The sequence below is a fragment of the Vombatus ursinus genome, unplaced genomic scaffold (assembly GCF_900497805.2).
Source record: "Vombatus ursinus unplaced genomic scaffold, bare-nosed wombat genome assembly UNPS02005236.1, whole genome shotgun sequence".
In the NCBI taxonomy this organism is placed as follows: domain Eukaryota; kingdom Metazoa; phylum Chordata; class Mammalia; order Diprotodontia; family Vombatidae; genus Vombatus; species Vombatus ursinus.
In genome coordinates, this window is record NW_020945014.1 from 1758654 (window position 1) to 1830742 (window position 72089).

Below are 72089 nucleotides of genomic sequence, written 5' to 3' on the forward strand. Positions count from 1 at the left end.
ATATTACAGAATCTCAGGGTTGGAAGGGACCTTAGAGAAGTCCTCTTGTCTGGTCCATAATGGCACAAAAGTCCTCTCCGCAATATCCCTGACATGTTGTCATCTAACCTTCACATGAAGATCTTCAGTGAAGGGAGAACCTATTGACTTCCAAGGCAGCCCATTCAACTTTTAGCTGTTGTTCATCCTTCATTTTCAAAGAGGCCCAATGACATCACAGGATAATGGCTTGACTTGTGCATGAATTGGATTTAAGTGAGGCAGGGTTGCACAAAAACATCAGCCTCACTCTGTCTTCTAGGGTCATCAGAGTCCAGTGGCAAGACAAATCAGGACAACTGACATTAACTCTGCTTGCTGAGAAGTTTTTTCCTGATATCCAAATGAAACATACTCTTCTGCAAATAGAAGACAGCCTGTCATTGTGTGTAGAATTGTTCTGTGTGACCCCATGGAAAAGTGCAATCCAGACAGGCAGATTTTAGCTCAATAGAATAATTTTTTTCCTATCAATCACAGCAATCCCACAATGGCACAGTCTGTCTTGATAAGTAGTGATCCACCATTTCCTTGAGGAATTCAAGCAGAGGCTGAATTTGTTGGTAATGCCATAGAAGAAAGTTGTATATGGGTGGGGGGGGGGGCGGTTAGACTAAAAGACCTCTAAGTCCCTTTCCATTCTGAGATTCTCAGAGCTGGGCTTCTGAGATTTCAGGGTCTTATAGTGGTATGATTCTAAGATTCTAGGATTCTAACATTCTCTGGTTCTGTTATTTGAAAAGTCCAACATTTTAGGATTCTATTCATGTATGAGCCATAAATTCTAGGATTATAATATTCTACTGTTCTTAGATTCTAGGATTCTGTCATACTAACAGTCTATGCTGTCTCCTCGGTTTGCTGGCAGGACTGAATAGATGACCCAGGGTATGAGGAAGCAGCTGAGATGCCAGCATATTTTTCAATTGCCAGCTGCTATAAGAGTTCAGAATTGTGTCCTCCACCTCCCCACCCCCTCCAGCCTCTCCCATCTCTCCCTTGCCTCTCACCCCTTGTGTTCTGCTTCCATCCTTCCATCTGTTACAATTCAAAGGTCTCCCTCAGCCAGCATCTATTAAAGTGCCATATGGCCAGCAGGAACGGGAGGTGGTGGGCCTGGGGCTGAGTGGGGGCATGCAGACACTTTTAATTGGAAAAGTGCTTCCTAAGCAAGGTTCTCCTTTTTCTCTCAAGACCCTTCTCTGGTGTGTATGATTGGGGGTTGGGGAGTGTAAGAGGAGGTCACCAGCAAGTCTGAGTCCCTATTCTCTAGACTCCATGTGGACAGATCCTCATCTCCCCTTTATCCTCCCAATTTTTGGCTAATTAAACACTCATTGTATCTCTACTTCCCTATGTTAAAAGTTCAGAGAAAGACCATTCAGAGTTCATGCATCAGGCAACATCTACCCAGTATGCCTGAAGAACAGGGTTTCCAAGAACCCTTGGGGTATGACTGCAGTTTGATGCAGCCAAAGGGCCCCAGATTTCTAGTTAGGAGACTGGAATTTGAGTCTCTGCTTGGTTGTATATACTAGCCCAGTGATCTTGGGGTAACAAATGATACTGGCACAAACTACTTGCCTGAGTTGCGGTGTGAAAGGAGTAATAAATAAATAAATAAATAAATAAATAAATAAATATAAATATCTATCTATCTATCTATCTATCTATCTATCTATCTATATAGTACTATAAGATAGTAGTCTCTAAAGTGGGGGCCAGGGACCTTTGGGGGGGCATCACTGGAGAGGGGCTGTGATCTGACCCCAAGAGCTGGGTGATGAACTAATAACAAGGGTGTGAAGTTAGGTTGCCTTCCACCCTCCCAGTGATGTCTGCATATGGGCCTTGTGTCTAACAACCATACCTACCTTTACCTCCCAACATTTTTCTACTCCTCCTTTTCTGCTATAAAAGCTTCCAACAGCAACTCAGGGGTATAAAGGAGGCAGTTTGTACTGGAGAAAGAGAGAGAGAGAGAGAGAGAGAGAGAGAGAGAGAATTGATTGTTAAATTTTCAGTGTGAGTACAACTTCTCTGCAACTCATAGTCTTGGAGAGATTCTGAGATCATGAAGAGGTGAAGTGACTTACCCAGGATCACACAAACCAGTATCAGTGGAAGAACTTGAATTCAAGTCTTCCTGGATTCTTCACTATCCACTACAAATGTATATGTGTAAGTAGATGGCATAGTAGATAGAGTCCCAGGCCTGGAGTCAGGAAGACTTACTTTCGTGAGTTCAAATCCAGCCTCAGACACTTACTAGTTGTGTGACCCTGGGCAAGTCACTTAAACCTATTTTCCTTAGTTTTCTCATCTGTGAAAATGAGCTGGAGAGGGAAATGGAAAACCACTCCAGTATCTTTGCCAAGCAAACCCCAAATGAGGTCACAAAGAGTCAAGTACAACTGAAAAAAGACTCAGCAACAGCATATACATATACGTATCTTGACAGGAAATGCTCAATATTATTTTATTGAGGGGTTGCTCTTGAAAACAGTTGACATACCTTTGATTTAGGAAACCATTCATCAAGATGTAAGCTCCTTGAGCGCAAAGACAATTAAATTTTTGTCATTGTGCTCCCTGCCTTATGCATAGTATGAACTCAAAAAATGTTTTTTTTTTTTTAATTGACTTAAAAGAGCATGGCAGTTAAGAAACCACAAAGTTCACAGGAGAAGAGAATCCACAAAAGGAGCTAGTTATGAAATCCAAGGACTTTGATGTCTTGGCAAACACGTGCAAAGTATAAGTAAGCATGAGTACTAGAGATCCTGATGCAAGGAGGCCAGTTTGGTCCCATAGGTATCACTGAAACTGGGTGAATATGGTTCTGGAAGGGGGCAGCCTATTCACAAGGATATTTAAAAGAAAGGAACTGTGGAGTAGCATTGATCTTTGGAAGATATGCTTACTTGAGGGAATACAGGCATGAGAGAGGGAAAGCATGATGAAAAGTAACGTGGCAGAAATTAACAAAGGCAGAAACAGAAGTGATGTTGACATTGGAAAGTACTTCAGATCACAGTCACAGAATCTCCCAGTTGAAAAGGATCTCAATGGTCATCTAGTCCAATCTATGTCCAAACAGGAATCCTCCCTGTAGGAGAACGAGCAAGTGGTCACCTGGCCTTTGTTCAAGACCCCCCCGAGGAGCCTTTTTGAGACCACCGATACAGAAAGACAAAATAGATGACAAATTTGGGAAATATGCCACAAGATTGACATACTCAACTCAAATGAACTTGAAATTTCATAATTTGGAAATTCCTTTCAGTGATGCTGATTGTAATCAGCCATTCCTGCCCATTTTATGTGACTCTTATCTATGCCAAGTTTGTTACCGTGGATCCACTCAGCATGTTGGAGGCCTTTTCTGCTTTTTCCAGTCATAACATGGCTACCAATGGGGCACTTGGGCTGCCCACTTGTCATCCCTTTGCTCTTGCTATGTGATTGGTCCATCTTCTCTTCCTATCATATAGTCCCTTAATGACATCTTTTATTCCAGTTGTTCAAAGTTCCTAGTTAAATATATTTTGCAGCCTGCTTACAGATAAGTGAGTCTCTCCATTTCCCACTCTTTTCCCACTTTTAATTCTTAGGAGACTGTTTTGTTCAGTGTCTCTGCCGTACATTCTCTTCATCCCGTATCTACCATTCCTTTGGAATCTGCCCCTGGCACCCTGAACTCTAATAGGTGAAACTTTTATCACATGTTGCCCAGAAACAGGTCTCCATTTTATTTCCCAGTCATTTCCAAGACATGCCATTACATTAATACATGTGCCCCCTTATAGTTCCCCTTTATATGGTGTCTTTCCCCATTAGCATGCCCTTGAAGGCAGGGACTGTCTTTATTGCATGTATATGTATCCCTGGTGCTAGGAATTCCCTTCCTCATCTCTGCCTCCTGTCTTCCTTCAAGTCTCAACCAACATCCTACCTTTTGCAAATAGCCTTCCCCAGGTCTCTCAATCTTAGTGCCTCCCACCTGCTGATTATTGCCAATTTATCCTGTCTCTAGCTTGTTTGTACATAGTTATTTGCATGTTGTCTCCTGCATTAGACTGTGATCTCCTTGAGAGCAGGGATTGTCTTACTTTTCTTTGTATCACCACTTCTTAGCACAGTGCTTGGCACATAATAGGTACATAAAAGACACATATTGATTGATTGTCATATGGTATATTCTTTATCCTTTATTCAGTATCCATTTAGGAACATCAGTAGAGTATTGGTATGGAGGTATGATATAGAAATAATGGAAGACTTTAATTATACAGTTACTACAGATATCCTCCATGATAGCTGCATATTTCCAAAGGTGGAGGAAAAAATCAGGGACAATTCCATTCTAAGTCCTATTCTCATCAACAACGAGGATGCTTCTGCTCAGGTGGAAATGATGGGAACCTTGGGGGTAAGTTAATGACTTCCTGTTAGAATTTTTGATGGAGGAGAGGAAAGTCATAAAAACTCTGACGTGCTTTTTCCTTTATCAAATTGTGATATTCATGTATTTGTGTACATGTGTGTATCTATAATGTATGTGTGTATATGTACATATACACAAGCATACACACGCACAATGCACACACGTGCATGCATGCACATGCTCATGCAAACGCGCGCACACACACACACACACACACACATATATTTGCTTTTACTTTGTGTAAGGGTGGGAGTCAATTGAATCAATCAATTACCCCACTTCATTTAAAGTAAGTGTCAAGATGCTGTACCTGATACCTTAATGAAGTAAAAATACTTCTAAATTGAATCAATTAATCACATGCTTTAGAGTAAGTGCTAAAAAGTCTTTGATCAATTTAGTTGTCCTTGAAAGCCATTGAATGAAGTGGAAGGATGATGCACAAGAAATGTGTTCAGGTTAGTTGAAGTGACATATCACAAGCTGGAGGTTGTATAGAAAATGGCAGACCAAGTTGGATCCCATTGATTTGAGGGTCTAACTGCTTAGTGGAAGCATCCAGTCAAGCCCCTGAGAAGGAATCTGAGTAGGGGAGGAGAGTCCTTGGACCTCAGCTCCTACCTCCTCCCTACTCCTGCCTCGCTTGAGGATCTTGTCAAGTTTGAACAGTTGGAGAATTTGAAGCTTTTTAAAAATCAGAATCCTGTCCCAGGATTAAGGACAGCTGGCAGTGCTATCTGTATCAGGGAGTAAGGACAAACTGGACTTAAGGGCAGATTGAGGCTCTCCTTAAAGAGGCTATTTAAGAAGAGCCCAGCAGAAAAGCTACAATGGAGCTAAACTGGGCATTGTGAGGACTCCAGCAAAATGACTCCAAACTTTCTTCTTCATCCTCCACTGATCTTCCTTATTCTCATCCCGCTCAGTCAACTCCTGCGATGTCCCATTCTAAAGCAATCCAACTTCGTCATTGTGCTCTCTGGAATGCCTGCTCCATAAGTAGCAGCCTAGCTTTTATCTTGTATCTTTTGCTTTCTCACTCTCTCCATTTTGAGAGCTGGCTTGTTCCTAATGACACAACTTCCTAGTTACCCTTTTCAGTACTGTTTGCACATTCACTCATACCCCTGGCTCACTTCAGGGGGAGCAAGGAATACTTCTTGCTTTCCACTGACACATTCAGGCTCCACTTCTATCACCATCACTCAGTAGCCTCTCCTCCTTTGAGATTAATTAAATACATATTTATCACACAATTATAATTCTGGTAATCATCACATACCAACTTCCATGACACATTCCTTCACCAACAAGTTTGAGTTCTGGCTTACATTCGTTCTCTCTTTCCCAATTCCTATCCTTACACTAGAAGCGTTTAATATACATATTGATACTCCTTCAAATACCCTAACTTCTCAATTCATGATCCATTCCTCTATGCATACAGAGATGGTCATACCCTTTATCTTGCTACCATCCACAAATGTTTCACATCCATGTTCACGAATCCTGAAAACACTTTCTGATCATAATCTGTTGTCATTCCACATCTTCCTCTGCCTTGCAACTCTAAACCTTGCTGCTTATCTTTATCTGCAATAACCAATCCCATGACTGCTCATTTCTCTCTCAGGTCATTATCTCTGTACTGACTACATTCTCTTTCCTTCCTCATCTTGATCCCTTGGCTAGTCAGTTCAACTCTCCACTGTCCTCTCTAGTCCCTTGTCTTGTTAGCATAGAAAATCTTATCATGCTGAATTCTAGCCTTGGATCTCTCTTACCATCCACTTCCTTTGCTCTCTACTCATGTGCTGCTGAACAAAGCTGGAGAAAATTCCCAAACAACATTGAATCCACTATAAGGTTAAGGTATATAATCTCGGCTGCTGCAGCAAGGTAATCCTTTTACATTTCTCTAATCAATTAGCTATCTCAGTTGCCATAACAACTTTTGCAAATTTTTGCATCCTTCCTCAAATCTGTATAGCTCCCTTTCCGTTACTATCTCAGCTGAAAACCTCCATATTTCATTTAAAAGTTGGAGCTATTTGAAGAAGTCTTCCTTTTCTCCCTTGTTCCTCATCTTACATCAACTCCCATGGATTTAACTACCATGTTCATACTGATGATTCTCAAATCTGTCTTTCCCACACCAATCTCTCTGCTGAACTCCAGTCTTGCATCTCCAACTGCCTTTCAGCCATCTTTAACTGGATGTCTGAAGACATCAGTAGACTCAATAAGTCCAAAACAAAACTCATTATCTTTCCCCCTAAAACCTAACCCTCTCCTACTTTCCCTATCACTATATAGGGCAACACCATCCTCTGCAATTGTCAAGACCTGCTGATTTCACCTTCATAACATCTCTCACATCTCTCCCCTCATCTCCTCTTGTCATGCTGCCACTCTGCTGCAGGACCTTGTCATCTCATGCCTGGATTATTGAAATAGCCTGCTGGTGGGTCTGGCTACCTCAAGTCTTTCCCCATGCTAATCCATTGAGTCACTAAAGTGACTTTCCTAAAATGGTGGCTTGATTATGTTACCCCACCTCCTCACTCCATAAACTCCAGTGGCTTCCTATTGTCTCTAGGATCAAATACAAAATCCTCTGTTTGACATTCAAAGCCATTTAAAACCTAGCCCCTCCTACTTTTTCTAATCTTCTTATACCTCGCTCTTTAACGTATACTCTTTGACCTAGTGACACTGGCCTTCTGGCTGTTTGGCTCCTGGCATTCTCTCTGACTGTCCCCTATGCCTGAGATATTCTCCCTGATCCACTCTGACAACCAACCTTCCTGGCTTCCTTTAAGTCCCAACTAAAATCCCACCTTCCAGAGGAAGTCTTCCCAATCCTTCTTAATTCCACTGCCTTCCCTCTATTAATTATTTTCTATACATCCTATTGGCAGCTAGGAGTCAGAAAGACTCCTTTTCCTGAGGTGAAATCTCAGACACTTACCAGCTGTGTGACCCTAGGCAAGTCATTTAAGCTTGTTTGCCTCAGTTTCCTCATCTGCAAAATGAGCTGGAGAAGGAAATAGCAAACCACTCTAGCATCTTTTCTAAGAAAACCCTAAATGGGATCATGAAGAGTCAGACATGCCTGAAATGACTGAACAACATTCATACTATTATAGCTTATGTTTATTTGCATGTTATCTCCCCCTTTAGATAGTAAGCTTCTAAAAGTCAGGGATTGTCTTTTGACTCTTTTTTTTTTTATCTCCAGTGTCTAATACAGTACCTGACACATAATAGACACTTAATAAATGTTTATTGATTGATTTATTATTGATTGATTGACTGAAAAGTTAAGCCCAGGGCCAAGGGCAGATACCTCTGGGTTCCAATTCTGGTTCTACCACCTATTAGCTGTGTGACCCTGGTCCATTCACTTAAACTCTTTGACTTTCAGTTTCTTAATCTGTAAAATAAAATCCCTGTAGTGCAGTTACAGGGTTATGGGAGGCAGGTGGGAGGAGGGTAGTATTGAAAATTATGCTGACTCAGTGACCCATAGTTCTCAGACCTGCTTGTCAATCAGTGTTGGGGAGATATGTCACCCAGTCCCCTGATATTTGTCATGTAGTCAAATCACTTCCTACCTGTCTGTACCTGGAAATTGTCATGTACTTGCTACCTTGGGGAGGAATTGAGATGCAAGGGTCCAACCTCTTTTGCTGACATGGAACTATATGAAATGTCCTTATCTCATTATGAAAGTTACCGATAAAAGCTGGCCCCACCTTGAAGCTATCACTGATCTTCAATGATCAGTTTGTCAACCTGTCGTAAACTCCTTTTAATTTTCTTTAATTCTTTGAGTTTTGTCTCTTTAATCAGAATGAAAGCCCAAAATGAAAAATTTTCCTGTCAACTCTAGTTTGTAAAGTTTGTGCTCTATACAAAAAAGGGATTTTTTTTTAGGTTGTGTTCCAGCAACCCCTCAGCCTTCTGGAGCCTGGCCAGCTCAGAGTACACTCCTTCTCATGGTAGTTCCAGCTCAGAAATGACCAAGATGCTTCTGGTCATAACTTGGCTGCCCTTTCCTGCAGGCTGGGCACTGATTTAATCAAAAGTGCCATCTCAGATTCCATTGAGTACAGAGCTTGGACTGGCAGCCAAACCTTCTCGTGTTTCCTGTCGGTAAGCACCCTCTCCTCTACTTTTCCCTGCCTCTGAACCCCTCACCCTCAGCCTTAGCTCCCAGGAACCCACAGGCCAATTCCCAGGCTCTCTGTACCTCCCCAGAAGCACATCTGGCCCTGTGAAATCAGTGACATTGTCTCCCTAACAGCTCTGACTTTTTTGTTGTTTCTCTTCACAGTGAATGATGTGGGGGCCAAGAAGCTAATGGAATATTAGGCTGCATGAAGAGAAGTCGAGTGTTTACAGCAGGGAAAGGGATAGTCCTGTGGGTCTCTCAGACCCCATCTGGAGTACTGTACACTGTCCTAGATGTCTTTAAGTGACATGGAATTGGGAGGGTGAGGAATTAGCCGGAGTCACCTTCTTACTCCAAAACTTCCCTCAGTTCATGGGCCTTCTCATCCTGGAACATTCTCTGCTTCTGAGGCTCCCTTCTCCCATTGGTGAATTCCTCCCAAGGTCTCCATTTGAGGCAGGGAGCCAAGCCAGTCATGCTTTATTGCTTGCCTTCGTTGGCTTCTTACTCTCTGGACACTGGGAGATTACTGGCATGTTTACTGGACATCACCAGCATGCCCATGGGACATCATCAAACACCCTCAAAGCTAGATTAAGTAACCTGCTCTCCATCCTGCTTTTCAGCTCCGTTTTGTGTGTGTGTGCTTTTTTCTCCCTTTAGAATATAAGCTTCTTGAGGGCAAGGACTGTCTTTATTTTTCTTTACATTTGTATTTTTAGTGATTATAACAATACCTGGTACCTAGTAAGAACTTAATAAATGCTTGTTACTTTTGTACCCGTCTAATACATTGGATATTGGAATCGAGATTCAAAGGCATTTCACCTAGCTAGAATTATCAGGCCAAATCAAAGAAGATGAAATGTAATAGGGTTAAGGGTAGACTCCAGAGAGGCAGAATTACAGAGTGGCTAGAACCCACTTTGCTTTGACATACACTTAGCTATGTGACCTTGGACAATTAACTTCTCAGTGCCCTGGGTAACTCTTTAAGACAACACAGAATAAGACACACATTTTTGGATGTGGCCAGACAGGGAGTCAGTTTTACTTAACTATACATATCTGTTAGAAGAATTTTTTCTTTTCTTTTTTGAATTTTCCAGTACAGGGGAGAAAAAGAGGAGAGGGAAAGAGGATAGGAGAAAAGGAATAAATATTTCTGTAGAACCTACTATTGCCAAGCACTGTGCTAAGCTCTTTACAAATATTATCTCATTTGATCTGCAACCTTGGGAGGTAGGTGCTATTATTATCCCTATTTTACAGTTAAGGAAACTGAGGTAGACAGAAGTTAAGTCACTTATCCAGGGTAACACAGCTAGGAAGTGTCTGAGGCTGGATTTGAACTCAAGTTCTCCTGACTCCAGGCCCAACTCTATCCACTACACCACCTAGCTACTTTGAATAAATGAAAACAGTTGCTTATTAAGGAAGGAAAAATTAATTTAAAAAAAGATAAAGGAGGTTGTTGACCTTCATCGATAGAGGAAGTTTTCACACTAGCAGTATCTCATACCAGTGAAGTCATTGGTCTTATCCAAAATAATAAAAAAAAATGAGAAGTCTCACACTTGAATTCAACTGTACAAGTTCAAAGTCAATCTATCAATCAATAAGCATCATGTCAGTCATGACGCTAGGGGTATTAAAGCCAAAATAAAACAATTCCTGTCCTGAAGGAGCTTACATTCTATCTATTGTAAGATCAGAAAAATAGCTCTAGAGAGTAATTCATGTGAATAGAACCTAGGAATTTAGTGGCCTGAAAGCTCAACATGAACCAACAGTGGGATATAGGATCAGTCAGATAACAAATTACATCTATTAAATGCCTATGATGTCCCAGGCATTGTGCTAAACACTGGGGATACAAAGAAAGACAAAAGTCCCTGCCCTCAAAAAGCTCACATTTTAATGAAGGCGACAGTACGAGTACAGCTATGTACATACAAGATAGGATAAATAGAAATAGAACATAAAGCTAGTGCTGACAAAGGGAGATAAGAGGCTGACTTCCCCTGGAATGGGTTATCCCATTGAGAGAAGAGCTCTGCGCTCAATTCTGGGCACCATGTTTGAAGAAGGACATTGACATGCTAGAGTTGGATCAATGAAAAGTGGTCAGGATGGTGAGATACCTGGAAACTACACTCTTCTAGGACTGGTTGTAGGGCCTCAGGATATTTAACCTAGAGGTGAGAAGGGTTGAAGAGAATGTGATGATCATTCTCTTTAAATGCTTGAAGGACTGTCATATGGAAGATGGATTAGACTTGTTTAATTTTGCTTCAAGAGGCAGAATAAGAAACAGTAGATAAAAGTTTCACAGAGGCAAATTTAGGCTTGAGATAAGGATAAAGTTCCTAAGAATTAGAGTTGACCTAAAGTGGAGAGAGGTGAGAAGTTCTCCTTCCTTGGACATCTTCAAGAAGAGGCTGGATGACACATATTTCAACGGATCCATCCACGTCTCTTCTTCCTTGATAATAAGGGCACAGGAATTAGGAATGCTAGGATAAAACTCCTAACCTTGACCATTAATTAGCCTGGTGCTTTAACTAACTAAGCTATCCAACCACAGATGATTCATAATTCTATCACCTAGCCCATTATGTTTTTGCTGTATCAATAAGTTATTAAGAGCTAGTTTGGTGTATTCTGACATCATTTGCTTTTTCCAGATGTTCCTTCCACATGTTTTTGTGTTACTATACCAAAGGGTAAGTGAAGCATTCTCATGAAGGGAGGAGAACTTTGGGTTAGAAATAGGTTTGGGATTCATCCCTACCTGACCCTGGCTTTCCTAAAACTACCCTTTAGAGCTGAGATCTTGGGCCAAAGAGTCATAGAATGATACATAGATTCAGAACTGAAAGGAATCTAAAGGATTCAGCTTATTTATGATACTGATTTTACAGATTAGAGGGAATTTACAGAGGAAGGGAAAGGTTAATCATTTTGCTCAAGATCATACAGGTGGCAAAACCAGGATTTGAACCCATGCTCTCTTACTCTAAACCTAGTATTCTTTCAAACAGAGCTATAACTGAGCATTTTTGTATTCAGGGCAAATACCATAAAGATAAACCAGCAAGAGGGAAAGAAAGAAGGAGTAAAGGAAGGAAGGAAGAGGAGGAAGAATGGAGGAAAGGAAGGGAAGAAAGGATGGAGGGAAGGAAAGAAGGAGAAAAGAAGGAAGGAAGAATGGAGGGAAGGAAGGAGAGAAGAAAGGAAATGAAGGGAAGAATGGTAGGAAGGAAATAAAGGAAAGGAAGGAAGGAGGAAAGAAGAGAAAGGAAGGAAGAATGGAGGGAAAGAAGAAGATAGAGGAAAGAAAGAAAAGAAGAAAGGAGAAAAGGAAAGAAGGAGGGAGGAAAGCAAGGAAGGACAGAAGGAAAGAGAGAAAGAAGAGGAAGAAAGAGTACCATTTCTTCAGTTTAGTTAGGAGAGAGGGTCGATCCACAGGAGGGCAAGGGAGAAGATTTTATCATTCTATTATCTAGTAGTTTCTTATTTTTAACTAATGATCATTGTTAACTAGTTGTTAAAATCTATCATTTCTCTGAAGGAGTGAAAGGGCTATTATCACCCTCTAAGTTCAGTACTCTAATGGTAAAGTCTTGCTTACTCCATTCTAGTCATGGCTTTGCTTTCTGCTAGAGAAATGTCACCTCCACATGAGGACTCCCATGGACATGGTGTGCTTCTGTCTCTAAGTCATAGGTATTAGAGTACTGTGCACTCAGACATGAATAAGATTATTGTTATTGTTGTTGATTATTAATATAAACCTCTATGTGCATTTAGAATTTGATAGTTTATAAAGCATTTCCTCCCCTATTCTCTTATTTGATCCTTACAGTCCTGTTAGGAAGGCAGGGAAGGATACCATTGCCCCCACTTTACAGATGAGAAAGCCAAGGCTGTAGGAGGTTAAGTAATTTGCCCAAGGTCACACAAGTAGTGAGTGGCTGAATTAGGGGCTGTCAATGCAGATCATGAATGTACCTTTATGTGGGAATTTAATTTAGCATTTATATGTTAGCCTGATGCTGAACATTGATTAAGACTACTGTGTATAAGGCAATGGAAAATCCCAGCCCCTGACTTCAAGAAACTTATAAAAAAGTAGATGGATGGTGCATGTACATAAACAATAACTATGGTACAAGTTAGAATGTGCATGAGAGAGATCAACTGGGGAAAGCTGCAAGATTTGGGGAGAGAAGCTTACTTCCTTCTAGCTTGGGCAATCAAGGAAGTCTTCATGGAGGGATGGCACATAAACTTGAAGGAAGGAAGAAATTTCAGCAAGCTGTTGGATGAGCATCTACCAGGGATTCGGGAAATTGGATTCTTGAACTTAGTAGAAAGAGGGTCAAGCTCAAAATGCCTATTTCTTTATATTTACACCACTCAACTATTTGATGCATTGTTTCTAGAACCATCTTTGTTTCTCTGCACAAAAGTCTATGACGGAATTACTTACTCATTTGGATAAAGGGACAAAAAGGCTGCATCATATGCAGGGTCTGCTAGCTTCTTATGCTGTTAGGGGCAGTCAAATTGGCTTGGGGTCCCTTCACTAAATGACCTTCAAGGTCACTTCTAGCTCTTAGATTCATTGATGGTGTTGGGAAAAGAATCATGGATTGGAAGACACACAACCTGGGTCTTATTCTAGACTCTACTTGGTAACTGTGTTACCATGGTGAGACATTCAGTCTCTCCAGACCTCTCTTTACTGAGATATAAAATTGAGAGGGGGTAGACTAGATAATCACTCCATTGCTTTCTAATCTGTTCTCTGTTCTTACTTTTATATTCCAAGATCCCTTCAAGTTTTAACATTTAATGTTCCAAAGTCCCTTCTACTCTGACAATCTATATTCTAAGGTCTCTACCAGTTCTAATATTCTATATCTTAAGGTTCCTCTCAACTCTGACAGTCTATGATTTTATGACAGAAAATAAGATAAAAAAGGGCAGCTAGGTGGGAGCATGGGCCCAGGGGTCAGGACTAGCTGTGTGACTCTGGGCAAGTCACTTAATCCCAACTGCCTTGCCAAAAAAAAAAGTGATAGATGGTGAGTAGAGATAATAAATGCTGTGTGGGCTCAGAGGAGGTAGAGGCAATTTTAGCCTGGGTTTGTCAGAGAAAGCTGCCTGGAGAAGATATGACTTGGGCTGGGCCTTGAAAGGCATTTAATATTTCAACAGAGGAGACATAGGGAAGAGAAACTTATTCCTAGTGAGAGAAAAGACTTGATCAAAACATTCTGGAATTCCATCTACTCCAAGAAGCCTTTCCCTATTGAAATCTGAATGTTTAGGAAGCCTTGGTTAGCTTTTGCTTTGCTTGCTGGACCAAAAACGTAATTATGTTAGACATAAGAGCAGTATGCTATACTAATTGGTAGTAGTGGTTGTTGTCTGTCCTTCATTCTTGAAGATGACCATGACACCAGGAAGAAGATGCCATGACTTGCAAGTGAGTTGGACTTAAGTGAGGGAGGGCTGTGCAAAGTCACTAGCCACACTTTCTCCTCCAGAGCCATCTGGGTCCAGTGTCATGTTATAGATCAGAATGACTGGAGGTGGCACGAGGCCCTGAGTTCTAATCCTGCTTCTGACAGCTAGTAACTATGTGATTTTGGGCTTTAAGTCACTTACCCATTCAATGATCTAGGTAATTCTCTAAGATTATAAATTGGAAAGAAAGTGCCAACTTTCATTGATAAGGGGTGTTTCCTTATCAATAGAGAGTTTCTTAAGCCAGTAAAATCACAGGTCTATTCCCTACTCTATTCCTATGGAACAACATAATGTAATATGCTTAGTGAACATACCAGGTACTAAAGAGTACAAAGTACTCTGTTCTCTTGGAAAAAAAAAAAGACCCAGAAATAAGGATCACTGAATCACAGAATTTGAGCAGTAGAGGGGATCTCAGCATTCATCTAGTCTAACTCATATACAAAAGGAATCCCCAATATAACACGCTTGTGAGTAGTCATCCATTCTCTGCTTGAAGACTTCTAAGGAAGAGTCCTATTCTTCAAGTCACAGTTGCCTCATCAGCAAAGCGATAGCAGACAAGATTCCAACTGTCTAAAAAGGTGATTTTAATTCCAGGGAGGAATCAATATTTCATATTAAGGGAAAGCCCTGAATTTTTTGCACTCATAAGTGTACCAAGGAAAAATACTCTTTTCCCTTCCTGAAACTAGTGTCCCTCCAACACTGGATTATGGCTCTGAGAAGGACCCTGAGAGAAGTGTGGCTGGATGTCAGGATTATTCCCCATGATATTAATCAGGCAGAGATTCCGTCCTTGAAGAGTCCACGGTCTGAGGGGGCCCATACCCACTGCTTTCCAGCATATAATATGTGCCCATAGATCTGTGTATATATAACTATGCACATATACCAATGCACACATGCTGTGAGTGTACGTGTATTTAGACACGTGTTCATTTATCTACCTTTTGAACATGCATGTGTGGTTATCTGTATGTGCTTGAGAGGGCCTCAGAAGTTGCAGCTTCTGCATGATACGCTCACAAATCCTCACTATGGCCTGGCTTCCTCTAGCCTAGAGCTCTCCCAGGCTTTCCACTTGGAAGAGGACTCTGGGTACCATATGTTGGCTATGTCAAAGCTTCTCCTTCACAGTGGGCCTTGGCACCAGGGCCAGCTCCTAGGGAGTAGCTGTCTCCATTTGTTAGGAAAAAGAATCGCCAAATAGCACCATGATGTTACCAGCAGCCAACAGGCCTGTAGAGGAATAAACTAGACCCAAACAGAGCAGACTCTCCCCTTTAATCTCTCCCTGCCTCCCACATCTAGCTACCCTACTCAGACACCACATCCTGCATTACCCTTCCAAGCTTCAGAACTGGCTCATTCTCCACGTGGGCAGACTGATCACACACAAGCTTAGAGACCCCTCTCTTTTGGTGGCCCCCTTACTATCCAGGGCGCAGCTAGGTGGTGCAGTAGATACAGTGCAGGGTCTGGAGTCAGGAAGACCTGAGTTTCAATCCACTTACTAGCTGTGTGACCCAGGGCAAGTCACTGTTTCCTCATCTGTAAAATGGCACTTACCACTTAAAAAGTCACTTACCCATTCAATGTGTGTGTGTGTGTGTGTGTGTGCGCACTGTTCACGGGGACAGTGTGTATATTTGTGGGAGATTGTGCTCTCACTCCTCTCGGCTCCACTCTTGACTCTCTGGATTTCTTCGCTTCTAGTCCAACAGTCTTTCAATCCTGGAAGATGCTTATATCTCCTCCTTTGATTGGGGAGCTCTTTCCCAGGACCTCCATTTGAGGAAGTGCCAAAGTTGGCCATGCTTTTTATCCTCTTGACTCTCTGGACTTTGCCACCTTGCCCTGGTGGAGGTATTTCTTCCCTTCCCTTTCCAGCTCCCTTTTATGTATTGTCTTCACTCATTACAACATAGGTTCCTCGAGGGCAGGGAATATCTTACTTTTTGCTTATATTTGTACTCCCAGAGCTTTCAAGTTCCCCACCTACTCACTCACCCCAAAGCAGTAAGTACTTAAAAATGCTTTATCTATCTTTATCTAGGTTGGAGTGGGAGGGAAATGCTCTACTGAAAATTTCTTAGCATGCTGTTTCATTAAATAGCATTGCTTTGAATTAATTGTATCTGCTGACTGGAGGAAAACTCATCGCTGGGGGCTCACGATCTATTACTTTTTAATGAATCTGAGCACACAGACTACCTTGACCCTGAGGTAACTATTCCATGTGTTATACCATGAACCCTAAGTACTACATTAGTTTTTCTATCTCCTTTTTCGTTTAGGAATGGTTAGACCTAGCTCTTTTAAGTGATTAGAGATCTCTTCCAGGGGCTGTAAAATGATGTAGTTCTTGATGTTGCCACCATTATGTCAAAAGTAAATGGAGAGATACATAGTGGATATGAGATGAGCGTATATAACACATAACATGTAAGGAATTTTAAAGAGGAACTAGAAGTAAAGATATCATTCATAAATACTTAAGCAAAAAAGATGGGTTAGTCATATGGCAAAAAGGGAGAAATCTTGAGTGGACAGTCTGGGTGATTCACTAGGTATCTTTGTGATGTTTAAGTACAGAATGGACTAGCTCCCTTCTCCAACTATCTCAAACTAATTAGAGGACATTCACAAAAGTCACATCAGAGGCTATTAAGGCTGAATGGGCAAGGATAAGTAGGTTCTGCTCTACATCATGGGAAGGCCTATTTACACTCATGAGAACATCTATTCATTTGAATATTTGAGAAAGTGATCTCAGGGATCATTTGATCCATCCTCCACCTAGTACAAGAATATAGCATTCACTCAACAGAATTCATTACCAAGTAATTACCAACTCATTACCAAGTAAAACAGCCCATTCCATGGTTAGATAGTTCTAATATGTCAAGCCAAAATCTGCCTCTGTTGCCTCTAAACATTAACCCTAGTTCTATCCTTTGGGGCAGAGCAACAAAAATCTAATTTTTCTTTAATATGATAGCTTTTCAATTTTTTTAAAGGTGGTTCTCACATCTCCACTCCAATATTCTCTTCTCCATGCAAATTTTCCCCAATTACTTGAATGGATCTAGTGAGGGCATGATCAAATACTTATCATTTTGGATGGTCTCCAACTTGTCAAAATCTTTCCAAAACTAAGGTGTTAGCAATGTGATGTGATACTCCAGATGGGTTCTGACCATAGTAGAAGAAACACAGGGCCATCTCCTTGCCTTATTGTAGACATTGCTTCTCTTAGTGCAGTATTATAGACCATTAAATTCTCCAGAGTTTTTTTTTTTAGATGAATATTTCTTCTCTTCTAATATTACTTCTCTTTTATGGGACAGGTTGTATATTCCCTGTTCCTTCTCTTGACAAGTGCATGAGTCTTCTCTTCCCAACAAAATTGAGAACTCTCTGAGGACAAGGCCAAAGGAAGCAAGCTCAATGGGACATTGAGAAATTAGAGCCTATGTGGAGGGATTGTCATTTCAGTTGTGTTCAACTCTTTTTGACCCCTTTTGGGACTTTGTTGGCAAAGATACTGGAGTGACTTGCCATTTCCTTCTCCAGATCACTTTACAGCTGAGGAAACTGAGGTAAATAAGGTTAAGTGACTTGCCCAGGGTCACACAACTAGTAAATGTCTTAGGCCAGATTTGAACTCAGGAAGATGAGTCTTCATTTCCCTCTTCATACTTAGCTGATAGTGACAGTGAGGAGACAACAGGCTGTGACATTTGAGGATCCCTTGAAGCAACCCCAGATATTTCCAGTAGAGAAGAGGTCACATAAGCCAGTTGCTGCCTTCAAATATTTAAAAGGCTGTTATGGGGAAGAGGGATTATTCCTCATTCTGGTCGGCCCAGAGAGCTACTAAGCACAAGTGGAGGGAAGGGGCTGGGATGCAGATTTTGCCCTTCTTTCTCTGACTTTTCTTGGTTTAGAGCAGAACCCAGGCCTAGACCCCATGGGTGGGTGGAGATCAAAGTGATGGTCCTGCAATTTTGTGGGTGATTGGCCCTTGCTGCAGAATGAAAACAACAAAAACATTAATAATAATAATAATAATATTTGTATAGTGCCTTAAGGTGTTTTACGTACATTGTCTCACTTAATCTTCTCTATAAGGCAGTTAGGTAGCTCAGTGGATAGAATGCTGGACCAGGAGTCAGGAAGACCTGAGTTAAAATCCAGCCCCCAACACTTACTAGCTGTGCGACCCTGAGCAAGTCACTTAACCTCTATTTGCCTTAATCCACTGGAGAAGGAAATGGCAAACCACTCCAGTATCTTTGCCAAGAAAACCCTATGGACAGTATGGTCAATGGGATCATGAAGAGTCAGACATGACTAAACAAAAACAATAAGGTAAATGCTATTATTATCACCACTTTGCAGATTTTGAGGCAAAAAGAGGTTAAGTGACCTGGCAAGGGTTACCCAGTCAGCAAGTGATTAGCAAGGCTAGATTCCAACTCAGGTCTTCCCAATGCCAAGTCCAATATTCTATCTAACACAATAGCCCACTGCCCTTTTCAAATGGCTTTGAAAGCTTTGCTAAATGATCCTCGTGATCAGCCTGCTTCATTGGCAATGCTGGATCAGATGCTGTTAGTCAATGGACTGAGGAGTGAGGCTGTGTAAACACATGTGTGCCAAATTAGGGCATGCCAGTATGTGTATATTCTTAAGCAAATTCACACGCACTAATCAGACACACGTGTATCCTTGGGCATGGATACTTCCATAAAGACAGTCCTTCATGGGGATAACTCATACCCATATACACATGCTAGTATCACACAAACATAATTTTACACACACACACACACATACACACACACACACTTAGCACTCAATCACAGATTTACTTTCCTGCTGAAATGGACAGTTTGCTGTGAGGATCCGATTTTGAGTATAAGCCATAAAGAGGAGCAAAGGACCCTTTGGGTCTTTCCTCTACAGGATCTGATCAATGACCCCGACATTCAGGCCAAGGTCAGATCAATACAGCAAAGTCAGAGAAGCCTGATGCTACAGGGCTTGAGCTGCCCATTGTTCAGGGATAACCTGACAACCCAGAGCTGCCTCTCTATAGCCTAAAGTTTTACTTTATTACATGCTCACATGCCTATCCTGTACAAAGACACAGAAGGACATACAGGACACATTAAAAAATATGCCTCAATAGCACTTTGATATCACCCACATAATTCAACACTTCAAGACTTTCTTGGGGATGAGTTCTTCATCTCCCAATGCATATCACCACTTTTAAAGCCTGGAGAAGAGAGGACTCAGGGGTGCTGAGTGGGAAGCAGGACAAAGGTTTAAAAGTAGGCAGCTAGATAGAGTGCTGGGTCTAGAGACAGAGAAACCTGATTCTGAATCCAGCCCTAGACACAAGATGTGTGGTCCTGAGCAAGTCACTTAGTTATTTACTGTCTCAGTTTTCCCATCTGTAAAATGAGGATCATAGTAGCACTGACCTCCCAGGGTTGCTATGAGGATCAAATGAAATAATGTATGTGAGGTGCTCTGAAAATGTTAAAGTGCTATATAAATGTTAACTACTATTGTTAGCTATTATTTTTACATATTTGAAGAATACAATGTTAGAAGAAATATTAGACTTTTTTTTTTTTTACTTTTGACATCAGACTGAAGAACTAAGATGAAAAGTTTGAATTACAGGGAACTCAGTATAAGAAAAAAATATTCTAAAGATAAGAATTTCCCCGAAATGGAATTGGCTGCCTCAGGTTAATTATCAGACTTGAAGCAATTCTAGAAAGTATATGAATACTACTACTACTACTACTACTATTACTGCCACCACCCCCACCCTCACCAATAATAACAATAATAGGATTGTTTTTGTTTATTCATATTTGACTCTCCATGACCCCATTTGGGGTTTTCTTGGCAAAGATAAGGGAGCGGCTTGCCATTTCCTTCTCCAGATCATTTTACATATGAGAAAACTGACACTAACAGGGTTAAGTGACTTGCCCAGGGTCATAGAGCTAATAAGTGTCTGAGGCCAGCTTTGAACTCAGGAAGGTAAGTCTTTCTGACTCAAGTCTGGTTTTTTTGTCTTATCTGCTAATTATCCAAAAATTTTTTGTTGAAGTTTGGTGATTGCATTACCCCTCATATGGGGTAAGGGCAGGGGAAGGGCAGGATATGGTCACTGGAGGTCAAGTTCCAGGTCCAGTAGGTGTCTGTTCCAGATAAGGAGAAGATGGGAACATCAAGGTAGATTGCAATATAACCAAGTAGGTCCTGGTTTCCTGGTGGTGGATGGCCTTCTTTTTTATTTTTTTCTAAAATAGTACTTTATTCCCCCACCTCAATTACATGTAAAAATAATTTTTTAACATTTTTAAAGTTTTGAGTTCCAATTTCTCTCCCTTCCTTCCTTTCCTCCCCTTTCTCTGAGATGGTAAGGAATCTGATGTAGGTTATACATATGCAATCACGTAAAACATTTTCATACTAGTTATTTTGTGCAAGAAGACTTAAAAAAAGAAAAAGGGAAAAATAGTGTGGTTCAGTCTGTATTCAGACGGCATCAGTTCTTTCTTGGGAGGTGGTTAGCATTTTTTATCATGAGTTTGGGATTGTCTTGGATCATTGTATTGCTACGAATAGCAAAGTCATTCACAATTCTTCATTGTACAACATGACTGTTACTGTGTACAATGTTCTCCTGGTTCTGCTCTTTCCACTTCGCATCAGTTCATCTAAGTCTTTCCAGGTTTTTCTGAGAGCATTCTGCTCATCATTTCTTATAGCACAATAGTATTCCATCACAATCATATATCACAACTTCTTCAGCCATTCCCCAATTAATGGACATCCCTTCAATTTCCAATTCTTAGCTAAATGGATGGCCTTCTTCATTTGTTTCTGAACTGTTGGGTTTGGGGGGTGGAGAAGGTGGTTTTGAAAGCAGGGTTATGGTTGCATCTGGAAGGGAATTCTATGCTTAAGTATTTGAGCCTTTAGCTTCATGGCACAGATAGCCATTGTTTCTCATCTCCTCCTAGATGCTTTTCTCATTGGTACAGCTGTTGCTGCTACTTCTCTAAGGCTTTCAGTCATCTATATCATCTTATTCTGCATGGGCCTCCCTGGTTCTCCTCATAACAACAGGCGATTATACTCCTGGTGGAAAGCAAAGGAGTTCTGTGGAATGAGCATTTCACTCCTCCTGGGTCCTCCTGGGCTGATGGAGGGCTTCGGCTCCCAAATTCCAGGTGGTGTATGCCTTCTATCCTGGATTGCAAAGCACATACCTCATCTGTCCTCCTCAGAGGGAGAAGCACCGGAAGGGTCATTGCTGGCAGAAAATGGTTGGCCTATCCCACTAATGTGATAATGCCTTTTAAGGTTTACCACCTCTTACCATTTGCCCTGCCCTACCTCTGTGACCTACAATCCACCTCCTTCCCCCAACCTAGGACTGTCATCTGGCCCAATATAACCTAAGTACCTCTGGGCTTTGCTGTCTGACCTGCTTCTGACCCCCCATGATTTTCAAGCCTTTTTCATCTATCCTGAAGTGGAACTTTATGTATTTTCTAGTCCAATTAGAATGTAAATCTGAGCTCTTTGAGAGCAGGGACTGTTGAGGTTTTTCTACTTGTATCCCAGCATTTAGCATAGTGTTCAGCACACAGTAAATGGTTAATAAGTGTCATTCATTCATTCATTCATTCATCCATCCCTATTTCAGCTTGGGATACACGGGAATTAAGGTGATATTCTGATTGTCTGTCCCAGGGATGGAAGCACTCATCTCCTACATCCTACTTTAAGAGTGATTCCCTGGAAAAGTTCCCCACTTCTGGGGAAGCAGGGTCTGCCTATCTTCATACCAGCTTGGACTGCTTAGGGATCCTGGTTTAGGGGACATGCGAGTTATATACAGCTACTTCAGCTGGGGAGGGTGAGGGAGGGCACTGGGCAGGGAATGACTGCCTACCCACATGCTCCCTGGCCCAGTGGCACATGTGGGTAGATATTTAGTGCAGCTGCCCAGGCAGGGGAGAACAGAGTAGCAGAGGCAGGCCACAGCTACAGACACCCTGAACAGCTCTGCGTCCCCACTTTACAAACCTCTGGTCTTTAGGATAAAATAGAAACTCCTAAGTCTAGTATTTAAGATCTTCCAAAATTTGTCACCAACCTAACTTTGTAGCTTTGTTTCATTTTTTTTCTGGTCCTAAATCCAAGTTTCTACCTCTTACTATTTGCATAACCTTGGTTCTTTTCTCTGAGCCTCAGTTTTCTCATCTGTAAAATAGGGATGATAGTTTCACTGCCGACCTCACAGGTAGGAAGGTTCAAAGTGCTATGGACATGGGACTAAATGTCAATATTATTATTATTTCATTTATTTATTTATTTTTTTTTGGTGAGGTAATTGGGGTTAAGTGATTTGCCCGGAGTCACATGGCTAGTGAGTGTTACGTGTCTGAGGCCAGATTTGAACTCAGGTCCTCCTGAATCCGGGAACAGTGCTGTATCCACTGCACCACATAGCTGCCCCCAAATGTCAATATTATTTATGCCATCTGTGGTCCAGCTAAATTGTGCTCTTAACTGGCTGGACTACCCACTTGTAAGGTCCGTGTGGGCAGGTGTTGTGCCCTATTTTTACCTTCGAATAAGTTGTCCATAGTCATAGACTCCAAGGAAAGTGATTACTTACTTGCAAAGTGTTTGTTGAGTTGTTTGCATTTAATAAGGCCAGGTCCCTGACACTACAGGGTTTCCGGCTTTGGAGGAGGGAGAGAGACAAGGTCACAAATCACTGTAATACAAACCCAGGGATGAAAAGGAAAGAGGATGGAATGTTCATCTCCAAGGATCTTCTAAAAGAGATGAGGCCAATGACTGTCCTGAAGGTTCAGGCATTGACCTGACTGGGTGTTAAGGACTGCCCCCGCCACCTAGATGAGTGCCCTCAGCTCTTCCAGAGGAGCAGGTTGTATGTAGAATCTGGGTTAAGATGACAGCAGACTGAGTATAAGTAGATGGAAGCTAACCAGCTGTCAGGGCAAGCTGAAGCCAGGCTCCATGTAAATAAGCACAGGGACCTGGGAAAACCTATTAGACACCATTAGTCCTGCTGGGGCCTGAAGAACATTTTCAGGGTGGCATGAGAGCACTAAATCACAGAGGCACACAGCACAGAGCAGGAATAGCTCTTATAAGAGAGAACCATTGAATGTCAGAGCTGGAAGGGATAGTAAATGATAGACAATGGAGAAACAGAATTAGATTAAGAATGAGGAAATAGAACATAGAAGAACTGTTAAGGGTATGTGCATAAATACTTAACAATCAGCTGTCATGAAATACCCTCAACACACTTTTGAGTTTAATTAGCATTATTACAATTTTTCTCTATTACTTTGTTAAGTCTATACAATCAACAAAACAATAAATTCAGTCCTGATTTGTAGTTTGCCAATTCCCAACCTGTAACTACTCACATAAAAATTTAACCATCATGTGGAGAGAGTCAATTCAAGCTGGATACCGCACATCCCTAATGTTCTGTCCCTTTCTTATATAGAGGAAAAGAAAGATAGGAGGTGTAGAGAGATCATGTGACTAGTACATGATAGGTCAAGACTTGAACCCAGGTCTTTTAAGCCTTTTGAAACAAAGTACAATATTTGCCCCCCTCCTGTTGTTTCCCAGTATTGTATTCTGCTCTCAGCAAAATTCAGGAACTAATAGGAGTCATCCTGACATAAGCCTTGAAAATAAATTGGCCTCTCTCAAAGCGAATCTCATGAAAGACTGTGAAGATCACTGCCGGATTGAGAAAGGGCAAATGTTCCATGTTTCAAAAAAGACAAGAGACAGGTATCTGCACATTATGATGCTGAAAGTTTGACTTTAAATTCTGTCAACATTCTGCAACTTACAACCTTAGAGGGAGGATCAGTGACTCTCTATATATGTAAAGCACTGTTTCTTTAAGGTACTACCTTTTGATATGGAGCAGTTTGGGGCTGAAAGGGTCAGAAAATATTTTTGTGTAAAGAAAAAAGACATAAGTGTACTAGTAAGGGATGCAAGATATTGCATCTTTCATAGATCTGCAATTTGATGCCTGGAAGGAACAGAAAAAGAACTTTGGCTTAATTAAAAAAATAAACTGCTAAAATTCATATGTAAAGAAATACAAATTTCAGATGGATACGAGTATTTGGGGGTAGAAAATTAATTGTGGCAGAAATATTAAAGCTTATATCTTCTGATAAAGGTTGTTATGATAATACTTCTCTATGGGACAATAAATAATTGATGGTTTAAAGGGTCAACAGAAAATAATTTTAACAATTAAAATCTGGTAAGATGTGGGTATAAATAAACACAGTTTTCAGATACAGACAGTGAAAGAGGACCATTTTGAGAACTGATAAATGGCTGGAGCTGCAGGGCAGCTCATTTGAATGTAACTGTTTTAAGATTTAAGAGGGTAAGTCTCACTGTTTGAAGATTGATGACTAAATAAAAACTGTTGATTTCACAGGGGAGATTTGGGAGAAAAGAGGTGATATATGCCAAGTAGGTCAAACTGCCAACATCACCTTGACCTCTGACTCCCATCAGACTTCTATAGAGCTTGCTCAAGACCTTGAACTGAAGTCTTAGAAATAGCAATACCTCCCCACCCCCAACCCCATACTACCAACGCTGTTTCTAGTTCTGCCCCTGAAGAAATCTGTGAGGAGAACAACCTTCTGGAGAAATGCCCCAATAGTCTCTATCCCATCAGCACCAACTGCCAACCAACTCCACAAGAGGCAGGTTAACTCAAGAGCCTTGGGGATAGTAGCAGTCTCATTTCCTCTACCCAACCATTGGCCCTTCTTCCAGCCCAGCTTCCATAGCCATTATCCAAGAAAGCATGAAAGGGATGGCCATCCCCATGTATTTCTGACCAACCAACACCTACAGTATAGTCAAGGTGGTTTAGCCGAAGCAGCAAGGGATCTTAAAGGAGAAAGAAGAGGCAGCATATACCAGCTGAGTTAAACCACTACCACCACTACTTCCTGAACCACCACATCTTCATAGACTCTTATGAAGATAGCCCAGAACCCTGGACCCAAAAGTCTTGGGAATATCAGTGGCTCCTTCCCTTCCTAACCCAATAAACTTGCTTCCAGCCCTGTCCCCATAGCTATCATTGTGAAGAGCAACCCTTGTAAAGAAAGGGATCACCATCCTCACTACCACCACCACTAGCTGATAACCAAATGCTACCAATAGCAGCCCCTGCCTCCTCAGTAGCCAAAGCCAATGATGTCCTTAGCACTGTCAAATAGTTCAAAATCAGAAATAGTTTAATCACTGGAAATTACATTAAAAAGCTGCATTACCATTTGCTTTGCCACTAAACCCCAAGGACCATGGGGCCTTTTCATATGACTTGTAGCGGAAACCCCCTATATGTGTTGTCTTCTAGGTAAGAATGTGAATTTCTTGGGAGCAGGTAGTCTCCTCTTTATTTGTATCCTGAGGACCAATGTTTAGCACCAATATTTATCTAGTAAGAGCTTTATAATTTTAAGTATGAACCTTTTTAATTCATTCATTAATGATTTCCATGTATTTTTACTACATAAAAATTAAGTCGCTGAATATCAGGAGACTTTGAAATTCAAGCCATTGAAACATATTAAACTTGAAAGTTAATTGTCAAGAGGATAAAGAAATCTGGCTAAAATGTTTTAAAAAAAAGAAGAAAAAGAAGGATAAAGATTGATGGGGGAAAGTGGGAGGAGAAACAAGTTCTGTTGTAGCTGTGTGAAGAAACCAGCGGTAAGAGCAGTCAGGTTGAAAAAAAATAAACCAGATTCACCTAAAGTATAAATACAATAAATCATGTTAATAATATAAGTAACAAACACACATGATTTTATCAATAGATACTGAAATGGCTTTTGTCAAAATCTAAGATACATTTCTCTTACCGGCTCTAGAAAACATAGGAATAAATAGACCTTTCCTTAATATAGTAAATAATGTCTGCCTAGAATTGAGAGCTAACATTTATGTATCAGAGAAAATTTAGATGTTTTTCCAATAAGATCAGAGGTAAAACAAGAATGTGCATTATCACTACTAGTATGAAAAATGCCAATTGTAGCACTGACAAGAAAGAAATCAAAGGATTAATCATACTCAAAGTGGAAGCAAAATCATAGCTTTTTACAGATGATATAATAGCTTATTTAGAAAATACTAGAAAGTCAACCAAAAATTGATTCAAACAACAACTTCAGCAAAGTTGCAGTGTATAAAATAAATCTGTTAAGTCATCAGCATGTCTGTTTATTACCAATGAAACCCAGCAGGAAGAGCTAGAAGTTTAAAATAGCTATAGAAGCTAGGAAATATTTGTGAGTGTATCTACCAAGATGTATCCAGAAATTATGTGAATCTAGTTACAAAAAAAACAAAAACAAAAACCAAAACTCTTTGTAGAAATGACGATAGACCTAAATAATTAGAGAAATATTAATTAGTTATGACTAATTTGAGCTAATTTAATAAAAATTACAGGGCAGTTATATGGTACAGTGGATAAGAGTTCCAGGCCTGGAGTCAGGAAGACCTGAGTTCAAATCTGGCCTCAGACACTTCCTAGCTGTATGACCCTGGGTAAGTCACTTAACCCTGCTTGCCTCAGTTTCCTCATCTGTAAAATTAGTTAGAGAAGGAAATGGCAAATCACTCTATTATCTTTGCTAAGAAAACCATGAATGGGGACACAAAGAGTTAGACACAACTGAAATGATACAATAACAACAACAATCCTGTCCCTAAATCTTTTAGGAGGTGGGTATGTGGCACAGTAGATAGAGTTCCAAGCCTGGAGTCAGGAAGACCTAAGTTTAAATCCAATCTCAGATGCTTTCTATCTGTGTGACCCTGGGCAAGTCAGTTAATCCTGTTTGCCTCAGTTTCTTCATCTGCAAAATCAGCCAGGAAAGGAAATGGCAAACACTCTAGTATCTTTGCCAAAAATACCCCAAGTGAGATCAAGAAGAGGTGGATATGACTAAAACGACTACTAACAATAAATGAAAATTACAATGCCACTTAAAAGAATTTATCCTGTGCCCTACTAATCAAACTGTCCAAAGATTAATTGAAAGATCTAGAAAAATCATAATAAAATTCATTTGGAAAGACAAAGGTCAGGAATAACAAGAATGATAATAAAAAAATGGCAAAGAAGGGAATCTATTCATATGACATCTCAAGCTATACTACAGAATAGCAATTATTAATACATTTTGGTCCTGGCTAAAAAAGGAATAATAATCAATGGAACAAATTAGAGACACAACATATAGAAATAAGAGAAAACATAGTATGGTTTTCAACAAACTGCAATTACTGGGGTCAGAACCCATTACTTGACAAAAACTGGAAAAACTAGAAAGCAATTTGGCAGAAATTCGGTGCAGACCAAATTCTCACACTGCATAATAGGATAAATTTCAAGTGGATACATGGCAGACCTACAAATTAGGATTTTAAGTAAATTAGAGGAGCAAAGAAAAAATTACCTGGCACATTTGTGGATAGGAGAAGAATATTTCATGACTAAGCAAGTGATAGAAAGAATTGTATCATGTAAAATTAATCATTTTGGTTACATAAAATTTATGCTTTTTTACAAATAATATAACATATGAAATGAGAAAGGAAACAGGTAACTGAGAAAAATATTTGTAGTAAATTTCTTTAATAAAAGACACATATCTGATATATATGGAAGTGATGCAATTTTATAAGCATAAGAGCCATTCCCCAATGGAGAAATCATCAAAGGATATATAGGCAGTTTTTAAAAGAAGAAATCCAAACTATTCATAACCAAATAACTAATAATTAGAAATATTCAAATTAAAACAACCTTGAAGTCCTATACTCACCAGGTTGGCAAAGATAACAAAGAAAAAAAATGACAAATACTAGAGGGGCTGCAGGAAAATCACCATTCTGATCCATTTTTGGTGAAGCTATAAATTGGTCCAGCTATTCTGCAAAGCAATTTGGAACAATGCCCCCAAACCTACTAAACACTTCATAACTTTTGACCTAACTATCCACTACTAGGCGTACAAGGCCAAAGAGGAAAAAGACCTGTACATACAAAAAATGTGCATAGCCACTCTTTTAGTAGTAACTCCTAACTGGAAACTATCAGAGTGCCCACTATTGGAGAATGGCTAAGCAAATTGTGGGATATGGATGCAGTGGACATAAGAAATGATGGAATTAACAGTTTTAGGTGAAACTAGGAAGACCTCTGAGAACTGATTCAGAGGGAAATGAGAACCAGGAGAACAATCTACTCAATGACCACATTGAAGAGAAAATTATGTTTGAAACACTTTAGAACTCTCATTAATGTAATTGTAAACCACAAGTGCAGAGGAAGGAAGATGGATCATGTTACCAAATGTAAGAATGTACATGGATCATTGCTATGGGGTTTTGTTTGTTTTTTTTTTTTTGCATTTTGTGTTTTATTATTTAACATGGGGTAAGGATGTTGGAGAGAGAAATAATAAATGTTTGTAAAAATAATAAGTTAACAAAAATGTTTTCAAGGAAAAGGAAGGTTCTGTTACAAAATCCATATTGCCTCTATAAAAACTGGAGCTCATTAAAACTTTTTTTGGACCATGTAGAAACAGAGCTCCGAGCTCTGTTTTGTGGTCCCTTAGCTCATTTAAGTATAGCTATTATATGATTTATGAGGGTACAACTAAAAATAAAAAGAAACCATATAACTATTTGGAGACTTAGGCGTGATTTAGAAAAGGAATGTTTATTTCTTTTTTTCTTTCTTGTGAGGCAATTGAGGTTACCTGACTTGCCCACGGTCACACAGCTAGTAAGTGTCAAGTGTCTGAGGCCAGATTTGAATTCAGGTCCTCCTGACTCAAAGGCTGGAGTTCTATCCACTGCGCCACCTAACTGCCACAGAATTTCTTATTCTTTCTTAATAGAAACTTGGTGAGCTGCTAACTTTTAAGTGAAAGATGAGCCATTGCATCCCAGGAGGTGTTGTTTTAAGCCACAGGGAGGGAGGAAAATATAGGCAATAGGATATAGAAGGCAGAGGCTGATGCTGTTGTGGTGAAAAGATTAAGGAAGCTGGTAGAAAACTCAGTCAGGTGAAAAGCAGCTTCGTAAGAATTGTCTGAAGAGACGTATAGTAGTAGCAGCCAGCTGACAGAAAACTTCAGGTGTGTGATTCCTGACTGGTTGGTGAGAGGCCCATTGGACTAGAGTTCCAGTTTCAGATACTGATCTGTAATTTTCCCCAAGCTTACCAGAGGTGAAGTCTCTAGGAAGTGTCTTTGGTTTTTTGCTGCCTAGTTTAAGAGGGAAAAGCAGATAGGGGAAAGAGATTTTTTAGAGACTGTTTCTTATACAGAGATGTTGAGAATTAATTGGATAATGAGGAATCCTAGAAGCAAAGAATAGATAAATGAATGAATGAAAAGGTGTTTATTAAGCACTTTCTCCGTGCCAAACACAGTCCTGATCATAGGAGATATAAATACAAAAATGAAGACAGTACCTGCACTTGAGCTTACATCCTAAAACAGATGGGAAGCAACATATATAAGAGAATTATACAAAGGGAAGGATATTTTGTTTCAGGAATTTTAGAATTGTGAATGTAGTCACAGGGGAGCAGATTGATATAACCTTTTCAAAAATTGATTTGACCATGGTTTTAGAACTGGAAAAGTAGATGGTAGTGGAGGGGAGGTAGGAAAAATAGAATGTATTTATGTAGCAGCATGCTAACTAGTGACAATATAAAAATGGGATGGACTGCTCTGAGAGACAGTGAGTTTCCCTCTGATTGGGAGTTGTCAAGCTGGAGCCTAGCCCCAGATTTAGTGTTGGATTCACCAATGAGGGGAGTGGAATCCTAGGATGGAGGCTCCGGGTTGGTTATTGTCCTTTGTTCTCAATGAAGATCAAAATACCATCACTATGTTGGGGTCAAGGTCAGGAATGAAAAGTTTAATACCTTCAGGTATTAAAAGCCAAGCCCTTCAGGGCTTGGTTTCTGGACCTGGTAGCATGGAAAGGAGCCATGTGAAATAGGACTGGAAATGCTGTTTGGAGTCAAGTCCTGGAGGGACTTAAAAGCCAGGCTGAGGAAGATGAACTTTATCCATGAGACCATAGGGAGTCTCAGTCAATGAAGATTTTTGAGCAGAGATGTGGCATGGTCAGATTTGTGCAGAAGGAAGATTATTTTGGTATCCTGTGCTCACAAGATGAATCGGAAGGGCAAGGGTGAGAGAAGGAAAGAAGGAAGATTCATTAGGGGGATATTGCAGTCATCCGGGCAGGTGGAAAGGAAGACTTTGTCTAGGGTAGTATCAATGGGAATAAGAGAGAATAGGATAGAGTTGTGAAATGTGGTGTGAGCTGGAGGGACACCCCCAAAGGGGGCAAAGATCTCAGAAAGTGGCAGCCAGGTGGAGGAAGGGTGCACTTTTTCAGCTTTACAGTTGTATGTAGGACCAGCCCTGAAGGTCAAAGCTGGCTGTTGGATAATTTCTCCCCTGGACTCAAGCTTGAAGAGGTGTTGGAGAGAAAATTGGATTTAACACTTCAGGACTGTAGGTGTGAGAAGCATGGGCCCTGTGTGGGCCAGCCAGGAGGGAAGCGACATGGAGTCTTTTATAAATCACAAATGTTAGTTTGGAAACAAGGGGGTGGGCCATAGAGGAAGCTAGGGCTTTTAGCCAGCTTGAGGAGGTGAAGAATTTAGTTCCTTTTAGATGCCAATCTGGGAATTGCAGGGAAATCCCTGTCCGTGGAAGCACCTCTTCTATTCCTTTCCCTCCACCCTTCCTTTTACCCAATGTCATTCCTTCTACAAGATCACTAACAGCCTCTGCTTGAATACCTCCAGTCATGGAGAGCTCATTATCAGTTAATCTCTTAGTGCCCCTGCATAATCAATCAGGATAGAGTTGGTTAAAGGAAAACTTTATTTTTTAAATCAGAAGGAATGCTATAGAAATGGGAGCTATTTATTCACTTTTCCAGGTAATATATTCTGTTATTAGACAGTTCTAATTGTCCAAGGGGCAGATCTAGGAGGTATGAATGAAAGCCATGACATCAGGAGTGACTTCCTAATAAACAAAGCTGCCCCAAACCTGAATGGGTGACTTTGGGGACTCCTTGAAACAGCATGGTGGCAAGTGGATAGAATAATGGTCCTGGAGTCAGGAAAACCCGAGTTAATATCCAGCTTCAGATACTTCCTAGCTGTGTGACCCTGAGTAAGTCACTTAACCTCTGTCTGCCTTAGGTTTTTTTTTTTGGAAATTGTAAAATGTGAATCATAGTAGCACTTCCCTTTCAGGGTTGTTAGGATCAAATGAGATAATAATTATATTGTTTGCCTTTTCAAGGAGGGGAGAGGGATGAGAGAGAGGGAAAGAATTTGGAATTCAAACTTTTAAAAAATGTTAAAAACTTTTTTACATGTATTGGGGAAATATTTGACAAAATAAAAAAAAATATATTGAAAAATATTTGTGAAGCTTTTAGCACAGTATTTAGTATGTAGTAGGTGCTTAATAAGTGTTTTTTTCTTTCCTCCTTCCTTTCTTTTTCCTTCCTTCTAAGGGAGTGGGTTTCCCATAAGTAGTTGTTTTCAAGCAGATGTTAGAGGATCACATGTTAGGATTACTGTTCTATATGTTCTAAAATGTTTAGAGCAGCTCCCTTTGTGCTGGTTAAGAACTGGAAATTGCAGGGATGCCCTTCAGTTGGGGAATAGCTGAACAAGCTGTGGGATATGATGGTGATAGAATACTATTGTGCTATAAGAAATGATAAGCTCAGTGATCTTAGAAAAATATGGATAGACTTGCAGGAAACAATGAAGAGTGAAATGAGCAGAAACAAGAGAACATTGTATGCAGTAACAGCAGTTATTGTTTTAAGAATGACTTTGAGTGAATAAGTTATTTTGCCTATTATAAATACCTAAATTAACCATAAAGGACATATGAAGAAAGACAGTACCTGCATCCAGAGAAAGAATTGATAAATAGATGTATAGAATAATTTTACATGTACATAAATTCATACATAAATGTATATATGTATATACCTATTTATGTCTAATGGTAGCCATCTCTAGGATGGGTGAGGGAAGGAAAAAAAAAAGAAATTTACATGATAATTTCGTTGTATATTTGAAAGGAATAGCAAGTTGTGTGTAATGGATTTGCAATTTCATGTACAATAGTCTTTTTTATTGTACTATATTATGGAAATGCTTGTTTTATTCCATGATTTTTTAAAAGGAATACTGTAGCAAAAGGGACTTTTGTTAAAGTATAGGTAGGAACTAGATGATTTAGTGAGTTATTTCCAGCTCTGAAATTCTGTAGTTTTGGTAACAATTGCAAAGTTCTTTCTATTGAGATAAATCAGCTTCCCTGTAACTTTTCTAATTAATCCTAATTTTCCAGTCCAGGGCCACACACAAACAAGTCTTTTCTCCATGACAATGCTGCCTATTACTTGGAGGCAGATTTTTCTGAGTTCATCAGATTGCCTCCTCATCAGCCACTGTTGTTGGACTTCAGTGAAAGATTTTTACACAGTCCAGTCTAGCTGAGATATAGCCCAAAAAACAAAAATGAAAACAAAACAAAACAAATATATAACTCTTCAATGGAATCCATTTGGCTATTCAGCTTTCAGGGATTTTCTTCCAGTAGAATGTAAACTCTTTGAGGCCAAAGATTTGTATGCTTTTACTTTTGTGGTCTCAGGGCCTATCACAGTGTCTTAAATACAGTAAGTTCTTAATACATTTGTGTTTAATTACATTGAGTTGTGTTGAATGGAATGCCCTCCCTTGAGCTGCCTTGGAGACAAATGGAGACATTTGCCCTGGGGATGATGGGTCACCTTGTTCTATGGGAAGTGATTCAAGTAGAGGCATTTGCAATAAGCAGAGATCCAATATCTTCATTTGTAAAGGATTCCACCTTGGACTTAATTTTATTTTTTACTTGGACTTTGGACTCTCCAATGTAGATCTAAAGAAGTTCTTCCTGGGGAGGGAAGGTTCTCTCTGAGTGTCATGAGATGTGTATTTTTTTTTTTTTTACTTACTTTGAAGATCTCCCTCAGAACATGGTATTGCTGTCATGTAGGCACCAAACCAAAAATGTTGCCTTTCAAACTCCATTTACCCATTGATTTCTATTTTATAAAGAAGAATATATTTTAGGGGAAGAGGGCCTGAGGAGAGAATGGGAAGAAATGAAAATGGAGATGTTAGCACGCTCTAGTGAAAAGGGAACTGAATTTGAAGTCAGATCCGGTTTCAAATACCATTTCTCACCATTTATGAGCTGAGTATTTAAATTAATCTTTCTGAGGCTCAGTTTCTTCATCTTTAGAATGGGGGAAATGCAGTACAGAGTGGAAAGAGTACAGATTTGGAAGAGAGGACCTAGATTTGGATCTTGGTTCTTTTACTTCCCCGTTATTTGACTTTTCACATATCGCTTAACTTGATCTCAGTTTCCTCTTCTTTAAAAGGAGGAGTCCTTTCCAACCCTAAACCCTATACATTTGATATAATGTCTTGAAAACCTGGAAGAGCTATAAAAATATCTGGGGCTTTCATCATAGAACCAATGAGAGATTACCAACCACTTTCCACAGAGAATTCTTGCCAGTCCTAAAGCATATAATTATATCTTCCAAAGGACCCTTGACTTTATTGTCTAACTCAGAGGAATGATTAAATTAAGGGGAATTACGGGTCAGGGTTGAGTGGGGACAGATCTGTGGCAGGCCTGAAAAGGGAAGTGGGGATAGAACCATAATTATGCAGGAATGAAGAGGACTTCTCCCCAGGGTGCCAAAATTTAGAAGGGGTTGACCTACTACTTGCTCTTCTACAGCAGCATGGAAACAACTGAGCTTAGCACATAGTAAGATTGATTAGTTAACATGGGAAGCTACCCATAGCTTCCTTCTTCTGGGTGCCTAGCCCTAGGTGAATTATAATCCTCTCTCAATAACCAATAAATATGTGATATTTATTTTATTACTTAGTCTTCTGGATAATTGTATTTATCTACTTTCAATTAAATAATCTACTTGCTTCTTACCCCCCTTCTTTACCCCCCAGGAATACCTTATACATCTATCTTTCCTTCCTATCACTGATCACTGATTAAGCTCAGCTTTGTAGGCTATGTTATCTTGGGGCTATAGCTTGATTTCCTTTGCTTTGGGGGAACATTATATTCATACATTGTCTCTGGTCATGTCCTGTGAATATAGAATAATTCTGTGTTGTTAGAATTGTCTTTCCTTTGTATTTGAAGGTCTTTCTTCTGACTGCTTGCAAGGCAACAAGCATAATAAGCACTGTTCCAAGCAGGGCAGCCAGGTGGCACAGTGGATGAGGCACTGGGCCTGGAGTCTGGAAGACTCATCTTCATGAGTTCAAATCTGGCCTCAGCCACTTAGTAGCTATGGGACCCTGGGCAAGTCACTTAACCCTATTTGCCTCAGTTTCCTCATCTGTAGAATGAGCTGGAGAAGGAAAAGGCAAACCACTTTAGTATCTTTGCCAAGAAAACATCAAATAGAGTCCTGAAAAACCAGACATGACTGAAAACAAGTGAACAAAAAAAAATGTTCCAAGCACTGTGTTAAGCACTGGAGATATAAATATAAACAAAAGGACACAATCCCTGACCTGAAGAAACAATTATTCTGGTGTAGCTAGGTGACACAGTGGAGGAGTGGACAGAGTGCTGGGCCTGGAGTTCCTAAGTTCAAATCTAGCCTCAAACACTTTCTAGCTATGTGACTGTGGGCAAGCCACTTAACTTTTCTCTGCCTCAGTTTCTTCATCTATCAAGTGGGGATACTAAAAGCACTTACTTCTCTGGGTTGTTATGAGGATAAAATGAGATAATATTTGTAAAGTGCTATGTAAATGTGATCTGTATATTAAAAGGTTTTTTTTTTTTTGCAAATTTAAAGCAATTTGTCTAGTATCATACATTTCATAAGTGTCTGAGGTGGGATTTGAATCCAGGTCTTCTAGACTCCAAATCCAATACCCTAATTCTACTACAACCTTCAGACTATGGATAGAGCCATGTAATCATATTTAAATAAATTATGAATTTATTTCTCTTGTTGAGTCTATGTTTATAAATAAATTACATATAGTTAGCATGCTTGTCTGATATTTTATGTGGCAGATTAGACTCTGCCTTGCTCATGAGTCAGAATGTGGTGAAGTATAGCAGTCCTAGGGAAACAAGTAAAGGTTTTTCAATGGTTAGGGACTTAAGTTAAGATTTTGATTGACCAAATCCATAATCACCACACCCTTTAATCTTAGCACCATTTTTTTCTGAGATTATCTCCAATCAATCCTATGTGTATGTATATCTATATCTATATATATATATCTTTTTTGTATTATATATCTTTTTTGTATTTGTATTTTTTGTATTTTTTTGTATATATATCTTTTTGTATTTGTATTTTTTGTATACATGTATCTTTTTTTTGTATTTGTATTTTTGATTAGTGAGATGAATAATTATCATTCGTACAGAATTAGAGTTCAGTAATAAAGGCCACCACAGTATAGCACTTCCTCCATACTTCTTCTGGTGTTGAATCAAGTGCACAACCCTCAGATTGAGTGCAGAACTACATAATGCCAGGTTCTTAAGGTGAACAGAATCAGGCTAGTGTTAATAGCACCACTTTGTGGTTAAGGATGGAAAAGGAAACTCAAAATTTCACAATGAGTAAATAGTGGAACTGGGATTGAAAGTCAAATTCTCTGACTCCTAATCCTCAGGTTCTCTGACTCAATCCTGTGCTATTTCCATCATAGCATGTTTTTTGTCAATGAATAATGCAACCTTCACATTACTATACTTTATCTCACCAACTAGATTATACGCAACTTGATGACAGTGACCATATTTTGCATTTTGTGGAAAGATCCTGGAGCTAGGAGGTAGGGTACCTGGGCTTTAGTTCTCACTCTACCACTGAGTTTCTTTGCAACCTTGGGCAAATAATTTATCTCTGAGTATCAGTTTCCCCATTGTACATTTACTCTTAGCACTCTAAAATGCTTTCCAGCTCTAACATTCTGAGACTATTGATCCCTTTCAGTCTGACATTCTTTACTTTGTGTCCTGAAGTTTTTTCTAACATTTGACTGGGAGCCATGAAGTATAGTATTCTTGCAATTTAACTGGCTGTTTGGCCTTGGACAAGCCACTAAGTTGCTACCCTGTCTGGGTCACATTTTCCCCATGGGCAAAATGAAAGGTTTGGAAAAAAATAGTCTCTAAGGTCCTTTTCAGCTCTTCCATTCTGTGTTCATTGATTTGGGGGTGAGGAGGAGGGGTTCCCAAAAGCTGTTATAATCCACCACATAGAAGACTTTCATATTCTGCCTATGAATAGATCTCTTGAAGTAAAGGAGAAGGGCAGAACTGAGTCCTCAGCGTCTGCTCTGGGATCATGGCTCTCTCTAAATCACCCCCAACGGAGCCTGCTTTAAACCCAAATCAAGCTCCTTCTGACTTTGAGGCTACATTGAGCAGCAGCCCCAAAGTCAGCACTTTCTTCTATCCTGAGGTCAGCCAAGGGTTTCCTGGGCTGGAGCAGGTGTGCAGGAGTGAAGAGTTCAGGAAGGCTGGGTCCACAGGGTGGAATCAGGGCAGCTCTAGAGGGGTGTGAGATGGGGTCACTGGGAGAGTGCTGAGGCTGATGGCAGCTGTCACCTCACTCTAGCTTTGGAACTGGCACTCAGGAATTCCTCACCCCACTCACATGATGACCTTCAAGGACCCGATGTGAGGCTTTCCTAAAACCTAAGTAATCAGAGAAGTATAATAAATAATGTTAGAAGGATATAATAACATATAATTTATAAATTACATATATAATTATTATAATAATAGAAGATTGGCTTCAAAGCCAGGAGGATCCAAAGTTCAAATCCTGCTTCTGATAAAGACTGACTGTGACCCTGGGCAAATCACTTAACCTTTTGGTGTTCTACAGGAATGTCCGTGACTATAATTTAAAGAGAAGTTCCTGACTTGTACTGGTGGAGGTAGTTTCCTCCTCTGGAAGTTCCTTCTATCAGTGAAATCATAGCTCTAGTCCCTATCTTTTATAAATTTTATATAGAACTTAGAAATTTGCAAAACAGTAGGTGGTGCAAGTAATATCATACCTATTATATAAGACATTACACAGGGTTACACAGCTGCTAAATGTCAGATCTGGGATTTGAACCCAGGTCACCTGACTATAAGTTAGGCCTTGTTCCAACACTACTCATTCTTAACCTGGGGTCCAGGAACTTGTTACCTTTTTATCTATTTATCTATCTATCCATCCATCTATCTAATCCATTTCTATAGATATTATATTTTTATTGCATTGAATATGTACATAAATATAGATATGGACAATTGTATTTTAATATAATTAGTTTCCTTTGTAATTCTGTGGTATTTTATTTTATGTATTTAAAAAAACATTTTTTTTTCCTGAAAAGGAGGCCATAGGCTTTACCAGATTGCCAAAAGGGGTTCATTATATAGAAAAACTTAAGAACCCCTGCACTCTTAAGAACCCCTGATGCCTTACCTGGTGATGATGCTAGTAATGAGAAAACTTTCCATTTAGAGGATACAGAAGCAAGATGAGTAGTTGATAACAACCCAGTCTCAAAGGTTGGGCTCAGGTCCTGCTTCTGACACCTACTAGCTTTGTGATCCTTTGTGACCATTGTTGTTTGTCCTTCATTCTTGAAGAACCATGACATCAGGAAGGTGATGCCATGACTATCAAGTGAATTGGACTTAAGTGAGGTTGAGCTGTGCAGTCACCAGCCTCACTTTCTCCTCTGGAGCCATCTGGATCCAGTGGAAAGACACAGATCAGTACAACTGGAGATGGTCCCCCTAGGAAAATCACTTAAGTCGGTCCTCTGGGGCAAACTCAAAAAATAAGTGTCATACTCAAATAGAAACAGGGGCCACTAAACTGTACATAAAGATCTCTGTAGGTTGCATATTGACTTAGTTTTAAAATCTAGTATTACTTATTTAATTTAATTTTTATTTATTTTGTAAAATATTTCCCAATTACATTATAATCTGTGTCAGTAATTGGGAGTGCTATGAGTCACATGTTTGATCAAAGACTGTTACTTCTTTTTTTTTTTGGCTAGGCAATGGGGTTAAGTGACTTGCTCAGGATCACACAGCTAGCAAGTGTTCTATGTCTGAGGCCAGATTTGAACTCAGGTCCTCCTGAATCCAGGGCCAGTGCTCTATCCACTATGCCACCTAGCTGCCCCCGACTGTTACTTCTTTACCTGTCTCAGACCTCCTCCAAGGAGGCAAAGAGAAAGAAATTGTCTTGCCTCACATCATACAGAAAGTAAGTAATAGAACTCTGGTTCAAACCCTGTTCCTTTGCCGGTGCTCTTTAGGAAGCTACTGATTATTCCCAACTTTGAAGAGTTTTCAGAGGAAGGCTTAATGGAGTTGGTGGCATTTTAGTTGCACTTATAGGGATTCTTCAAGCCTTTCTCGTATGACTTAACCACTGACCATCCTGACTGCCTTTTTCTGTGTGTTCATCTATTGGTCAATGTCCTTCCTCCAATATGATTCCCAGAATAGAACACAATGTGTTCTGATCAGGGCAGAGTGAGATTGGACCATCACCTCCCTTGTTCTAGTTGTTACCTTGAGCTGAACCGATGGTTTCATTGGTATAGAGAATTCCTAATTAATTTCTAGTAACCCTCTATCAATACAAAGGCACATGTGATATGCAACTAAAAATCATGGAGAGTTGTTTGGAGCAAGGTGAGAAGTTAAGGGAGGCAGTTCATGGTCTGGGGGCCAGGGACAAGAAGTGTACATGTTCAAAATTAAATAACAATAAAAGATTTGATTAGAAGTTCAAGGAGAGATGTCATAACAAAGAACATGATTAATGACCAGATGAGTGGTGAAGGCAGTGAGGGTTGTAAGATTTCAGATGATAGCAGAACACCACTGTGAGGTGAGATATGGCACAGAATTTTCTTAGTTGGAAAGGTTCTCTGGGGTCATCCAGATGAATTTGTGCCTAACTTAGAATCCCCTCTATAACCTTCTCACCCTACTGGGGAGATCAGAGTTTTCAAAGAAGGTAGTATTGGGGAAGGGATTTTTAAAAATGTAATTTTATTCTTTTCAATGAACCAAACTCCCTTAATTTCTCCCTCCCATCTCCCCTACCCATTAAAAAGAAATCTTTGTAACAATTATGCAGTCAAGCAAAAAAAAAATTCCTTTATTGGCTATGCCCTTACATATATATATATATATAGTATATATATATATATGTGTGTGTGTATATATATATGTATATATATATATATATATATATATATATGTCTTATTTGGTAACCTGAGTCCATCATCTTTCTCAGAAGATCAGTTACATGTTTCATCATGAATCCTCTAGAATCATGGTTAGTCATTGAGTTGATTGGAATTTTTACCTCTTTCAAAGATTTTTTTAACAACATTGTTATTGTTTAAATTATTTTTCTGGTTCTATTCACTTTCCTATGCATCAGTTCATATAAATTTTCCCAGGTTTCTCTAAAATTATCCTTTCATAATTTCTTATGGAACAATAGCAACCATTTCACCATTCCCCAAATGGAAGGGCATTCCACTAATTTTCGGTTTTTTAACCAACTTTTTACTTGTAAAAGCTGCTAGTAATATTTTTTCTTTTTTCTTTGTCTTCTTTTTTTTTATTTCTTTGGTGTATCAGCCCAGTAGTGGAACTGCTAGGTGACAGAGTTTGTACAGTTTAATAACTTTGGGAGCCTTGTTTCAAATTCCTTTCCAGAATGGCTGTAACCAACAGTGAATTGATGTACCTATTTTTCCACAGTCCCTCCAACATATGCCATTTTCCTTTTTTGTCAATATTGCTCATCTGATGCGTCTATCTAGGTGGAACCTCAGAATTGTTGGGAAGAGATTTAGAGGCAATCAACAGGCAAAGCAAGTGAAGAAAGGCATTTCAGGGAATAGAGACAACATGAACAAAGGCACATTACTATGAGTAGGGAAGGTTTCCTAAAGGAGATGACACATGTGCTCAGTCTTGAAGGAAGGATGTGTGTATGTTTGGAGACTGGGTACAAGAGTATGGCTTTAAGATGGCTAGAGGCAGATTTAGGCTTGTCGTAAAAAAAAAAAAAAAGAAATCTTGCCAATTAGAATGGCTTCCAAATGTAATGAGCTGCTTCTGGTGAGGGGAACAGTTCCTCAGAAATGGAGGTCTTTAGGTAGAGACTATAATGACTATGTATCAGATATATTTGTTGTTACTGTTTTCAGTTGTATCTGACTCTCTGTGACCCCATTTGAGGTTTTCCTGGTAAAGATATTGGAGTGGTTTGCCTTTTCCTTCTCCAACTCATTTTACAGATGAGGAAACTGACACAAACAGGGTTAGGTGACTTGCCCAGGGTCATACAGTTAGAGCATGTTTGAGGATAGATTTGAACTCATAAAGATGAGTCTTCCTGACTCAAGGCCTGGCACTCTGTCCACTGAGCCACCTAGTTACTCTCCAGGAAATTCCTGCTCAGTTGTGGGTTGGATTAGATCCAATTCATTTCTGAGGTCTCCTACAATTCAAGGATTCTTTGCAATCTGCTATTCCCAAGGCAAGAACAAGATAGAGTTCTGAGGCATAGATGAAAGTCTCTGACTCTGTGGGAGGAGTGAATTAAATACTCAGTAAGGAATAGCTTAAGGAACAAAGACTCATAGGTTGGAGAATATGAGAGGTGGAAGAAAACCTAGGATGTAGAATTTTATAGCTGGAAATCACATTAGAGATCATTTACATTAATGTCTTAATTAACAAAGGAGGAAACTGAGGCTGAAGGAGAGAGAGTCAAGGAGCATTTATTAGGCTCTATTATGCTAATAATAGAGTGCTATGCTAAATGATCTGCCCAAGGTCACACAGGGATTCACCGGCAAAGCTGAGATTTGAACCTAGGCTTCTAGACTCCCAGACTCCCAATAGGTTTTTTTTTTTAAAATCATGTCACATTGGTTTCTGAACAAGACACATAGCTTAGTGAATGACATTGGAAACCATGATCTACCAGTCTAACAGGAGACATCGGTGTGATAGGGCAGCCAAGAAAGCTAATACGGCTTTTCACTGCATTGGCAAGCAAACAGTGTCGAGAATGAAGGGAGTGCTATTCCTAATGTATTTTACCCTGTTGAGATAGCCTTGGGAGGCTGATGTTCCATTCTGACAGAGCACCATTTGGAGAGGCTATTGACAAGTGGGAAGGCATTCCGATCAAGGTATGGAGGAGGGTGAAGGCACTGGAGTTTCCTTGTGAGGATGGGTTGAAGGAACTGTAGCCCCTTAGCCAGAAGGAAAGAACAGTTGGAGGGGACATGATAACTACTTTCAACTACTTGAAGGGTTTTCTTATGGAGGAAGGATTAGACATGTAGTGGTTGTGCTTAGAGGGCAGAATTAGGAGTGAAAAATAGGGTGAGGGAAATGGGGGAGGGAATAGTGAGAGAAAAGCCACAGAAGGTAGATTTTCACTCAAAAGAAAGCAGGACTCCCTAACAAATTATGGTTATTCTAACATGTCCAGAACAGAGCTCATTAATTTTCCTCCTAATTCTGAATCTCTTCCAAACTTTCCTATTTCTGTTGAGGCTGCTATCAGCCTTTTAATTACCCAGGATAAGAAACCTGGAGCCACCCTTCATTTGTCTTCCTCCTTCCCTCCATCTCTCATCCATTATCAAGTCCTGTCAATTCTATCTTCATAATATTTATGAAATGAATCTAACCATTTCTTCCTTTGTTGTTGTTCAGTTGTTTTCAGTCACGTGTGATTCTTTGTAATCCCATTTGAAGTTTTCTTGGCAAAAATAATGGAGTGGTTTGCCATTTCCTTCTCCAGCTTATTTTACAGCTGAGGAAATGGAGGCAAATAGGATAAAGTGACTTGTCCAGGGTCACAGCAAGTAAGTGTCTGAGGTTGGATTTGAACTCAGGAAGATGAGTCTTCCTAACTCCAGGCCCGGTGCTCTATCCACTATACCATCTAGCTGCCCCATTTTGTTCTTGGGGGCAGCTAGGTAGCTTAGTGGATAGAGCACCGGGCCTGGAGTCAGGAGACCTGAGTTAAAATTTGCTCTCATTTACTATCTGTGTGACCCTGGACAAGTCACTTAACCTCTGTTTGCCTTAATCCACTGGAGGAAGAAATGACAAACCACTCCAGTATCTTTGCCAAGAAAATCTCATGGATAGTCTGGTCCACAGTGTCACAAAAAGTCAGACATGGCTGAATGGCTGAGCAACAACAGCAATTTCTTCATTCGCACAGCTACCACCCTAGTACAGGACCCTCATCATCTCTTGTCTGGACTCTTACAATAACCTGCTGGTTGGTCTCTGCCTCAGAACTCTTCCCACTCCAGTCTCCCCTCCACTCAACTATCAAATTAATCTTCATAAAGCTCAGATCTGACCACGTCATCTCCCTCATTCAATATACTCCAGTGACTCCCTATCATCTCTAGGATCAAATAGAAAAATCTTCTGTTTGACATTCAAAGCCATCCCAACCTGGCCCCCTCCTGCCTTTCTAGGCTTCCTATACCTTGTTTCTCCCTCTTCCCTATGCACTCTGTGATCACTGGTCTTGCTGTTCCTTGAACAGACTCTAGACTATGGGTGTTTTCACTGGCTGTTCTCCATGCCCCAACAGTCGCCTTCTTTATCTCCATCTCCTGACATTCCTGGCTTCTTCCTTCAAGTTCTAGCTCAAGTCCCATCTTCTACAAGAAGCCTTTCCAGTTACCCTTAATGCTAGCGCCATTCCTCCACTTATTAGTTGCACTTTATCCTGTCTATTTCTTGTTTGCACACAGTTGTTTAAATGCCTTTTGTCTTTCCCATTAGACTGTGAGGTCCTCAAGAGCAGGGGATTGCCCTTCTTGTATCCCCAGCACTTAACACAGTTCCTGGTCATATAGTTTTTGCTTAATAAATGCTTATTGACTGACTGGCTGGCTGGACTATTGCAATAATTTTTTAATTTGACTCCTTGCTTCTAGTCTCTTCATTTTCCAATGTATCCATCACAGTTACTATAAAATTGCTCTCCTAAGTCATGGTTCTGACCATGCCACTTCCCTGCTCAAAAAGATTATTGCATCTAGAGTCCTATACAAGTCCTTTAGAATGGCACTCAAGGCCTTCCATTAAGAAAATGGCTCCAAGCTGCCTTTCCAGGCATCTTTCATGTTACTCCTCTTTGTGTACTCTATGTTCTGACCAAACTAGATTACTATTTTTTATGCTTTTGTTAAGCTACCACCAACTTTTGTGTATCTACATGGCCCCTCCCCCCACATCATTCAGTGAATTCTCTCCCTTCTCATTTTTGCTTTTCATTATCTTTATTTTCCATCAGGGTTCAACTCATTTTCTGCCTCTCTATGAAATCTTCCCTCATCTTACCCATTTTTAGGACTGTTTCCCTTCTCATTTAACCTTGTGTCATACTCTCCTGTGCACATGTTGTATTCCACCAGTAGAATAAAACCTACTAGAGCACAGAAACTGTTTATTTTCATTTTTGCTTCTGTGTCCTTAATGTCTGAGGGCCCAGCAGGACACTGAGGACATACGTGGTAATCACTGAATAAACATTGCCTTGTATTGAATTATATTGAAATTGAATTGAAATTGTATCAAAGCTATGAAGGAAGATGTTATCTATCCACAGTCAGAGAAACAGAGGACAAACAAGTATAGTATGGTCTTCCATAGATACATATGAATGTAGATGTCTATATATGAGTGTGATGATAGATAGCTAAGTATATACATGTGTATGTATGTATGTGCATGTGTATGTATATAAGTATGTATATGTGTATACATACACATACATATACACATATACATGCATATGTATGCGTACTCACACATACATATACACACACAAATATCTACACTTAATTGTAGACTTCTTTGGGGAGGGGCGGGAGGAAGGAGGAAAAGAGAACAAAGTAAAAAGTGCACAGGAGAGAAAAAAACTCACAAGGAAGCAAAAAAAAGGAGAGTTCAGAACACAATGTGTAGTATTTATTCTATGGGCTTTCTTGAAATGGAAATTTATTGCTGTATATTTTGAATCTTCTCTTATGTTCTTCTGTGCATGAGGCAATGCTTGTTTTTTCTTTTCTTATTTGATATTTAAGTTTAGAATATTTCTTTTTCTTTTCTTATTGTGTATTTAAGTTTTAGTATTTAAGTTTAAAATAAATTAATAAAAATAAAATAAAAAAAGAATTTGTTTCAAATTGAATCAAATTGGTTGTATTGAATTGAATCAAAAATAGAATGAGGTCTCTTTTGCAGTAATGAGCTCCTTGTTAATCTCAGGAGCTCTTCAAACAAAGACTGGATGACCAGTTGTTGGGGATGTGGAAACATTGACAAATGTTTATGAAGTGCCTATTATATGCAGAACACTGTGATGGATACAGGGAAGCTGATACAAAGCTCAGGCAAGGTATAAGTCCTTTCTTTATGGTTCTTACTGTCTGGAATGAGGATAATTATAACACAGAGTGATAATTACACACAACATTACATGACAAATGCATGCGGGGGAGGACAGAAAGGGCTTCAATATGAATGGTTCAAGGGAGATTTCTTTTTCAGTTCTCAGTCTAATTAGATGACTTTTGAGGTCCCTTCTACTTCTGAGTATAATTCTAAATATATGACACCATGATTCTGTGTGAACTTCTTTATAAACCATAAAGTGTTATGTAAATATCAGTTATTAATATTACTCTTCTCACCACTTTTTTTGTTAGTCATCTTTTTTTTTAATTTCATGTCTTATTTTCCTAAATGAATTTTAGTTCCTTGAAGGCAGGGGCTGAGGGTTTATTATTATTATTATTTTTATTATTATTATTTTTATTTATCTCCCCTGCAGCACCAAGCATACACAGGTCTGAGCATACACAAGTCCTTACCCTATGTTGATTGTTGTTTATGGTGACCCAGAGATTCCATGATTCTGATAAACTCTGATTCTATGAATCCATAATTTTGAAATATCCTGATTCGATTAGTCCATAATTATAATCACTCAATCCTGAGATTGCAACATTCTAAATTTCCATTTTCCGTGAATCTGTAATTCAACAATTTCATAATTCCATAGTTCTGGGATTCTGTAGTTCCATGGTTTCCTGACTCCATGTCTATGAAATTCTGCAGTGCCACAGTCCCACAATTCTATCATTTCCCAGTTCAGCTGGTCTATTGTCCAGTGGTTCTATGTTTCCCATAGACTCTCATTTATGCTAGCCCAAAGAGGACATTGTTACCTGCTGGCCATGTCACGGTGGTTATCCTGTTTCAGCTAGGAACAGGAAGGTTTTGGATCAGGAAACCTGGCTGGGCCTGGAGTGAGTTCAGAATGTCCTGTTTTTATGGAGATAAACATAGGGACCTGTAGGGGGGCTGGGAGTTGAGGTGAGGTTTCTGATAAGGAAAATTCAGAAAGTACCCTGGGGATCAGATTTCTGGATGAATCAGCAATTCAGTCAAATGAGAGAATACTTGCAAAGTGCTCAGCATAGTACCTGGCACAGAGCTCTTAATAAATGCTTGTTCTCCAACTCTGAGGCACCACCTCACACCTATCAGATTGACTAATGTGATGAAAAAGGAAAGTGATGGATGTTAGAGGGGATGTGGAGAAACTGAACACTAATGCACTGTTGGTAGAGTTGTGAACTGATCCAACCATTCTGGAGAGCAATGTGATACTGTGCCCAAAGGGCTATAAAACTGTGCGTACACTTTGATCCAGTAATACCATTTCTAGGTCTATATCCCAAAGATGTAAAAAAGGGGAAAGGTGGTTAAGAATTAGAAATCAAAGAGATGCCCATCAATTGGGGAATGACTAAATGGCTAAACAAGTGGTATATAATTGTAATGGTATGTTGTTGTGCTGTAAGAAATGACAAGCAGGATGATTTCAGAAAAACCTGGAAAGACTTACATGAACTGATGCAAAGTGAAGTGAATAGATGCAGGAGAATGTTATACACAGTAACAACAATATTGTTCAATGAAGAACTGTGAATGGCTTAGTTATTCCCAGCAGTACAATGATCCAAGACAATTCTAAAGGATTAATGATGAAGCATGCTATCCACTTCCTGATAAAGAACTGATATTGTTTGAATTCAGACTAAAGCATGCTATTTTTCACTTTCTTTCTTTCTTTCTTTCTTTCTTTCTTTCTTTCTTTCTTTCTTTCTTTCTTTCTTTCTTTCTTTCTTTCTTTCCTTCCTTCCTTCCTTCCTTCCTTCCTTCCTTCCTTCCTTCCTTCCTTCCTTCCTTCCTTCCTTCCTTCCTTCCTTCCTTCCTTCCTTCCTTCTTTCTTTCTTTCTTTCTTTCTTTCTTTCTTTCTTTCTTTCTTTCTTTCTTTCTTTCTTTTTCTTTTATTTGAGTCTTCTTGTACAAAATTACTAATATGGAAATGTTTTGCATGATTGCACATGTATAACCTATATCTGATTGTTTAACATCTCGCAGAAAGGGGAGGAGAGGGAGATAGAAGAGGACGGATAGAATTTGGAACTCAAAACCTTAAAAAAAGCAAATGTTAAAACATTATTTTAACATGTAATTGAGAAAATAAAAAAAATAAAAATAAAGTATTGTTCTCTTCTCCTTTCCAATATATTCCAATTCAATCTAATCCAGAAAGCATTTATTGAGTACTTACTGTATGCAAACCATTTTCCCAGGCATTGGGGAAATGAAAAAAAAAACCCTCCTTCAAAGAACTTATATTTCATTGGGGGTGGTGGGGATGGTGGTACGACATGTAAATGTAAGCATGTGAAAAGTAATTTGAGAAGAGAGAGATAACTAACAACTAGAGGGATCAGGAAAAGCCTCACAGAAGAGGTAGCATGCCTTGGGTAAGAATAGGAAGTAAAGAGCAAGGGCACTCTAGGCAGTGGGGACAGCTTGAGCAAAGTCCCAGAGACAAGATATGGAAAACAGTTTAATTTTCTTCAAAGAGGCAAAAATAGAAGCATGCCCCCTGCTTGCGTATTTGTCTGTGTTTAGGTGTATGTGTGTCTGTCTATATGTGTAACTGTGTCTGTGTGTGGGTCTGTATGTGTATGTATGTCTACACACATATACATATATGCACATGAATCTACACGTATATGCACCTGTATGTATATCTATATGTACATGTGTCTATATGCATACATGTGCCTGTGCATGCCTGTCTATGTCTGTATATTTGTATATGTATGTGCACGTGTCTCTGTGTGCCTGCATGTGTATTGTGTGTCTGTATGGGAGTATATGTATGTGTATTTGTATATGTATGTCTGCACCTGCATGTATATGTGTGTGCATGCCTGCATGTATGTGCATGCATGTGTATCTGTGTGTTGTGTTGAAAAGGCAGTATGTACTAATTATCTTCTTTTTCTGTAAAATACTGGGACAGGGCAGTATGTTGATTATATGTGGACAGAGAGTCCATACTGATACTTTTAAAATGGTCCCTTTCCCCCTCAGCTGAAGTAGCCATGGGACAGTTCTTGGGTCTGTTGGTCTTGGGAAATTGAAAGGTCAAAGGGTGAAAAAAGGATAGATTCTGTTTTCTGGTCCTCTTTCTCCTTGGGATCATTACTGCACCTATGTTACTAGTGGAGGGATCTTGGGTAATTTCTCCTCTCTAAGAATTTGTTTCCCCCTCTGTAAAACTGGAAAATGTTCATGTTCACTCTTCCTACTCCATAGGGCTGTTATGAGGGAAGTTATTTCTAAACTCTCAACAGCTAGAGAAATGGAAACTCTTTATTATTCCAGACTATTTCTAGAAAATGAAAATGCCCTGTGTTTGCCCCCCTCTAATCATCTCCAGCCAATCAGGCACCTCCTTAAATGTACCATATGTTCCATGGCTGTTGGTTTTTCTTCTGTAGATAAAAGGCCCATCTGTCCTGTCCACAGCAGGGAACACTGTCATGTTTTATGTACTTCTGAGGGTCCATGGCAAAGGACACCTGGAGGCCCCAGGTCATCCCCCCCTAGCTTAGCTGGCATTTTATAATGAAAAGAAGCATACCAGCAGTTATATCAGAAGCCTTAGGGGGCTTGGAGCATTTAACCAGACTCAGCTTTGTGGGGGTATTTGACATGGTGACCTTGAGATCTGAATAATCGTTCTTCATTTCTTGGATAACTCTCATTTAATGGCACTGATTTTTGTGGTGCTGTCTATTCACTGAGTTCTGTGCCTTGCAAGAGCCCTTTAAAGAAAGTAGTATGGCTAGAATCATCCCTACTCTGTGGATAAAGAAACTGAGGATCAGGGACATGTAGGTCATATTTCTGTTGAACATAAAAGCCGTGATTTCAAAATCAGACCTCCTGAATCAAAGCTTTGTGCCGCTTCTGCTATATACCAAGCTGACTTTCTGCTTCAGTGGGTCTTGCTGGGTGCGTATTTAGTCTATTACTGCAGACTGCAGTCCACCTGTGTTGTCTTATCGTGTGGTTCTTGTCTTTCCACAAATCATAGCATCGTAGATTATCACTAGAAGGAATCTTAGGGTCTAGAGAGTCTAACCCCCTTAATTTTGCAGTTAAAAAAACTGAAACCGGAGCAGTTAAGTGGCACAGTAGATAGAGCTCCAGTTTTGGAATCAGGAGGACCTGAGTTCAAATCTGCCCTCAGATATTTGACACTTACTAGCAGTGTGACCCTGGGCAAGTCACTTAACCCTGATTACTTCACCTCCCCCTTCCAAAAAAACCCAAAAAAACAAAAACCTGAAAACTTGAGAGCTGAGTAATTATCTAAGGCACCCTTAGGTAAATATCACCCCTTCCTGACAATTATTCACTGTGCTTTTTGACTTCTGCTTTGGAGAGGATCTGTCCAAGGTGCTAGAGGCCTTTTTCTTGTCCAATAACCAGCTCACCTTATTTTCTATCGTGCAAGTCCTCGATGGTGTCTTTCCTCCTACTTCACAAGCATGAATTACATTGTGAATATCCTACATCTGCTTATACCAACCAGAGATAGTTGTAACATTTATTAAATGCTCATTAAATACCAAACACCATGCTCAAGGATCTTACATTTTTTTTTTTATGGTAGAAGGTAACACATTAAGGGGAGCTGTAAAGCAAGGGTGATATAATGTGTGCCATAGCATGACATGGAGGCCAGGAATGGGACTAGGAAGCGGTGATGAGATTTGGGCCTCAGCAAGATATATAAAAAACTCAACAATTAGTAGAGGAACCATGGATGGGGTCCAGACTACAGGTGAAGAAGATGTGCCCTTTCCATTGCCCTTTGGTTCACCCAAAATTGGGATTGTTCTGAGATTATGTTATTCTGTGATTTGCATCCATAGGGCATTACCCAGGGAACATTGGTGCTAATAAGATAGGCCTTTGTGTCATGGCATGGTTTGGGATTGTAGACAGCCCTTTGCAATTTCCCTAACATGACTCAGTTCGATTTTTCTTTTTTTTTTTTTCAGTTTTGCCCTGTTCATTGTAGTGCCTGTCCAATATATGTGTGTATGCACACATAAGTATATACATATGTATGTTTATGTGTATATGCATGTATATACACATATTCATACATACAATATGTATATAAAAACCTATATTGCTCAGATTGTAACATACAGTTGGATGAACAGATCATTACTATACAGATACATAAATATAGAATAATAGAGATTGGTTAATGTATATATATTATGTATTATGTGTATGTGTGTGTTATATGTATATATATAGAGAGAGTGTACATATGTACATACCAGATATACACATTGTATAAACACAAATACATACATAAAAATGTATATATACACACATATATGTACACATATGTAGTGTGTATCCTAACTAATCTCCAATCTCTTATATCTTTGTATCTGTGTACTAATTGGCTACTCATCTAACTGCATGTTACAATCTAAGCAACATATGCTTCTCATCCACTTTGTTTATCTAGGTTAATCTCGAGTATTTTTGGATTTTATTGAGATGATTTTGCAGTACTCTGGAGGGTCACACAATTATCACGATGCCATTTATAAAGAAGAACGTTTGCTTCAATAAGCATTTGTTAAGCACCTACTTTGTGCCTAGCCCCTATTGTATTGGGATGAGAGAGGTGGAATGGCTTCAAAAGCTAAATTAGTTATGGTCCCTGTTCTCAGGGAGATTTCATCAGTACATAGAGTTAGCATGATGCAGTAGAAAGGCTTGGAATCAACAGCCTTGATGTTCATTTCTGGCTCTGGTATACACTAACTAAGCTATCATAGATAGGCATCACTTCTGAAAAGTTAGGGTCATCTGGGGCCAGGGAAGGGAAGGGTGAGAATATTAAAGATAGTGATGTGGTTGCTGAGAGTAACAGAGATTAAAAAGGAGTGGGAACTCAATAGGGAGGAAACATCAGGGAAGTATAGTCTGTTTTTAAATACTCTGGATAGAGTTTTATTAGAATAAGTGGAAGTAATTAACATAAAATAAAGCATAAAATTCTTTTTGTAAAGTGTGAAGGTCTTAAATGCTAGAATAAAGGAGTTTGGATTGCATTATTCCGTTAGCAGATCTTGTTTGTCTAGACTCAAAGAGGAGATAGGGAGGTAGTTAAACTCAAAACTGAACAATCCACAATCCCTTGCTGTGACTTGGCCACACAACAGACTCACTTCCTTAACTAGAGTTTAAAGAAAGTAGTAAATTGAATCTATGCTCCTTATTTTCAAAATGATCCATCCAAACCAGGATAACCTGCAGAGAAGAGGGTGTGCTGGGGTGGAGGACAGGCTCAGTAGCCAGTGATCTGGCTACTCTCTTTGTGACCTTGCCCATATCATTCCCTTTCTTGCTAGGTCCTGATTTTCCTATCTTTATAATTAGATTATTGGACTCAATGGTCATCCATGTGTCTTCAATCTCTGAGATCCTATGACTATGACTGGATATCTTAGAAATGAGCTCAGCAGATAGTGGGAGAATGTTGCTGACATTGACTTTGATGATGAACATTTCTGAGTAAGCAGAAAAAAATCTGCTTTTGTGGAGTGGAGTGGTGTCACTGGTCCTTCCTCCTCTTTCCTTCCTTGTCCCTCTCCAAGTCTGCCCCAGGCTGGAAGTGATGTCCTTAACAGGGGGATGGGCTACACCAAGCTATCCACACTCTTCTATTATTCTAGAATATTATTCTAATATTCTATTATTATACATGGTGACTTACCACTTGCTTGAAAGATGTCTGGTGGTGTGGTTAGGACTCAGTCTGTGAGGAGGATCAGGTTCAGTCCAAGGCTGAGGAGGATGGGCAGAGAACAGAGAAACCATCACCTCTCTCATTTTGGTCCCTTTGTCACTATTCATGCAAAGCAAGGTGACATTAAATCTGTTGGCTCTCACACTGCTGACTCATATGGCACTTGCAGTCTGCTAAAACTCTTCGGCCAGTATCCCAAGCACTGACTCAGGACAAACGGGTCTATTTTACTGTGTCCAAAGTTAGGGTTGAATCAGTATGTAGGTTCAGGGCTCAGGCTGGACCCAAGGTTAGGGCTTAGTCTGTAAATGGGAAACAGTTATTGTCTGTGTGGTAATAACTGGCCCGGATGTGGATCAAAGTAGCATGTCATTAGGGCAAAGTTAACCAGACTACAGTTGTGATGTATGTTTAATGGGGGAGGAAGGGCAGGAGAGAGACACAGAAATAAAGACAAAGATAGAGACAGATACACAGAAGGATAGAGGAATAAGTCCAGAAAGAAAGGCAGAGACAGAGAGGAACAGAGACAGAAGCAGAGAGACAGTCAGAGAAGCAGGCAAACAGAGAGAGGAAAAAAAGGGGGGAAGAGAGGGACATACAGAGAGAAAGAGACAGAGAAAAAGGGGTATGTGTGTGTGTGTGTGAGAGAGAGAGAGACAGAGACAGAGACAGAGAGACAGAGAGACAGAGACAGAGAGACAGAGAGAGTGTGTCATAGGAAGATAGAATTTGAGACAGAGAAATAAAGAGAAAAGAGATAGTGAGGAAAGGAGAAGAGAGGAGGAGTGAGGACAGAAAGAGGAAAGAGGAGAAAGGAAGGGGTAAGAAGAAATAATATATACTCATGTTCTGTCTTACTCTGAGTATCAGTCCAGTGCATGTTCAATAGCTAGTGTGGGACATATGCGAATGTCTCATTTTGTAAACCTTAAAGCACTGTGCCATCATGGGCTGTTTATTGTGTTTGTGTGTCAGTACGTGTGTGGCATTTCTGGTGGGGGGTGGGCTGGAATGGCAGTCTGGGTGGGCAGCTCAAGTTCTGATAAGATGGGTGGGCTCAGCATCCAAAACAAGTGTCTGCTCAGGCTCCAAGAGGCAGCTGCTGTCTCATATGGGTGACCATATGCTCAGGATGATGAATTAATCCTTTTCGCCTGAAGAAACACACTTGTTTCCCAACATTGCTGTGCTCTGTGGAAGACCTGCTGATGTAGCCTTTGGTAGCTCTGCAAAGCATTGAGCCAGGGACAAGATTCTGGATGGAACCTTCTTTCCTCCATTTCCTCTCTGATCAACCTGACCATTCCTCCTTGGATTTAGCCCCTTGACGCTTAAGGTGGTAAACCCAGCTGTGGAACCCTAAATGGATCCTTGACTGAGTCCTAACCCTGTTCTGACCTACCTAACCTGAGTCGTGGCTTGAACTTTGATCCTAATCAAAGACTCAACCCCAGCCCAGCAGCTGTGTCCCAGATTTGGACCATGGGTCAGTAGATGGCCTGGGTGAAAAAAAAAATCCAACAAGCAATGAATTATTCCTGCCAATTCTTTCTGGCCATGAGATAATCAGGAGTCCAGAGGGAAAACCAAGAATAATCTGATGAGTTTGTTTGGCAATATAGCTAAAACCTTTTAAAAGAAAAAATAGCAAATAAGAACATATAAAGCACTTTGCAAACCTTATAGAACTGTATAAATACTAGCTCTTATCATTATCAACAAAATCATCATCATTTATTATTGTTACTTTATTATATAATTTTAGAGGAAGGATGGAGGATATATTCAGTAGTTACAGGTGTTTAATTCCTAATTGTCATGGCCCAGCCTGAAGGCTTTTGCAGCCTGAGGTTGGGTGGACCAGTGACTGGGAGGAGCATCTTGAGTCTGAGTTCTAATCTGACAAGGAATTTTGCTTATGAGGGGAATGAGAAAGGAAACATAAATAGGAAGTCCCAAGGAAGGGTTATAAGTGTGGCAATGGTACCAAGTTCATGTCAGGGCCTTTTGGCCAGACTCTAATCCATATGGCATGGGAAGAGAACACAGGAGTGACATGCTGAGAGGTTTGGACTAGCACCCTTGACCACTTTACCAGGATCGAGTTGAGGAAGCACAGGGCATATAATCAAATGGAAGGGGAGTCTGCACAGTAGCAGATGTGAGAAAACACTTTCATTTAGACAAGGAAATATTCAAAGAGGTTTGATTTTCAACCAGGCTGGTGAGCCTCGGCTATCACTGACACTGACATGGAGAAATTGTGTTTTTTTTTTTAATTTTTCCTGAACTTGCCCTATGATCTGACTCAACTAAGATGCTTGTAATCAGTCCCCAAGAGTCATTTTGGATGGTCCCATAGGACTAACTTGGGACAGCTCTATCCGTTCCCCGAGAGCCTGATTCAGCAAACCTCTTCTCATTGATCTGTGAATTAGATCATAAGCTCCTGGAGGGCAGGGATGGCATTTCCTCTTTCTTTGTATCCCTAGAACTTAGCACAGTGCCTGCTACATAATAAGTGCTTAATAAATGCTTATTGACTGATTGAATTATGTAATGTTAATAATACCAATGACATTTTTTAAAGTGCTTTAAATTTTGCAAAGTGCTTTACATAGACAGCTTTAATAGCTTAAGACTGAATTAAGACTTTTGGGGTACTAGGTGGTGCAATGCTGACACTCTGGAGCCAGGAGGACCTGGGTTCAAATACAGTTGCAGACACATTAGTTGTGTGACCCTGGGCAAGTCGCTTAACTTTGCTTCAGTTTCCTCATCTGTGAAATGAGCTGGGGAAGGAAATGGCAAACTACTCCAGTGTCTCTACCAACAAAACCCCAAATGAGGCCAGAAAGAGTCAGACACAACTGAAATATCTCAACAACAACAAAATGTTCTAATTTGAACATCATAAAAACTCTGTGAATTAGGTACTATAGGAATTATTATCATTCCTATTTTACTGTTAAGAAAATAGTCTCAGAGAGATTAAATACTTTGGCCATGGTTATACCGCATGTAAGTGTCAGTTAGGATTTGAACCAAAGTCTACTAGGTAGAGCACTCTCCATCCTCTGATTATGGCCCTCTAAATATACCAGGAAGACTTGTAAACACAGTCTACAGTATTAGTCTAATGTTTATAATCACATATTAAATTGTATGGTGCAGACCGTGAATGATCACTGCGCTCATTCTCATTATAGTTCCCCATTTCTATTGCTCTTTAAGATCTGTATGGCAGTTTTCTTACAAGGATGCTAAGAGGTAGGTAGTGAAAGAACTATGCCCCATTCACAGGCAAAGAAATTGAGGTTTAGCAAGTTTAAGTGACTTGTCTAGGGTCACAAAGAAAACAAGTGTCAAATTATGATTCAAAGCAAGACTTTCTTGACTTTGATTCCAGCATTCTATCTGTTACACATGGGTGAGTTCTTGAGGAGTTCATGAGAAGGAAAAGAGCAGAGTAGGATCTAGTCAACAAGACTTCCTGGAGCGAGGAGTACTTTCTGGGCCTTGAAGAATGAATAGAATTTATATTAGATCAGAAGAGGGGGAAGCACACCTAAAGGAAGGTAAAGGCAGGGTAAATTGAGTAAACTAGTGATGAGGTCAATAAGCATGATACCTGCTGTGGATAAGGAGGATTCTCGGTTGACCGGAGTAGTCTAGTCCATGTTATTGAGGAAAGTGGCGGGGGTGGGGGAGGAACAAGCATTTATTAAGTGACTACAATGTGCCAGACACTGTAGTAAGCAGTTTACAAATATTAGTTCAGTTGATCCTCACAACAATCCTGGGAGGTAAGTGTTATTATAATTCTCATTTTGCAATTGAGGAAACTGAGGAAGACAGGTTTAATGATTTGCCTAGGATTACATAGCTGGTAAGTGTTTGAGGCCAAATTTAAACTCGGGTCTTCCTTAGTCCAGATCCAGTGTTCTATCCACTGGGCCACCTAAATGCTTCTAAGGGGCCATACTACCCTAATGTTTTGGACAATGGGACAGGCCTAGGTAAAGGTGGAGTCTGAGTAGTCTGGAATGAGTCAGCCAGATATGGCATGCTCAGGAAAAAAGAGCAGAGAACCTAAAATATATTAAGGTACAAAGAGAATATGGCTATCCTATGTCTAGTTAGGGTACAGAACTCAGGGTCAGAGATAGATACAGGATGAACCATCATAGAATCAAAGAGTTGGAAAGGATTTCTGAGGTGATATAATACAATCTATAACTGACCAAGAATCTTTGCTAAAGTATTGTCCCCCAAAATAGTCAGACTGTATCTTCAGTGAAAAAATCCAATGCCTTCTAAGACAGCCTGTTCTACTCTTAGAAAGCTGAAATTATTAGTACTATTTCACTGATATCAAGTTAAATTCTACCTCACTGCAACTTTTCCCCTTGCTCCTTGTTCTTCCTTGAGGTTTTGGGGGAGTAGCAAACCTGAGAAAACTTTGATTTGAAGGAATGGTAAGGTTTAATGGCAGGTCGTTCCAGGTTAGGCTTTGGAATAGAATACTATGTAATAGAAGAAGGGAACAAGGAATTTAAAAGCACAGATAGAGCTACATAAAGTTGAACTTAGCTGTAGGGTCAAGTTTCGAAGGGAAAAAAGTGAGGCCAGAACATAGGTGATGGCCAGGGAAAGTGGGAAAGGGGCAGTGGAATGACTGGTGGACCAGGTGAGAGTGAAGAATATGGAGGGAAGGAGTGAGGCATGGGGAAAGATGGAAGGATACAAGGTTATGGTTAAGTAGAGGAATTTCAGAGCCGTGGATTGTAGAAGTGGTATATTTCTGGGAGATAATGAGATTATCATCAAGGATATGACCATGCCTGCATGACAGGGGATGATGGAGATGTAGGATGTTCATGGATTCTGAAGTAACGGTGTCTGTGGTGACATCATCAAACAAATGGGAAGTCTCCAAGTCTGAGGACAGGAGATAGAGAGGAGAAGACTGAGATCCAGGTACCAAAATCCTTGACAAAAAAGGAGTAAGATTGACCTGGGGGTCAGAAGCTAATTGTTATGAGGATATGAATAAAGTCATCTATCTGGATATACTGAACCTCAGAGAAGGAGAGGTCACTGAGAGAAGATGGTAGGAGGATGGTCTGGAAGTGGCATTGAGTAAGAAATGATGGACTTCTCTTATTGGCTCAGTGTATTTGTTGGGTGTGGTGGGGAGAGATGAAAGAAGGCAATTTGGTTCTGGAAAGGTTAAGAAGATAAGGAGAGAGAGAGAGACAGAGGGAAAAAGAGAGAGGAAGAGACAGACACAGGGAGAGACAGAGAGTGGGACAGAGAGACAGAGAGAAGTTGGAATGTAGACTGGAGAAGGTAGAGGGACAGATGGATGGAGGATAAGCAGGAAGAAAGAGGAAGAGGGAGAAGAGAGGTGGAAAGAATGATTGAGACATGGGGGGAGGGAGAGAGAGAAAGAGAAGGGGGAGAGAGGGAGTAAGGGAAGGAGAGAAGGAGGGTAAAAAATGGAGAAGAAGGAAAAGGAGAGGAAGAAGAAATAGTAGGGGGAGGGAGAAGAGATGGTGGAGAGGAGTGAGATAGGGAGAAAGTATGAGAGAAGGGTAGTGAGGAAGGAAAGCAGAATGAGAAAGGGAAATGAGGGCAAAGAAATAGAAAGAGAGAGGGAAGGGGAAAAGAGGAAGGAAGAAAGACACAAAAGAACAGGAGAGGGAGACATTGAGGGAGGGTTAGAAAAAGGAGAAGGAACAGGAAGAAGAGAGGGGGAGATGGATTAACTCATTTTAATTGCAGAATTTCCGGGCTGGGAGGGACCTTCGAGATCATTTCATCCAGGCCATACCTGAGGCAGGGTGTCTCTAGTAGCCCAGATATCTGGTCATCTGGGGCATTGGGCTTGGTAACTGAGAGAGGAGGAAGAGCCTAAATTCCAGGAGTCCTTCCAGGAGAGACGCTCACCCACTTTCGAGGGTTCGGGTATTCTTGTGCTTGAAGCCTAGGGCCTGGGCCTAATTACCTCCTTCGGTTTCTTGAATCCCTCCTCCTTCAAGAGGTTTCTGCCTGACTTCTTCCATGAACAATTAGAGGGATCTAAAAGTAGAGTGAGATGCCCCAGGAGGACAGGGAGTGGCCTTCTTTCCCTAGAAGTCTTTAAGTAGGGGCTGCATGACCACTTGCCAATGTTGGGGAGGGGCAGGGTGGGGTTCTAATTCAGGTACTAATTAGGCCACATGCCCTCAGAGGGCTCTTTTTTTTTTTCTGAACCCCTGGGACCTTTTTCTGCTCTAGAATTCATCCCACACTGCCTAGTAGCTCTGGTTTAGCATTTAAGAGGTTGGGTGCCAACTTTGGACCTAGATTTTTCATTCCTAATTTTACCTAAATTGTTTCTCCCAGAGCTGGACCCCAGAGAATTTCTATTTAAATATGCAAATCACTGTTTCTTAGAATCAATTGACAAGAGACTCTGGTGGATTTGTGAATCAATTGACTATGATACACTGTATTGCAATTACGCTCAAATGGATTCCTTTTAATTTATGTTTTTTTTAAATGCTGTCCTATTTGGATAATTCTGAGACTAATCGTCCCCTTGTTCAACCCATTTAGCCCAGAAACCAACAATGAAATGCTACAGATCATGAAGAACCCAGTGACATGAACTGGCTACAGTGGCCAAAATCCGACAGGGTTTCTCTCCTTTTTTTGTTTCCTTTTGTGCTCAGAAGCACTGGTTCTAAATGGGAGGCCTGCCATATAGTTCTATCCTGCTGTTTGTGTGTGTGTGTGTGTGTTAAAAAGAGAGGGGGAAGGGGAGGGGGAGGGAGAGAGTTGGGGAGAGGAGGAGGAAGAAAAACAGAGAGATAGAGGAGAGAAAGACACAGAGACAGAGAGACAGAGAGAGACAGAGAGAGAGATGCAGAGACATAAAGACAGACAGAGACAGAAGACAGAGACGGAGAGACAGAGACTCCAATCTTTGGTGAATTCTCCTGTAATGCATTGTTTTGACGTGGAGATAATCTTGAACTCTAAAAAGCCATGCAATCATAGCGAAGGGGCCCAAAGATCCTACCGAGATGGAAATGCCTATAGAGACAGATTGGCAATGGATTTTGTACTTTTACCTGAGGGCCAGCCTAGGAAAATACAAAAGAATTCATTACTAGAAAGCTGTCCACAGCAATGGATGAAAGACTCAGACATGGAAAGGAGCTTAGGGAATCACCTAGGCTAATGTCCTTATTTTATAGATGAAAAGATTAGGTCCCAAAGAACTTAAGCGAATTGACCCAAGATGCACAGGCAATAAATGGAAAAGCTGGGTTTTGAACTTGGATCTCTGATTCCAAATCGACACTTCTTTGTTGTGTATTTTGTCTTCTCTTGTCTCTGTTTCCTGCCTTGCTTCAAGTCCCAGCTAAAATCTCATCTTCTGTAAAAAGCCTTTCTCCATTCACTTCAATGTTAGTGCCTTTCCTTTGGAATTAATTTTTTAATTTATCATGTATATGTATGTATGTACATATGTATATATACATATACACATATATGTATACATACATATTTATCATCTATCAATCCATCTGTCTTTTGTTTGTAGACTCATTGCATGCTGTCTCTTCCCCTCTCCCTTCCTTCCTTAGACTGTGAGCTCCAAGAAAGAACAGGGACACTTTTTGGTTTTTTTTGTATCTCCTGTCCTTAGCACAGTGCCTGGCACAAAATAAGTACCGAATGAACACTTGTTGGTGTGACCTGCACCACCCTGCATGAAATATTTATCTGACAAGGTGTGAAGAGGTTGTGTTCTCTGTGATCACTACCCATAATGCCCAAGTGATGACATCATGGATATTTCAAATTATTGAGATTTTGAAGGGCCCTTTAAAATGCATGAGCCCAGTGAGACTAATATGGAACCAGCTGTCATGAGCATGATCCTCCCTGCCACCCCCTCACCCCCTCACCCCCTCCAGGTACTGTGACCAGCTTGAGACAAATCACAAATCCCTAGTGCCTCCATGTAGGCACATCCACATCAGCAGGCTTACCCAAACATTCAATGTTTCCAATGGATATGAAAACTAGACTTTCCTTCCATGAATCAGCACTCAGGCTGACTGGCTGAAGTGTTTTAGTGGGCTGTAAGCTAAATTACAGAATTAAGGCATAGTAGAATCTTGGGGGCCAAGCAGAATGAATCTAATCCTTCTTCCATATATCTGCCCTTCATATATTTGAAGATTACTTTCATGTCCCCCCTGAGTCTTCTCTTCTAGTTAAACACAGTGCATGTATTTAGAGCTGAAAAGGATGTTAGCAATCATATAGCCTGTCCTTCTTCTTTTACAGGTGAAGAAACTGAGGCCCAGAGAAGCCACAAAGGTTACAGATCTGCTCAAAGTCACAGAGATAGTTAAATGAAAGAACCAAGATTTGAACCCAGTTCCTCTGAATCCAAATCCAGTTCCCTAATCCTCATATGACACTTGACCTTGTGGGTCATTCCTTTCTGGATATTATTCACGTCCTTCCAAAAATGTGAACCCAGAACTGAATAAGACACCCTGGATGAGATCTGACCAGATCAGTGGGCCTATTAGTTCCCTTCTCTTGGGTGCTTTGTTTCTCTTAATGGAGCCTGAACTAGGAATGCATTGACTTGACATTAATTACTGTTATGATGGCACAGATAAAAGGCCAATACATCAACTTCATGCTGCTGTGGCAAAACTGAAACAATGTCAGGTAGTTGAATATAAGACCAGAAAGTGGGGATGAGTATTTCTCTCCTGACTGAGATTTCCTGGGGGACAAACCTGTCTCAGATGCCGGGGACCAAGGTAGCAGATATCAACAAAAAACATGTATTTGCTATGGCATTCATCACCATGTCTTCAAATCTTGTTTTTCCAGCTGAGTAACCACATCAACTCCAAGGTTTTGAAGCCTGGATGCCATTCAAGGCCCATGCCTCACAATGCAAGCAATTCAATTCAACTCAACAAACATTTATTAAAAATACTTACTCTGAGTTCAGAGCCCCGTGCTGGCAAAAGTTAGGTAATACAAACTCCCTGACCTTAGGAAGGAGGATGTCCTTTAAACTTTATATCTTTTTCAATACTTTGAACAGTTCTTTCTACCTAGTTGACTTTAAAAAATCTTTTGTTTTTACATCACATATATTTCCTGATGTATTTCAGCAAACCATCCCTTATAACAAAGAATAAGAAAGAAACGTTCAGAACCATCAACCAACACTTCAGCCAAACCCAACATATTCAGTATTCCATGCCCATAGTCCCGTACCTCTGCACAAAAGGAAGAGAATGAAGGGACTAGATCCACAGGGAATAACAGAGATAAGACTTCAACACATGTATTTTAACCCCAGGTTCAGTGCTCCCATCTCCTTTGGTTGGAGCCAAGTTCGATCATTAAAATCTGGCAGCATTCAGTTCCTATTATCCTCTGGGTTGTTTCTTTTCCATTTACGTTATTGTGATCATCGCATATGTTGTTTTTCCTACTTTGACCTACTTCACTTTGAATTTTAGTTATTTTAGAAGTCTTCCCATGCCTCTCTGGATTCATCAGTAATAGCCCATAATTTCTTTAGATATTCCTTAATTGATGGTTACCTACTTTGTTTGCAATCTTCTGCTATGCTATGACCAAAAATGCTGTGATAAAGATTTTGGTGTATTTGGGCCCTCCTTTGGAGTAGATGCCTATCAGTGGGATCTCAGTCAGTGGATTTTTATTAAATGCTTTTTGAAAGACTTGAATACACAATAGCTGACATTTTTATATGGCATTTGAATGTTTACAAATTGTTTTACATACATTATCTCATTTGATCCTCCTAACAACACAAAGGGATGAGTATAATTTATTATCTTCATTTTGCAGGTGAGGAAGCTGAGACTAAGCTGTGAAGGAACCAAGATCACAGAGTTTTGTAGAGAGAGAGCCTCAACCCATGTATCCTAACCCCAAGGTCAAATTCTGTGTCAATAACCTAAAAGTAGGCCTGCCTGGAGTCCTAGGAGCAGGGATGAAGGGAGCTACAAGTTGAAGGGGTCTTGTCTTCCTTAGTCAAGAAGTCATTCTTTTTTTTTTCCTTCTGCCTGATTAACCACAAGGCTGCTAGCTCATTACCTGGGAAAGTCACAACAGGGCCAGTGGCACTTTCCAACATTCGGTCAATAGTAAGACCAGAAGCTGCAAATCTCACTGAGACCAATTTGCGTTTAAGTAGTCCAGCTGTACTAATGGTTGGAAGAGGAGGAAGAGGAGTAGGTGGAGAAGGAAAAAGAGGAGAAGGAGGAAGACAAAGAAGAGGAGGAGGAAGACGAAGTTGTGTGAGTGGCTGGCCTATTGGGTTGGCTTCTGGCATCCAAGGGTAGCATGAAGATGGGCAAAGTCATCCAGCAGAGAGAGAAATGTAATTTAGATCACCTACCTAGCTTTATTATAGAAGCATAGAGGGGGCAGGGCATCTAGTCCAACCCAGACATTAGCAGGATTCCCTTCTAGATCATACCTGGCAAGCAGGGTTCTTCTTGACTAGAATTTACAGATAAATCCATCTGTACTGTGGAAGGATTTTTAACACCAGGAATTCTCTTTAGCAATGGAAAAAACAAGTCCTCCTCCCTCCCCCAAGTAAATAAATAAACAAACTTCAATTCTTTATGAATATTAGTTATTCTTAGGAGGCAGTATGCTATGGAAAAACACATGCACATACACATTAAACTTGAAGGCAGGAGGTCTACATTCAAGTCTTGCCTAGAATATTAGCTAGTTGTGTGACTTGGAATAAGTCACTTCCCCTATTACAGTGGGGAAAAAAAATCCCTCTCTGGAGTTAGAAGCCTTGAGTTCAAATTCAGCCTGTGACAATTCCTACCAGTGTGACCTTTATTTTATTTTTTTTTCATTTGTTTTTGTTGAGTTCAGCTCTTTATGACTCCATTGGGGGGGGCGGTTTGGGTAGAGATATTGGAGGGGTTTGCCATTTCCTTCCCCAACTCATTTTATAGATGAGAAAACTGAGGCAAACAGGGGAGTGGTTGAATTATTGGACAGTAGCTGGAATGGATGGAGTGTCAGGCCTGGAGTCAGAAAGACTTCTCTTTCTGAGTTCAAATTCTGCCTCAGACACTAGTTATGTGACCCTGGGTTAGTCACTTCACCCTGTTTTCCTCAGTTTTCTCATCTGTAAAATGAACTGGAGAAGGAAATGGCAAACCATTCAGTATCTTTACCAAGAAAACCCCAAATGAGATCATAGAAAGTCTGACATGACTGAAAAAATGACTAAAAAAGCTGAAATTATTCCAGGTCATATTCATATGTACACACGTATATAAATACTTCTGTGTATACTGAAACATGTAAGTGATATGTACATGTGTGCCAGTGATTGGTTGACATGTGAACCCATGCACAAAGAAACAGGGATCGTTTACTTTTCATTGAGATGTCCAGATTCAGATAACTCAATCCTACATTGCCCGAGCATGAAAAAACTCTCTGGAGATGAGGATTTTTTTTTCTACTGGCTCAGGATATGGATCCTAGCTGAGGCTGAGATTTCATTTCAATTACTCAGGTGCCACATTGGTCTAAAGAGAAATCAATAATAAACTGAGACGGAGAGAATGAGCCAAGTTTGACTTGTTGAAACAGCAGGTGTGGAAGTTCTGCTGAAACTCCAGACTTCTGGAGAGCTCAGAAAGTCAACTGCCTCCAGGACATCTCCACCTGGATGTCCCGCTGGCCTCTGCAACTCAACGTGTCCAAAATTGAGCTTATTATCTTTCCCCCTGAAGCTGCTCCTCTCCCGACTTCACTGTTTTTGTTTGTTGCTCCATGATTCATTCTGCCTTCCATGTTTGAAACTTTGGAAGTATCTTGGACTCTTTCCTCACTCTCACCTCTCGGGTCTAATCAGTTACTAAGTCCTGCTGATTCTATTGCTGAAATCTCTCAGATCTACCCTTTCCTCTTCATTTCCACTGCCATAAGGTGGGCCTTTGTCACTAGCTTTCTGGATCACTGCAATAGCCACGTAATGAGTCATCTTCTCTTCCTTCTCTCCATACTCCAACTCATCCTTCATAGGTTGCCAGGATAATTCCATTCTATCCAATAAACATTTGTTATTCAGATGTTGCTATGTACAAAGCATTGCTCTAGACTCGGAGACTCCAACGACAAGTATGGAGCAGTATCTGCCCTTAAGAAACTTGTATTTTACTAGAGGGATGTAGCATGTGCACAGATAATTATGGGGAAGGGATCAGGGAAGGCTTCCCAGAGGAGGCAGCCCCTGATCTAAGGCTTAAAAGAAGGCAAAGTTTCTGAGAGATAGGGTTGAAGATACCATCCATTTAAGGCATGGGGAATAGAGAAAGTAGATGGGGCACAAAGTTTGGGGATAACCTAATAGCTCTGTTTGGCTAGATCACTTTCGAGTTGTGTGAACATGAGCATGATACAACTACACTAGGCATACATTTTCACATTTAAACATGGAGATATTAACATTTGAATTGCCTCCTTGTTTTTGGGGTGGAGAAGGCATAGTTCATCCTAAAGAACTCTAGAAAATTGGAGTGATTGTTGTATCACTTGATAACCTGTGTTGACTTTCCAAAGAAGAATTTATACACAGCCTGCAGTTTTAGGTCCTCTGTAGGTTGGCATCAATTTACCTTTCCAGTCTTTTCTCATACTAACTCCCTCTACCACTCTGTCTGCTGACCAAACTGGACTAGCCCACATTCATTCATATCCTATGCCTTCTGCCTTCAAGGTCTTTCTCATTTTGACCCCTCTCTTTGGAAGTCCTTGTTGTTTAGTTGTTTCAGCCGTGTCTGACTGTTTGTGACCCCATCTGGGGTTTTCTTGGGAGATACTGGACTGGTTTGCAATTTCGAGCTCATTTTACAGATGAGAAACTGAGACAAACAGGGTTTATCACAAGCTAGTAAGTATCTGAGGTTGGATTTAAACTTAGGTCTTCCTGACTGGCACTCTCTCCACTGAACTATTACCCATCCTTTAAATCTCAACTCAAATGACACTTCTTCCAGGATGCTTTCTCTGATTTCCCCACCATTAGACCTTGCTTGCCTAATGCATACTATATATATATATTTTTTTTTTCTGACTTCACTATTTCTGTCTATTACTCTTTTTTAGGGTTTACAGTTCACTGACAGAGCCTTGAAGAATCTGGGTTTGCCCCAATGCCCTGAGAAGGCCTTGGAATAGGATTTTAGTTAGAGATATGCACTTGTCACACATTAGTTTGCATTATCATAATTTACCTGTGGCTTGTGTCTTTCTATTAGACTGTGAATTCCATGGGGGCAGGTATTGAGCCTTTGTAATAGCTGCCAATTCTGCATCTCCTCCAATGCTCAGCATAGTACTCTGCACACGGGAGACATTTTTGTAGCCCTTGCAAATGCTTTGTATGTTATCTTATTTAACAAATTTAGTGAATGTCTGATTAATTGAATTGACTGATACCCAGTCTCACCTCCCAGATTTATCTTCATAACTGCAACACCCATGTAGTAATAATAATAAGTCAGCATTATGTAGTATTTTAAAGTTTGGAAATTGCCTTGCAAATATTATATCATTTTATCCTCACAACAACCCTGGGAGGAAGGTGCTATTATTATCATCACTATTTTAGGACATGAGGACCCTGAGACATAGAGGGGTTAAGTGACTTGCCCAGGGTCATACAGCTAGTAAATTTCTGAGGCTAGATGTGAACTGAGGTATTCCTGGCCCTAGGCCCAGTGCTCTATCCACTGGACCACCAGCTGCTTCTAGAAGTCCATTCCAACAGTATGATGTGGCTCCCAAAAAAGCTAGCATGGCATTTGATTACATGAATGATAATAATAGCTAACATTTACTGAGTGCTTTGGGACAGTTAGGTGGTGAAGTAGAGTGCTGGCCCTAGAGTCAGGAAGACTTGAGTTCAAATCCAGCCCCAGACATTGACTAGTTGTGTGACCTCAGGCAAGTCACTTTACCCTGTTTACCTCAGTTTCCTCATCTGTAAAATGAGCTAGAGAAAGAAAAGGCAAACCATTCCAATATCTTTGCCAAGAAAATCCCAAATGGGGTGTCAAAGAGTTGGACATGACTTAAAAATGACTGAACAATAGCAATTCAGTGCTTGAAAGATTGTAAATTATTTACAAACATTATTTCATTTGATCCTTACAATAACCCTGTGAGGTAGGAGCTGTCATTATTCTGAGGACTCTGGGGCAAACAGAGGTGAAGTGTTTTGTTCGAGGTCACACTCAGTGACAAATTCAGACACATTCAGTGTCTGAGGTCAAATCTGAACTCAGGCTTTCCTGACTCCATGTCCAGAGTTCTATCCACTGTGCTGCCCAATAGATACACTGTGCCCAGAAGGACAAAAGTGAAAGTTCTCCCTCTTCTCCCTGATCACCCCACATCTGGACCTGTGTATATTGTCCTGGGCTCCACCATTTAAGAAGGATATTATTAGGTTAATCAGGCTGGTGAGAGGACAGGAGACCCTCTTATGTGAGAGCTAGCAAGAGGAGCTGAATATATCTATCCAGAGAAGGAAGATTTAGGTGGAATGTGATGGCAGACACCAAGTACTTGAAGGATTGTTGTGTACAGGAGGGATCTGATTTGTTTGCTTTGGTCCCGGTGAGGGGTACAAGTTTTGGAGAAGTTAGGCTTCTGCTCTATGTAAGGAAAAAAAAAAAACAACAACCAAACAAATAACATTATGAAACCAGTAGAATTGTCCCAAAGTAGAATTGCAGCCTTAGGAAATGACAGGTTTCCCTTTCCCCGGAGGTCTTCAGGCTGGATGACTATTTGTCAGAGATCTTGTAGTTCCTGTTGTTCGGTTGCATTGGACTCTTTCTGACCCCATTTGGGGTTTTCTTGGCAGAGATAGTGGAGTGGTTTGACATTTCCTTCTTCAGCTCATTTTTCAGATGAGGAAACTGAGGCAAGCAGGGTTAAGTGACTTGCCCAGGGTCACACAGTTAGTAAGTGTCTGAGGCTGGATTTGAACTATATTGAAAAAAAGGAGAAAAAGAAAAAAAAGAAATTGCATACTCATCCCAAATGTGTAGGGGAGATAAAAGCAACTACGGAAACAGAAGAATCTATCTAGGACAAAGTTGACGAGGTCAGTTGTAGGTGTAGTGGACAGAGCCATAAACTTAAAGTCAGGTGACTTAGACTCTGACATGGGCTCCAAAAGGTACTAGTCCAGTCACTTCATCTCTCTGAGACTCAGTTTCCCCCTGCATGAAGTAAGTATCTGAGCTACTTACCTTACAGGAAAGAGGGGAAAGTGCTTCGTAAATTGTAAAGGCCTTTAAAAATAGCAGTTATTGTTTTTGTTATTGATAGTCTGGAGAGGACTACTTGCTGGAAATTTTGTAAATGGGATTTTTGCTCACTTATGGGTTGAACTAGATGACCTTTGTGGTCTCTTGCAATTCTAAGATTCTGTAATTCTTTGATGGCCATCCGCCAGATATACAGATGGGGTATTAAGGATTCCTTAGGAAGGTAAGAAAGAAGGAAACAAGCATTTATAAAGCACTTACTTTGTGCCAGGCATTGTGCTTAGTGCTGGGGATACAAATACAAGGGAAAAGAAAGATGGTCCCTGCCCTCAAGAAGCTTACATTCTAACAGGAGAAGAGCCATATACAAAAGGGAGCTAAAAAGCCTGAGTTGGGGCGGGAGGAAGACCAATGAATGATAGTACCCTATGTGACGCCATGGTTCTAAAGTCCAGAGGAGGTCAGGAAAAATGCCAGAGGGAGGAGAATGAAGGGAGGCCAGCCTCCTCCACTCCACAAAATGGAGGCTTCACTAAAGGGCAATAGGGAGGCAGGCCTTTTGAAGGGATATTCCATGGTGACTGGGCCTTGGGACGTGTAAGCTATTCCAGGATAAGTAAGCCCCTGGTAGGGAGGGAAGTTCCAGGATGAGCCAGCAGTAGGGAGAGCAGGGTTCTGAAGACCAGAAGAACATTTTGGAATAAGACAATTAAAAAAAAAAAGATTCAATTATTTTGTGAGTCTAAGACTCCAGGATTCTATTATCTGAAATTGCTGTGATTCTATCACGTTAGGATTCTAGGATTCTATACTGCTATGATTCTTTAATCCCGAGACATTCTTTGCAACCATAATGCTTCTCATTGTTCAATCCCTCTTTCTTTTGGGGAAGTTCTTATGGAAACTTTGTTCCAATCCCTGATGCTGCTGCCTGCAACCCCCTTTATCTCTGGGTTGAGTGGGCCTTTGTGGATCCCGGGGGTGGCATGGTGCTGAAATGAGATGCCAGGGAACCCAAATTCAATTCTGCACCCAGCGTTATGTATGTGCCTTTCCCATGATGTGCATCGATTCCTGTGGGTGACAGATTGGTTATAAATCGGCTAATGGCTCAGCTTGCAAATGAAATATATTGGATTGTGTAAGCAGATTGGGTGGGGTATTGGATTCTGGGGGGACGTAGCCCGATTTATGGGAGTGGTAAGGTTATTTTTAGGGAGTGGATGGCGAGCTGCTTGTCAGAGCCTGAGCCAGGTGATTGGTTCACCTGGAGCCCCCTACACGTGGGGCCCGCAAAGGAATGCATCAATAGTGTGTGACTCAGGAGAAGTTGATTTAGAAGGGGGAAGAGGCTGGGGAGTTGGCTTCCTGACTGTTGCAGGCTGCTAAGATGGAAGATGAGAGGGAGAGAATAGCCCTCTGCCACTGGATATGATCATTGCAAAGGGAAATAGTGTGGCATAGGGCTATGAAAGCTAGGCCAGGAGTTGGGACAACATAGTTCAATCCCAGCTCCAACAGTTACTAGCTATGCTCATCTGTAATCATACTATCCACTTCATAGACATTTTTTTTTACATTTGGATTGTGATTTAAGTGGTATAGGGAACCCCCTCTCCTAATGCAAATCAGCTTTGCTCTGCAATTTAGAGGTTAAGCGACGTGGGTCTTATGGCCAGTCTATTCAGCAGCAAGACTTGAACACAGGTCTTCTTTGCTCTGAGGTCAGCTCTCTAGCTATCCTTTCCTTAAGGCTATGGTGGAAAAATTTATTGTGTAGCTCTTAAATAGTTATTAAAAATGTAGACTATTTTTTTCCCTAATTTTCAGATTATGTGACCATGGCAATTAGTAAGGGATACTTGCTGACGGGACTGGCATAGGACAAGGAAATTATCCTACCTAGAGTATGCTGTGTCTTCTTGGGCAAATTACTTTCCATTTCTGAGCCTTAGGTCACTTATCAGTGAAAGAAGATTGTCTCTAAGACCCCTTCCAGCTCTGACATTCCGTGTTCCAAATACCCTGTCCTCCTTTCTGTTCCCCAAACAACTTCTAGCTCTAACAGCCATGGGGATGGTACAGAGATGAAAGGAGATTGTCAAGGTAAAAGTAATTTGGCATTTTTAAAGAGTGATAAAAGATTGGGTGAAAGATTTTCTTGAAATTAACTGATTTCAGGAGGCAACTCAAATAGAAAGAGACAGGCAACCCCTATAACGATAATGTGGACTCTTCCAGATGGCATCCAGTGATGGTCCATGGGCTGGCTCTTAGCTATGTCTCCAGTGGTTGGACTTGGCTTCATGGAGTCTTTCATACTTCTTTGAATAAGCAAAAGTGTTTGTGAGACAGCTGCAGCCATACTTTGGCATCCTTATGTGACTAGGGTTAAGGTCTGGTCTGTGAATGGGATCAGGGTTGGGTTTTGGCTCTGGCTAATGGCATGACAGTAAAAAAATCACAGGAATTGGGGTCTATAAGATGTCGGCTTGAAGCTTACCCCATATACTTAATAGTTGTGTAATTTTCAGGAACTCCCTTACTTCACTGATTCTGTTTTGATTTTTTAATATCTATAAAATGGGGCCATGATAACATCTACTTCATAGGGTTGTTTTTTGTTATTTGTTTTGTTTTTGTAAAGACTATTTGAAATAAAGCATGTGAAATAGAGGGTAGTTAGGTGGTGCAGTAGATAGAGTGCCAGGCCTTGAGTCAGGAAGACCTAAGTTCAAATCTAATCTCAGACACTTTCTAGCTATGTGACCCTGGGCAAGTCACTCAACCCTGTTTGCCTCAGTTTCTTCATCTATAAAATGAACTGGAAAAGAAAATGGCAAACCATTCCCGTATCTTTGCCAAGAAAACTCCAAATGGGGTCAGGAAGAGTCAGACACAACTGAAAACAACTGAACAACAATGTAAGATGCAGGGTGTCCCAGAAGTCTTAGTGCTGTTTTAATAACTTCAGAAGTATTAGTGCTACAAAATTACAGAAAATAATCTGAAAGCTTAGTTATGTAAATTTCTCTTAGACTTACTTAGTTTTATGAATTTAGAGTAATAAACTTTAATTTTAACAAGGCAGGGCACCCTGTCATTATTTATTGCATGTGTGATGATTTCCGGATGACTTTCTCAGACCAGTGGATTGATCAAGAAAGTCCTCTTGCTTGACCACATTGGTAACCAGATCTATCACTATTAGGCATTTTCCTGTGGGATTATGTCAGTACTATTAAGTATATACCAAAACCTTGTGTTCTGTGGATGATCTTGAGGTTAGGATTCCAAATGCAATCCTTTCAGTCACTTTCAGCAGCAGTAAGGTAAAGTTTTTACAAAATCTGAAAACTGACTAGAGTGATATGTACCATAAACTAGTGTTTTTGTTGAATTTTAACAAGAAACATCAATATTTAAAAATTTTAAATAGTTAACCTAAAGCAGATTGGGTGTTTGCACTGTCTGGCACAAATATGGTGAGTCCCAGGGGAGGGAGGGTGATACCTAAGGAAGGGCAGACTGACCTGGGTCAGAAACCAAGCAGGTCAGAGCTCCTCTTCTTCTCAGTGGTGCGATTACTGTACTAACCCCTTGGGTGAGACAGGGACACCCAGTCTCCAAAAGAAAAAAAATTCTCAAGTCTTTTAGAATCATTCTTTTATTGGAACATTGATATTATAATATAAATTGTTCTCCTGATTCTTTCTTTCACTCTGCATCAGGTCATACAAGTCTTCTCAGGTTTCTCTGAAATCATCTCTTTCTTTAGATGGGAGGTCAGGCCTCCTGTAGGAGCAGGCACCTGAACTGTCCTTTAGAAGAAGCTAGGGTCTCTGGGAGGTGGAGGGTGTCCTGGGAGTGCATTCCATCCCCTTCTATAAACTTGGGGTGGGGGCAAGGCATCTCAAATTCAAATCATAGTCCATCCAAGTTCACCTGAAAGTTAAGTGGGAAGAAAACAAAAGTGTGAGCTACTCAGGAGGGAATCTAGTCCTGCTGAAACTTGGGAAAACTTCCTATTTCCCCCTTATTGAGTTAGATTATAGAGCTCATGTCCTATTACACCCACTTGGAACTGAAGACCATTAAGAGAAGCATGACCCCTTAGTGGGTGGGTGAAAGAGATGGGGTACCCATTTCATCTCCTTATTTATGCCCTTGCTCATATCCCTAACAGCATTTTAATAATTTTTATGGGGTTCAATTATAGTATCATCAATTGATGTAAATGATTCAGTGTTGTTTAATGGGCTATATTAAATTTCCCATGTAAAATATCTTTATTGCTCGGCATAAAATATGTAGTTCTTGTCTTTAGTATTACCAGGATTGGTGAAGTTGGTGAAGGATAGTTTCTGCTAGCTGGTGACTATGAGATTTTGGACACTTGGTCAAGGGCTGTGACTCTACAGAAATTTATAGAGATAGGGATTGTCTCTGTGGATTTTTAAGGTTACCAGGCTCCTCATACTGTCAATTTCCTCAGTGGTTTCAAGAACAAAGGTAAACAATAGGTTGAAGTTATTAACATTAAGGCATTAATGATTAACAACTATGGGCCTAGTATTGCCCCAACACAAGTCATTTGGACATAACATCTTTACTACATTATAATGCTCATGTACCATCATGTCATGGAACTCCACTGTAAGGTTCAGAAGAATACCCATGACCAGATCAGCCCAGCTCAGCTCTATCATCCTCAGCTAGTTCTCAAGCATTCCTCAGCTTAGTCTTTTGCCTACCTGCCCCTGTACCTCAGGATACACTCTCCAATCAAGCCCAGCCATTCATTTCTTCCTGCCTTATGCACCTCCATCTGCCTAGTTCAGCACTAGCTCTTTTACACACACACAC